This window comes from Procambarus clarkii, chromosome 13, assembly GCF_040958095.1.
Source record: "Procambarus clarkii isolate CNS0578487 chromosome 13, FALCON_Pclarkii_2.0, whole genome shotgun sequence".
Taxonomy (NCBI): Eukaryota; Metazoa; Arthropoda; class Malacostraca; order Decapoda; family Cambaridae; genus Procambarus; species Procambarus clarkii.
Window position 1 is genome coordinate 4356047 of NC_091162.1, and position 67490 is coordinate 4423536.

General features: G+C 41.4%; 1 protein-coding gene across 1 annotated transcript; it reads left to right on the forward strand.

Annotated features, from left to right (window-relative positions):
- Positions 1–33765: 33765 nt before the first annotated feature.
- LOC138364534 (zinc finger protein 493-like) lies at positions 33766–59466 on the forward strand. The gene is made up of 2 exons (XM_069324189.1): positions 33766–34505; positions 59394–59466. Exons 1-2 carry the CDS (start codon positions 33766–33768, stop codon positions 59464–59466), a joined length of 813 nt encoding a protein of 270 aa, XP_069180290.1.
- Positions 59467–67490: the final 8024 nt, after the last annotated feature.

Consider the following 67490-nt stretch of genomic DNA (forward strand, 5'->3'; position numbering starts at 1 on the left):
AGATATTGTTCTAATAGAAGCTTTGTGTTCGGTAATTAGAGGACGTAAATGATTTTGGGTAGTAGAACCCCAAGCACAAATACCATAGTTGAGATAAGGATAGATGAGAGAGTAATAGTGTCACCAGGGCAGGGCGAGGTACATATAATCTGATCTTAGAAAGAATGCCAACAGTTTTCGAAACTTGTTTTGCTATATTTAGAATGTTTTCCTGGAAATTCAGCTTGTTGTCGATGAGGACACCAAGGAATTTACCATCAACTTTACTACTGATTTGTATAGTGTTTATTCTTAGATTAATTTCGTTTGAGAATTTATTATCAAACAAAATCTAGAAAGTTTTGTCAATGTTAAACAAGGGAGGCTGAGTGTTGTCTGAAAGCAGAATTTGTTATTATTCTGATAGCAGATTTTTGCTGGGTGGTGATGGACTTGAATTGGTTTGCAGTGGATGAACCCCATGCACAGATACCATAATTAAGATAGGGATAGATTAGTGCATAATATAGAGAGATGAGAGCAGAGTTAGGTACATAATATCTGATTTTGGAGAGTATACCAACTGTTTTAGAGACTTTCTTAGTTATGTGTTGTATGTGGGTACTGAAGTTGAGTCTCTTGTCTAGGAATAGGCCGAGAAACTTATTATCTTATCGAGAAGTTTATTATCGAGAAACTTTTAGTTTAAAGAAAGTTTTAGTCTAAGTGTTCTTCCCCCCCCACCCCCCCCACACCTTGCCCGAAACGCTATGCGTGTTAGTGGCTTTAGGTATTGTATGTACTAACTCTATAAATCCAACATTATGTTTCTAAATCATCTATGTATGTACTTTTCCTGAATAAAAATTTGAATTTGAATAACGCTAATTTGAAGCTCTACTATTTTTGTACAAGTTACCCCCGTCCGCCCGCAATTGATTCATTTTCCTACATTTAGCTACAGAAAAACCGGGGCAGCAGAGGCCTGTCACCTGCTCTCCGCCTGTGCACCGAACGACTGTCACACAAAACTATACATTTATTTGGAAAAAATTATTGAAATATAAATAAAATTCTATTGTTATTATGTAGTTTATATAAAAGCGTATATGTAGAATTAAAAGCATTTAAATATTTTATCAAATATTACATAATTAGTTTTAGTTTAAAATTAAATAGTAAAATAATTTATATATATATATTCAGCAGAGTCGATGGCGTTATAAAGGTACAGAGGTACATAATATATGTTAATTTACAATCTTGTAAATTTTTTAAATACGAAACACTCGTATGACATTCACAATATATACAATATTCTTCTGGCTAACACCTATGTACACTTCGGTGCTGATCAAGCAGATAGGGCGGTGGTGCAGGTATTCTGATACCTGGTTGATGGGGTTCTGGGAGTTCTTCTACTCCCCAAGCCCGGTCCGAGGCCAGGCTTGACTTGTGAGAGTTTGGTCTCATAAGTCCCTATAAGTCAACCAATCCTTGTAAAAATTTATTGTATGTATGTACCTTACCTAAATAAAATTGTATTGTATTGTATTGGTCCACTAGGCTGCTGCTTGGAGCGGCCTGCAGGCCCACATACCCACCACAGCCCGGTTGGTCCGGCACTCCTTGGAGGAATAAATCTAGTTTCCTCTTGAAGATGTCCACGGTTGTTCCGGCAATATTTCTTATGCTTGCTGGGAGGGTGTTGAACAACCGCGGACCTCAGATGTTTATACAGTGTTCTCTGATTGTGCCTATGACACCTCTGCTCTTCATTGGTTCTATGCTGTATTTTCTTCCATATCGTTCACTCCAGTACGTTGTTATTTTACTGTGTAGATATGGTACTTGGCCCTCCAGTATCTTCCAGGTTTATATTATTTGATATCTCTCTCGTCTTCTTTCTAGTGAGTACATTTGGAGGGCTTTGAGACGATCCCAATAATTTAGGTGCTTAATCGCGTCTATGCGTGCCGTATATGTTCTCTCTTTTCCCTCTATTTCAGCAATCTCTCCTGCTCTGAAGGGGGAAGTGAGTACTTAGCAGTACTCCTGCACCACCCACTGCTGAGTGCTCGCTGGCTTCTCACTCTAAGCTGTATTTCAGCCCTAAAACTACCCCAAGATGATATAGAACATCACCTACAGGCAGCTAAGTACATGAAGTCCAAGCATGTCATAACACATCGAAAGTAACCAACCAATCAACTCATTCAATCTCAAACAAAAATTCAAAACAATCCTCTCCGGCTGTGAGTACAGTGCCTGCTGCCCGCCTCTGCGCTGCCTGACGCAAGTCTCAGCCACAACATATACCCCAGTCCATTCTCAACCAATCATGTCTCCCAAAAACAAGACTGCGCAGGGAAATAAGAGTAACAAAGCCCCTAACATGGCATCCATCCCAAACAACACTGACAGCCATCGTGTTTCGCCCTCTGGAAGCTCTGGGGTCCGCGGCGGCAGTGCTGTTCTCCCCCCTCTACTCCACCACCGAGCCAGGGAGCTGTGTCCTCTCCTAATTCCACGCTTACATCCCACTTCACGAAATTCAAGCGTGCATCTGGTCCCCTCACTGTATTTCCCTAACTGGGCTGAGAATCAGTGGTTCAAAAAGTTGTGCCTTGTCCTTGAGGCTCAAATTACGATCATCCAGAGCCTTCAAACTGGGAATCAAGCGAACCGCGAACCTTCATCAACAACAACAAGAAATAACCCTTCTCCGCGAGGATATTAGAAACTATAAGGCTACCCAAGATCAACTCCAGCATGACTTGAATGATCTCCGTGAGGAAAACATGCGTCTGAAAACTGATGAAGCCATAAAAAAAAACAAGAGGAAGCTCTCAACAAAATGACTGTATGTATCAGTGCATTATCCGCCCAACATTCAATCTCCCAGGATGAACAAGATCAGCAAAAGCTGCTCAACTCTGTTGTTGTGTCGTCCCACGATATTCCTGTGGAACGTGAAGGTGAAAAGTATATTGATATAGTTCATGCTCTCATAAAAGACGAATTGCGTTACAGTCTAAATAAAATAGACATTATTGCTGCCTACAGAGTAGGCAAAAGGAATCCATCAGGACAAAACCAGAGAAAAATTCGCCTCAAGCTAGCTACCCAGTCCATAATATCTAATCTTGTCCGGACAGCTGTATCCCAACGAAAAGGAATTTTCATCAACGAGTGCTTGACTAGAAAAAGACAGCAACTCCTCCACCGCCTGCGTCAAATCCGTAATGAAACACCCAGATGCGATTCATCAGTGCTTCGTTAGAGATGGCATGATAAAAGTGAGAAAGACTTCTGCAGGTAAAATGTTTACAATTGTTGAGGATAACCTCAACACTTTCCTCTCCCAATGTGGTTTGTCTCACCATATTATCCCTCTCAATGAGTCAAGATAATTAACCCCCGTCACCTAGTGAGGGCTTCGTAACCAAAGTCTCTTTGTTACACTTTTTTACATTAAATTTTAATTTAATTTATATGTCATTTATTGGACCTAATTACTTGACTGCATTAATATTTTTTTTAGTTCTTATTAATAAGAGTATCATAACTAAACTATTTATAGTTAATTATCATTAAGATTAAATTTCCCTATGTTTATTATTCAACTTTTTTCTTTGCTTTCATTTTTACCTAGGTTACCTAGCCTCGCCTACTCCCTTACTCCATTGTACCCCCTTGAGGTTACCTTACCTTGAGGTGCTTCCGGGGCTTAGCGTCCCCGCGGCCCAGTCGTCGACCAGGCAGGCCTCTTAGTTGCCGGACTGATCAACCAAGCTGTTGAACGCGGCTGCTCGCAGCCTGACGTATAAGTCACAGCCTGGTTGATCAGGTATCCTTTGGAGGTGCTTATCCAGTTCTCTCTTGAACACTGTGAGGGAATTGCCAGTTATGCCCCTTATGTGTAGCGGAAGCGTGTTGAACAGTCTCGGGCCTCTGATGTTGATAGAGTTCTCTTTCAGAGTACCTGTTGCACCTCTGCTCTTCAACGGGGGTATTCTGCACATCCTGCCATGCCTTCTGGTCTCATGTGATGTTATTTCTGTGTGCAGATTTGGGACCAGCCCCTGGCTCTGCCTGTGTCTCAAAATGCAAATTATTACTTTCAGTGTACCTGAGAGTACTTGTAAGCAATCTACCTCATTTTTTTGTTTATTTCGTGTTTGTCTTGTATATGTTTATATTTTCCCCCCTTTTATATCAATTTTTTTTTATTTTGTTATTGCCTTTTTTGCCTACAACCAGCCTTCTTATGCAAACAAGTATAGACCCAGAACTAAACCTCTTATCCACTATCTATGACAATCATCACTTTAATGATCAAAGTTGCAGATGTTTTACAGCACATGAGGTAAACAATGTATTAACACATAATCACAATATCTATGTAATTAACTTGAATGTAAGATCTCTAAGCAAACACTTTGATGATGTTAGTGCCCTGATTGAAACTGTTGACAACAAATTCTCTTTTATTATACTTACTGAAACGTGGTTAAAAGAGGATACTACTCAACTCTTTAACGTGCCAAACTACTCAGCAACTCATAACTGTCGACCAATTCAGAGAGGTGGTGTTACTTCTCTTTACTACCATAAAGAACTGACATGCTTAAAAGTAATCAGAACTAGAGATTACTGTGGGGAGTATATCTTTGCCAGTTTCAGAGCCAAGGGTGCTGAATCTGTCCTAACTGTGAGAGCAGTCTATAGAATTCCTAACACTGATGTGCCCGAATTAATTCTAACTTTAGAAATCCAACACTAGACAACAGACTGAACAAAAACCATCTAATTATCGCAGGGGACTTTAATATTGACCTCTGCGAGCCTGAAAACCCTCCTGCTGCTAGTTTCCTCAATGTATGAATTCCTGCTTCCTTATACCCTTAATCACTAGACCAACTACAATCACTGATAGTACTGCCTCTGCTCCTGACCACATCTGGACTAACATAACCTCTCCACTTACTTCAGGGATAATCATTGATAGGACCACAGACCATTACCCCTCATTTCTCCTAACCAACATTAATAAACCACCTCTAGGTACAAGGAAGATAAGCTTTAGGGTGCACAATGAAACTTCTATAAGCAACTTTATTGCTGCTGCTGCTAATATCAACTGGGAGGCTGAATTAGGTGACATAGTGAACATCAACCTAGCAGTGTTCATTTCATCCATTTCTTAATTTCATCCATATCATCAATTTCATCATTTATTAATTTCATCCATTTCAGTGTTCATTTCATCCATTTCAATTAATTAATTATCCATTTCTTCAGAAAACTCTGAACCTTTATAACTCCCACTGTCCAATGCTAACAAAACAAATTACAAATGAAAGGTTAAACACTCCATGGCTTACAAAGGGTATACTTAAATCTATTATTAAAAAGCATGACCTTGAAAAGAAGTATAGGTTAGGAGTCGTCTCCAAAGAATTTTCAAAGATTTACTCATCCATGCTGTCTAAAATAATTAGAAGAGCCAAAATATAATACGACGTAAATAAATTTACCCAAATTAAGGGGCAACATTAAGAAAACATGGAGCACTATCTTCCAAATATTAGGTTCAAAAAAGATTTTGAATAAAAAACCAATTCTCCTATCCAATGACGATGGTGTGCTTTCGGCCTCAGACACTGCTGTCGAATTCAATAGGTTCTTTTTATCCATTGTTACATCCCTTGCTCATGATATTCCATCCTCACTCACTAATATTAAAGACTACCTCACAGGTAACTATCCAGAGTCTCTGTACCTAGCTCCCGCTACTTCCTCTGATGTTAATGGGGTAATCCTTTCCTTTAAAACTAAGTCAAGTGCCCTTGATGAGATACCATCTCTAATTTACAAAAAAGCCTCGAGATTTCTAGCTCCTGCCAATGCATTGCTCTTCAACAAATTACTTGAACTCCAAACCTTTTCGGATATCCAAAAAAAAAAGCGAGAGTAACCCCAGTCCACAAATGTGGTGATCTCACTGATGTCAACAATTACAGACCTATCTCTATTCTGCCAAACTTGTCAAAAATATTTGAAAAGCTAATCTACGGGCAGCTTTATTCATATCTAGCCAAACTCAATATATTTAGCTCTTGCCAATATGGTTTCAGACCCAATAAAAGCACTAACGATGCACTTATTAGTATGATTAACTTGATACATACAGCTCTTGATAAAAATGAGTTCCCTGTTGGGTTATTTGTGGACCTACGTCAGGCTTTTGACACTGTCAACCACCCAAACCTTCTTCCTAAATTACATCACTATGGAATCAGAGGTCACTTCCTGCAATACCTTCAGTCTTACCTTACTGAAAGGCTCCAGTATGTTTCTGTGAATAATTCCATTTCTCCTACACTACCCATAAACATTGGAGTTCCACAGGGCAGCATACTTGGCCCTCTCCTCTTTCTCATCTACATTAATGACCTTCTAAATGCCTCTTAACACTTCAAACCAATCTTATTTGCTGATGACACAACTTTCATTGTCTCCAGTCCTGACTCACTTGCTCTAAATGTCACTGTGAATACTGAACTATATAAAGTCCATCTTTGGCTAACTGCTAACAAACTCGCCCTTATCTCCCTAAACATGCTAAACATAATCTCACTCCACAAATTCTCTTGTGTCAACTACATTTACAAAACCCTATTCTTAAATGCAAATCCTGCTCTGAAACTCTCCCTGGACAGATGTAATAGGACCCATTATCACCACACCAGAAATAAATATTTCTTTGATATCCCCAGAGTCAAACTTAATCTGTGTAAACACTCTATGCAAACAAAGGGACCCAGTCTATGGAACTCACTCCCTATTGAATTGAAAAGCTGTCCAACTTTTGCGTCATTCAAAAACATTACTAAAAAAAAAACTAATTTCATCTTCATAGTTTTTACCTTTTGCTTTAAAATTGCACTTTATCTATTGCTACCCAATCTCCCAATCTTTATGTACCCAATCTGAACATCTTTATCATTGTGATCATTGCTGTCTTCTTATATGTTTTATTTTATTTTATTTTATTTTATTTATATATATACAAGAAGGTACATTGGGTTTGTGAGAATACATTGGATAGTACAGTAATTACATTCTTGTAAAGCCACTAGTACGCGCAGCGTTTCGGGCAGGTCCTTAATCTAGCAGATAATTTTAAGTAGGTAAGTTCAATCAGAATTGATAAATGAAAGATACATTACAAGAGAAGAATGAGATGAGAGAGATAAGTAAGTATATTAAAGCACATTGTTATATTAAAGCTCTGATTGATTACATTGACAGCTTGATTAGTAATTTAAACAAGATTAATAGACACCATACATACAGCTCGTAGACACGGAGGGTACTTGCAGTAGGGCGGGCTGTATGTTTAACAGACAGACACCCGCACACACACTGGCGCTGGCGATGAGTAAGGTGGTGACGTCACGTAGTAGTGAGGGCGGCGGACGCCTCGAGGTACTGAGGTACTGAGGTACTGGGGTACACGCTCGTGGCGGCTGGCGGCGGCTGTGGTACCATGCAGGTACACTTGTGGTAAAGTCACACACACAAGTTACTTAGGCAGTGGCACTGCCTTAGTTCACTCTAAGTCACTCACAACGATCTTTGTCACCAGGGATTACCTGATACCAGTCTGTTTCGCTCTGGAGATTTGTCACTTTAGGCTTCTGAATAATATATTCACACTCGTGATTCTGGGCGAGTGTATCCTATAATCTTCAGACGCTGAGTTAACTTGACAGTGAGGAATGGACGGTTGTTCAGTCTATTGGCCGATAGACAGAACAGGACACGTCCTCTAGGTTTGGTATCCCTCACGTGAATGGTTTTTGAAGGGGTGCCGGGCATCTCGTGGCACATAACACAAAAAGAGTTACAATTTGACCAATAACATTGCAGCAATTGGGCGGGAACCAATCATATTAGCTCGTTCGATGAGCAGTAGGAGAGGTGACGTCATGAGCACGTCACGAACACATCATAGCTGCTATTGTCCATCGCGCCGGTTGACCCCAGAGGTCAGACGCTGCTAGCGTCTCCCCTCTGTCCCACGCTCCACCACCGATGTACTCCCTGACCCTTTGGTGGCAAGTATGCTCAACTCCCTGTATCTACTTCCTGCCTAGACATACGGCGGCCTCCGTATTATAAAAGTGTTCCTGGTTAAGTGAGCATTCTGGAGATACCCAACATGCCAGGTCACTATCCAGGGTTAGTGACAACTATCCAGGGTTAGTGACAGAAATAGGACCTTGTGCACAAGGTCGGTGCACTGTGCACAGCAATGAGCCATTCCAGTCAGCTGTGGGAGAATCTTGAGAGACACTCTCTCACAGTGCTTTAACATACTTACTAATCTCTCTCATCTCATTTTTTTTGCAATGTATTTGTTATCATTTTATTAATTTTGATAGAATTTACCTACTTAAAATTATCTGTTAGATTAAGGACCTGCCCGAAACGCTGCGCGTACTAGTGGCTTTACAAGAGTGTAAATACTGTATTATGCTATGTATTCTCACAAACCCAATGTACCTTCTTATATATAAATAAATAAATAAAATAAATAAATAATGGTCTGCTTTCAGCCTCTGACACTGCTCTTGAGTTCAATAGGTTCTTCTCTTCCATTGGGTCATCCCTTGCAAATGATATTCCATCGTCCAGTACTAATATTCAGGACTATCTTTCAGGAAACTATCCACAGTCTCTGTACCTAATGCCTACTCATTCCACTGATGTTACTGACATAATCCTTTCCCTTAAAACCAAGTCTAGTGCCCTTGAGGAGATACCAACTCTTATTTACAAAAAAAGCCTCCAGATCTTTAGCTCCTGCCATTGCATTGCTCTTCAACAAGTCAATTGAACTCCAAACCTTTCCAGATATTCTAAAAAAAAGCGAGAGTAACCCCTGTCCACAAATGTGGTGATCCCACTGATGTTAACAACTTCAGACCTATATCAATTCTGCCAAACTTATAAAAAATATTTGAAAAACTAATCTATTTGCAGCTTTACTCTTATCTAGCCAAACTCAATATACTTAGCACTTGTCAATATGGCTTCAAACCCGCAAAAAAGCACTAACGATGCACTTATTAGTATGATTAACATGATACATACAGCTCTTGATATAAATGAGTTCCCTCTTGGGTTATTTGTAGACCTGCGTAAGGCTTTTGATACTGTTAACCACCAAAACCTTCTTCTTAAATTACAACATTATGGAGTCAGAGGTCACTCCCTGCAGTACATTAAGTCTTATCTTACTGACTGGCTCCAGTATCTTTCTGTGAATAATTCAATTTCTCCCACCCTACCCATCAACATTGGTGTTCCCCAGGGCAGCATACTTGGCCCTCTCCTCTTTCTCATCTACATTAATGACCTTCCAAATGCCTCCCAACATCTCAAACCAATTCTATTTGCTGACGATACGACCTTCATTTACTTCAGTCCTGACCCCTCTGCTCTAAATGTCACAGTGAATACTGAGCTAAATAAAGTTCATCCTTGGCTAACTGCCAACAAACTCACCCTCAATATTGACAAAACTTTCTATATTTTGTTTGGCAATAAATCTTCAAATCAAATAAGTCTCAGGATAAATAATACAGAAATTTGTAACAAAATAGTTGGCAAATTCCTTGGCGTTCTCATTGACCACAAACTGAATTTCCACAGACACATTCTAAATATATATAAAAAGTTTCAAAAACTATTGGCATTCTTTCTAAAATCAGATATTATGTACCTCGCCTTGCCCTGGTGATGCTCTGTTACTCCCTTATCTATCCTTATCTCAATTATGGTATTTGTGCTTGGGGTTCTACTATCCAAAAGCATTTACGTCCTCTAAATACTCAACACAAAACTGCTATTAAGACAATATCTATCTCTGGCCCCAGACAGCACACGGTACCCCTACTCAAATTTATTTATTTATTTATTTATTTATTTATTTATTTATTTATTTATTTATTTATTTATTTATTTATGCATATACAAGAATGTACATAAGGAATGTGAGGATACAATTATGGTAATTACAGTCTTGTAAAGCCACTAGCACGCGCAGCGTTTCGGGCAGGTCCTTAATCTAAGAAAATTTTAAGGAGGTAAATACTTGCAAAATTTATAGACAAAAAATGATAACAGATTACATGGAATGAAAAAAAAAAAAGATGAGAGAAAATTATAGGTACAGTATATTAAAGCACATAGGTAGCTATGATTGATTGCAATGACAGCTTAAAATGGTAGTTGACAACAAATTGGTAGGCACAATACAGCAGAAACAATATAAGATTGATTGCAATGACAGCTTGAATGGTAGTTGACAAAAATTGGTAGTCACAATACAGCATATGGCTAGCACATAAAAGAAGACAGCAATGAACACAATGATAAGGTTGTTTGATATTACATACAAATTAGGAGATTGGGTACCACTAGGTACAGAGCAAATTTAAAGCTCAGTGTAGGAAACTAAATAGATGAAGTTAGGTACTTTTTGGTTTTGCTTTTAAATAAGGCAAAAGTTTTACAGTTTTTCAATTCACTAGGGAGTGAGTTCCATAGACTAGGTCCCTTAATTTGCATAGAGTGTTTACACAGATTAAGTTTGACCCTGGGGATATCAAAGAGATATTTATTTCTGGTGTGGTGATAATGGGTCCTATTACATCTGTCCAGGGAGAGTTTCAGAGCATGGTTTGCATTTAAGAACAGGGTTTTGTAAATGTAGTTGACACAAGAGAATGTGTGGAGGGAGTTAATATTTAGCAAGTTTAGAGATTTAAACAAGGGAGCTGAGTGTTGTCTGAAAGCAGAGTTAGTTATTATTCTGATAGCAGATTTTTGCTGTGTGATGAAATCTCTGAATATGTTAGATATTAAGGCACTGCACATCCTCACATCCTTAAAAGCTTCATTGAAAGTTGTAACAGAACCCATGAGCACCACACCAGAAACAAATACCTTTTTGATATTCCAAGAGTACGACTTAATTAAACTAGAAATGCTCTTCAAATCAAGGGACCTAGAATGTGGAATGACCTTACCAATCATGTTGAAGACTGTGCCTCTCTCAACCAGTTTAAGATAAAAACTAAACACTACCTAATGTAGTGTCGATGTCTGTCGATGTTATAAATTTGCTTACTGTTATGGGGGGTATAGAGTATTAAAGAGAAGGGCCAAAAGCTAGAATCAGGGTGTATCAAAATTAGTGGAGATCAGATAGGCCCGGCCTCCAATAAGAACATAATACAATATTAATTTAGTGGCTTAAGGTCAATGTGTCAGCCTAGAGGTTTGATTACTGATCCCTTACACAGGAAGAATGGATACTCCTTTAAAACTAACTTATTTATTAACCCCTCTTAACAGTCCCCTATATACATTAACAATAATAACAATAACTACTCTACCACACTATCTTACGTTAAAAGCCTTGGTCCACATAAGCAGGATACAAGGTTTTACAATTAGGACAAGCTAGGGTAAAGTCTACTTGTAAAGAACTCTAAAGCTTGCAGCAGCTTGGGGTAGTGAGCCCCACGTAGTACTCTATCACAACACAAACACTTAGGGATGCCCAAAACACTGGCTTATACTACACAAATCTCACAAGCCTAGCTAGTAGCACGGTAACACAGGTTTTGTACTTATCTTAGTATTGTATAGACGCTTAAGGTAAGGGAAGGGAGAAAGAGGAGGAGAATCGAGGCAGAGGCCCACTGAAAGATGTTGTCACCACACAGCGAGAACAGAGAAGGACGAGGGAGCCTCCAGTCTGAGCTCTCTCCAGTTGTTGTTGCCGGGAAAACAATCACTGATCGTGCAGCTTATAAACATTACATATCTTTACTGACGTACAATACTGTTTACTTTACTAGTTCTAAGTTTAGTTAATAATTAGTTCACTTATAATTAATCAACAACATGCTCAAGAGTGAATGCTCTGTGAGAAACAAGATTCGTCTTACGTTTGGCAAGGGTGACGGGAATAAGGCATACGGTTTTAAAGAGCCCTGATATAAATATTATTTTAATTAAATGTCCTTCTCACATGATCCAATTTTATGAATTAATGTATATTAATTATTTAGAGCTCAAATTGACCTGGTTTCCATCTAAGGAACCCAGGGTGGTAACACTCCTCCCCCCTTCAAAGAGAAAAAAAAATGTGGCTACTAGAATAGTAGTCATATTTTTTGTAAGAGCGTACAGAGAATAGAAAGGAAACTCTATGCCATAAAAGGAAATCAATCAAAAACAAAAATTTCTCTGCAAGAAAAAGTACAAGGATATTCTCTGAAAGGAAAAGCACACAAAAATAAATTTTCTGAAAGAAAAAGCACATCCAAACAAAAAAAAAAACGGGGAAGTAAATAAAATTGACACGGAATATTAAATGTCACAGGAGAACCTAAAAAAAAAAATAACTAAATCATGACAGTTAGTATATGGCTTCCTGTGGCTCAGATAAATCTTACTCAGGTAACCGGGACAGAGCGTCGGCTATCACGTTGAGCCGGCCCGGTAGGTGGGTAATGAAAAGATTGAAGTCCTGTAGGTACAATGCCTACCTGAGGATGCGTTTATTTTTCGCCTTCATCTGGTTTAAGAACACTAGTGGGTTATGGTCCTTGTACACTTCCACTATATTACCTGTGAGGTATACTTCAAACTTTTTACATGTTAACACAAGCGCCAACGCCTCTTTTTCTACCACTGAATAATTGCATTGCGCCTTGTCAAATTTCACAGAGTAATAGTATACTGGGTGGTCCACTTGATCATCCCCAGTTTGCACCAGCACCCGAGTCAGACGCGTCAACATGAATTTTGAGCAGTCGGTCGAACATTGGACTTGCAAGCACTGGGGCGGAAGCTAAGATCGATTTCAAATTTTTAAACGCCTCTGCACAGTCTGTTGACCACTTAAATTTAACGGCCTTCTGTAACAAGTTTGTGAGAGCACTGGAAAAGTTCTGACAAAAGCGTTGGTAGTATGCATACATACCGATAAACCAGGGGTCATTTGCAGGGGTCCACGATCTTTATGACCAAAGACTAACTCAAAAGGAGAACAACCCAGTGAACTCTGTAACCCCTTTTGGGCAGCAAACAAAACATAAGGCAAGTTCTCATCCCAGAAGTTGTGGGAACTCTCACACGATGTCTTCAACATCTGCTTCAGAGTTAGATGGAACCGCTCAATTACCCCCCTGACTCTGTGGATGGTATTGTCTGGAAACCTTATGAGCTATTCCATGGTCCTTACAGAATTGTTCAAAAATATCAGATTAAAATTAGTACCATTGTCAGTTTGCACAACCCGAGGCAATCCAAAAGTAGAAAAAACTGCAACATACGAGCAACAACAGTCTTTGCTCGGATGTTCCTTACAGCAAAAGCCTCAGGGTAACGGGTCGTGATACACATAATCGTAATTAGGTAAATATTACCAGACTTAGTTCTAGGTAATGGACCAGCACAGTCCATTACCACATGAGAAAATGGTTCCTTCGGCACGACAATAGGTGCAGAGGAGCTTAAGGTGGTGTCTGGTTAGGTTTCCCAACAAGCTGACAAGGAATACATGAGTTACAAAATTTTGCCACATCGCTTTTCAGCTTGGGCCAAAGAAGTATTAAAGATTTTATGATAAGTAATATTAATACCTTGATGTCCCCCCATAGGATCATCATGAGCAGCTGCCAAAACTTTCTCCCTATAGCATGTAGACAACATAACCTGGTGGACTACCTCCCATCCATTTGACAAGGGAGAACTCTGTGGCCTCCATTTTCTCATCAAAATCTGATCATTGTAATAGTACCCAGTTGCTGCATCTACAATCTCCTCCTTAGAGTGAGCTACCTCGTGACATTCTGCAAGACTGAGGTCAGCTTTCTGTAAATCACTCAAGGAGGCGTCCATGCCTCGATCAGATGCCATTGGCTGAGGCTCAACAGTGTTTTCCTCCTCTTCCTCACTGCTCTCGGTAGGAGGCGATGGTAGGCTCTCCACAATGCCCTCCGCCTTGTCATCGAGTCGGGCCATGAACCTGTCCGCAAGGTCCACTTGGCTTACACCACTCGGAAAGTTCCTCGTGTCCTCGGGATTTACCACCTTGGCAACCACAGGGCTGTCCTTACATTTAAGTCCCATAGACCTGGTCACCGCGCACACAGGGTACACAACATTATCCTCTGCGTCGGGTAGATCCAGGGAAACCTTAAGGGTAGGCAACATAATAGGCAGTCTGGAGTCCCCTACCTTATCCCCTGGTAAACCATTACCCAATATTACATCAACGTTAGGGAAAGATAGGTACGAAGTGACTCCGACTGTACAAACACCCTTGTGGAAATCAGATTCCAGAGTAACCCTACGGAGGGGTACTGCTCGAGTATCACTAGTGACACCCTCGACCAGTATTACCTCTCCAGTGTCGAGAGTGTTGGCACGTTGCAAAGCACTCTCCAAGATTAAGGTCTGGATTGCACCGGTGTCTCGGAAGATCACCACGTCCTTCCAGGAAGAACCCTCAGACAACAACAGTCTCCCTTGCGATAAGAATGGGGTAAACAGGTCTAACCACTGTGGGTTGGAGATCTTACTCCCTAACCCTTCAGAAGGCCCCAAGCCCTGTGTCACAACAAGAGCATTGGGTCTTTTTTCCGGGTGCAGTTGCCAACAACAGCTAGTTGTGTGGTTTGCACGTTTACAGTGTAAACCACACAAATCACAGACTCGTCGGGGAGAATAGACATTACTAACAGGATTGCCCTTTGGTTCACCCTTAGGTGCCGTGGGGCTAGACAATTTAACAGGGTTAGTTATGTCTGAAACAGAAGGTGCATTAGTTATAGTGTTAGAATGGGCTGGTCGACTGGACTGGCTGTGGGTATAAGTTTTGTTACTTTGTGGGCTATAATTATTTTTATTCAGGCTTTTGCCCACCAACTGGTAGTTTTCTGCCATCTTGGGCAAATCCATAATATTTATTATTTATTTATTTATTTATTTATTTATTTATTTATACAAAATGAAGGTACATTGGGTTTGTGAGAATACATAGCATAGTATATACAATCTTGTAAAGCCACTAGTATGCGCAGCGTTTCGGGCAGATCCTTAATCTAACAGATAATATTTTTAGTAGGTAAATTCTAGCAGAATTAATAAAATGATAACAAATACATTGCAAGAAAAAAATGAGATGAGAGAGATTAGTAAGTATATTAAAGCACATTGGTATAATAAAGGTCTGATTGATTACATTGACAGCTTGATTGGTAATTTAAACAAGATTAATAGATACCATACAGCAGATTGATAGCACATATAAGAAGACAGCAATAATCACAATGGTAAAGATGTTCTGATTGGGTACATAAAGATTGGGAGATTGGGTAGCAATAGATACAGTGCAATTTTAAAGCAAAAGGTAAAAAACTATGAAGATGAAATTAGGTACTTTTTAGTATTGTTTTTGAATGACGCTAAAGTTGGACAGCTTTTCAATTCAATAGGGAGTGAGTTCCATAGACTGGGTCCCTTTATTTGCATAGAGTGTTTACACAGATTAAGTTTGACTCTGGGGATATCAAAGAGATATTTATTTCTGGTGTGGTGATAATGGGTCCTATTACATCTGTCCAGGGAGAGTTTCAGAGCAGCATTTGCATTTAAGAACAGGGTTTTGTAAATGTAGTTGACACAAGAGAATTTGTGGAGTGAGATTATGTTTAGCATGTTTAGGGAGTTAAACAAGGGGGCTGAGTGTTGTCTGAAAGCAGAATTTGTTATTATTCTGATAGCAGATTTTTACTGGGTGGTGATGAACTTGAGGTGGTTTGCAGTGGTTGAACCCCATGCACAGATACCATAATGAAGATAGGGATTGATTAGTGCAATCTCCTTAATCTCCAATCTCCTTAGCCAATCACAGGCGAGCTTGTATGCCCTGTAGGAAGGCTTCCAAGATGGCCGCCTGCGCTGCTATGGTAACAGAGTGGGCAATGGTTGGCGGGTTACCTCCTCACGGCGCAACTCATTATCGCACTTTCGTATAGTCAATATTGACTTATTAAATACGTGCATGTGTGACATACTAATTTATTGTGAATATTTTAGTTTACCTTGAAAAGCTTCATAGAAAACACCGACCCTACCTAACCTTCTTAGTATGTTAAGATAAGCATCTTATTGCTTCGTAATTATAATTATTACTTAACCTATTATAGATATATCTACTTAACCTATATCTATTATAGATATAGGTTAAGTAATAATTGTAATTACGAAGCAATCAGATGCTTATCTTAACATACTAAAAAGGTTAGGTAGGGTCAGTGTTTTCTATGAAGCTTTTCAAGGTAAACTAAAATATTCACAATAAATTAGTATGTCACATATGCACTTATTTAATAAGTCAATATTGACTGTAAGAAAGTGCGAGAGCGGGTTGCAGTACTACCTAATAAATTCAATACAATCTACCTTTGCTATCAGAATAATAACTAACTCTGCTTTCAGAAAACACTCAGCTCCCTTGTTTAAATCCCTAAACTTGCTAAATATTAACTCCCTCCACACATTCTCTTGTGTCAACTATATTTACAAAACCCTGTTCTTCAATGCAAACCATTCTCTGAAACTCTCCCTGGACAGATGTAATAGGGCCCATTATCACCACACCAGAAATAAATATCTCTTTGATATCCCCAGGGTCAAACTTAATCTGTGTAAACACTCTATGCAAATTAAGTAACCTAGTCTATGGAACTCACTCCCTAGTGAATTGTAAAACTGTAAAACTTTTGCCTTATTTAAAAGCAAAACAAAAAAGTACCTAATTTCATCTGCTTAGTTTCCTACACTGAGCTTTAAATTTGCTCTGTACCTAGTGTTACGCAATCTCCTAATTTTTATGTATTTAACCCAAACAACCTTATCATTGTATTCATTGCTGTCTTCTTTTATGTGCTAGCCATATGCTGTATTGTGCCTACCAATTTTTGTCAACTACCATTCAAGCTGTCATTGCAATCAATCTTAGCTACCTATGTGCATTATTATACTGTACCTACAATTTTCTCTCATCTTTTTTATTTTCTTGCTATGTAACTGTTATCATTTTTTTTTATAAATTTTGCAAATATTTACCTACTTAAAATTTTCTTAGATTATAAGGACCTGCCCGAAACGCTGCGCTTACTAATGGCTTTACAAGATTGTAATTACCATATTATGTATCCATATTATATTTTATATATCATATCCATGTATATTTTCCCAATGTGCCTTCTTGTATATGCATAAATAAATAAATAAATAAATAAATAAATAAATAAATAAATAAATAAATAAATAAATAAATAAATAAATAAATAACCTTACCCCGTAAATGCCAACCCATGTCTTGCTATTTTCAAACAATACTGTTTATTGATCAACTTGTATTACTGCTGCTTTCCGCTATGTCCCTCGCCGGCCTTTTTTTCCTGTTTCAACTCAATTTACTTTAATCTCAATTAATATTAAGTTTTAGTCCGAGTGGAGTTTTTTTCCAACACCTTGCCCGAAATGCTGTGCGTATTAGTTGCTTTAAGCATTGTATGCACTAGGTCTATCAATAAATGCAACATTATGTTTGTAACTCATCTTGTATGTATGTATGTACTTTTACCTGAATAAGCATTTGATTTGATTAGCGTTATTTTGAAGGACCACTTTTTTTGTACGAGTCTCCCCTCGCCAAAGTTCCTTTTTCTTAGATTTTGTTACAGAGAAAACGGGGCAGCAAAAGCCTTTAACCTGCTCCCCGGCCGTGCACCTAGCGACTATCACACAAAACTATACATTTAGTTTAAAAAATAATTAATATATTAACAGCTTTATACATTCATTAAAATTTTTATAAAATTACATAAGATTAATTAATTTCATTTGAAATTAATAAATTTTCTATTAAATTTTACATAACCAGTTAAAGCTAATAAAAAATAAATAAAAAAATTTATATATATATATTCTGCATTGTATAGTATTCATAAAGTACATACATAGTGTTGATTTACATTAATGATAATTTTTAAATACGAAACACTCGTATTATATTCCCATTGATGACAAGTATCTTATAAGAGATAGGAAAGTTATTATGTAAGAGTACATTTTTTAATTTTTTATTAACCAACTTGTGTATACTCAACAATTAAGCTCTTTTAAGAACATGGTTACTAACTTTAAACCAGCAGAAACCACTAGGAAACATGAAGAAATGTTACAAAAGTTTGAGAACCATCTCAACACCCTACAAGAGCAACGCGCTGTTGCTGTCAGATAAGAGCACCTTGGTAGCTATGAAATTGAAGATAGAGCTCGCCAATTTCGAACGCAATTAAACGTCTGAAGGAGGAAACTGCCCGTCAAAAGGAAGCTCCTCAGATACAGAAGGAACAAGCTGAACTTCAAAGTAAACTTCAGATAGAAGTTCTTCAAATAAAAGAACGTGAAGCTGCCCCACAGAAAGAACAAATGGAACTCCAATGTGAACTTGAGATGAACAAACTGCTTTACAGAAGGAACAACTTGAAATGCAGCGTGACCATGAGAAGAAACAAACCGAAAATCAACAACAAGCCGCTGAAAAGTAAGCAGCCATCGCTCTAGAACACCGCAGAAAAGAGATTGACTTGGAAACTACACACCACACTCAGCGCAAGGAAGCAGAAGCTAACCTTCCAGAACGTTCCAATCTTTCTCATGCAATTAAGTTAATGCCATCTTTTGTCGTGCAAAAGTGCAAACTGGAAATGGAAATGCAAACAGTATTAAGCACCATTAAAAATACTTAAAAATAGAAGTTCTGAAAAGATGAACCTGTAATAAAGCCAAGTACAATTACCACAATTTTAATTGAAGAGTCTAGGAGCATTACCTGAGAGAGACTCCTAGGACAAGCCCCCAATTAATGTGACGTGAAAAAGAACGGTTGTTAGTGCAGTCGCTATTAGGGCAGATGGAATGCCTGTCACATTAAACAAAAAAAGTAAAAACAAAGTAGACTGCTTGCTGACGTCTTCACAGTGAAGTAACTGCAGGATAAAACATAAAGAGGACACAAATTTAAATACTTTAAAAAAAAATGAAAAAATGAACTTAACAACAAATATAAATAGTTCCTTCTAAACTTGGCAATATTACAATGTGCAAAATGAACAAGACAATCAAACAAGCAAGTTAACGTTACGTTAAAGTACAAACAATAAAATGGTGCAGGAATACTGTATGCTAGGCTGCGTAAATCTACTACCACACAGAGTCGTATGTTAGCCTCAGTCTCCGTGGTGTAGTGGTAAGACACTCGCCTGGCGTTCCGCGAGCGCTATGTCATGGGTTCGTATCCTGGCCGGGGAGGATTTACTGGGCACAATTCTTTAACTGTAGCCTCTGTTTAACGCAACAGTAAAATGTGTACTTGGATGAAAAAACGATTCTTCACGGCAGGGGATCGTATTCCAGGGACGTGCCCGAAACGCTGCGCGTACTAGTGGCTGTACAAGAATGTAACAACTCTTGTATATATCTCAAAAAAAAAAAAAACAGATCCAGGCAGTTAAGCACTGAGGAGTATTCTGAATCGTGGCAGTGGCTGGCTTCTATTTATATGGGAGGTGGACAAAGGTAGGTGGCGCTGATGTCTTCGATAATTGGAGGCCAGCTTACACAAACTACCATTGCGCTTGTTTCGGCCGATAGCGTGAGCTCCCAGCCACCAGGTGCGATAGGATGATGGGCATTGGAGGGTAGGGGGGGGGGGGAGTAGACTACTGTCTAGACGTCTTTGAAGTTTTTTTTTTTATTTTTACATGCAAGCATGCAAGAGAATTATAATAAATACAATAAAATATCAGAAGACACATCACAACAAGTAAAAACATAATGCCACCGGCCAGAACTAAACAGGAAGCCCCACACGCAGAGTGTGATGGGAAACACACGGACACTACTGTACCTTAGGACATGTTGAGTTGGGCAGGCCGCCCCTTGCGAGTCGCACTGGGATGTCGACGGGCCCACGACGACAATATCAGACAGTGTGAGGTCTGGGACCGAGAGTGCTGCATGGGGTAAGGTCGATTTTAAGCAGGCTAAACCCATGGTACCATCGACTGGCCCACGTGTCATTGCGGTGCAGTGCGGTGCGTTTTGTATGTGAAGCGGCTGCGGACGAGGACGAACAGAGGATGCTGAGTTGATTGATGAAATTAAGCCACCCAAAAGGTGGCATGGGCATGAATAGCCCATAAGTGGTGGCCCTTTGGAGCCATTACCAGTATCATTAGCTGATACTGGAGATCTGTGGAGGTGAGACTGTACCCTACGGAGAGATCGTGACCTCTGGTCACCGAGTCCACGAGTGAGCCTTAAGTAACCCTCGCACGTTGCGTGGCAGCTCAGGCGGTTAGATGCCACTCTGGAACATATGTTTTCTTCTCACAGAAAACCCACCGCTTTTGGGAAAAGCAGCGGCCATTTTGGTGGTTGACAGTGTCAAAAGCTGTCATATGTATCAAATTAAACCCATAAATCAATAAATCCATCAATGTTAGAATCTCACCTTGTATGTATGTATGTACTTTACCTGAATAAACATTTTAATTTTTTTGATTTGATAAATGTCAACCCATATTTTGCTCTTGTTAAACAATGCTGTTTGTTCTCCAACTTGTACAATTGATGATTTCTGCCATGTTCCCCCCTTTTTTATTTTTATTCCTTTTTTCAACACAATTTATACCTAATCCTAATTACTATTAAGTTTTTGTCTAAGTGTTCTTTCCCCCCCCCCCCCACACCTTGCCCGAAACGCTATGTGTATTAGTGGCTTTAGGTATTGTATGTACGAACTCTATCTATAAATCCAACATTATGTTTCTAAATCATCTATGTATGTACTTTTCCTGAATAAAAATTTGAATTTGAATAACGCTATTTTGAAGTGCCACTATTTTTGTACAAGTTACCCCCATCCGCCCGCAATAGATTCATTTTCCTACATTTTGCTACAGAAAAAACGGGGCAGCACAGGCTTGTCATCTGCTCTCCGCCCGTGCACCGAACGACTGTCAAAAAACTCTATATTTATTTGGAAAAAAATATTAAAATATATATAAAATTTTATTGTCATTATACATTTTATATAAAATTGGATATTTAAAATTAAAAACATTTCAATTTTTTAAATATTTTTAAAAGTATAACATAAATACTTTAGGATTCAAAATAAATAGTTAAATGATTTATATATATATATTCAGAGGAGTATACTTCCTTATTAAGGTACATAGTATAAGTTTATTTACATTCTTGTAAATTTTTTAAATACGAAACGCTCGTATGATATTCACAATTAATACAAATATATTCTTCTGGCTAACACCTATGTACACTTCGGTGCAGAAACTGCATAGTGATCACTAAGTGATTTACCAACGAACATTCCATCCTATCTTGCACAAGGTTTCTACCCATTACATAATCAAGTCTGCCTCCCAATAAGTGAGTTTGGGTATCTGTAGTATACACGGTTAATCTGTTGTCATAAACATATTTGATAAATTTGCATCCATTATCGTTGTTAGTACTCCCAGCGTAATATGTCTAGCATTAAAATCTCCCATGTATATTGTCCCATGATTGTCTAGATCTGGGAGCAATGTTACATTGAGTTTCTGGCTTCTGGCATATACGTTGAGGAATGAAAAGTGGCCTGCTGTAGTTTGTACATGAAAGTGATGGTACTGTGTGTGTACATTGTGTGACGTGCTCACAAGAATGTGCGGTAAATCACTTCTGACGTATGTTAATAGGCCTGTGGCGTTACTGTTATTATAGGATGCATACCCTCTGATTTTTGGTGGGGTTTTGTTTATCATATTGGACGTGTAGGGCTCCTGTAAAGCAATTATATCTATGTTGTTATTGGTAACATATGCAATTAGGTCATTCAGTCTTTTGTTGATGCTACGAATGTTCCAACTGAGAAACCTAATGGTTCTTGTGTCAACAGCAGCCATCGTCTTGGTGGTGTTCCTCCCTGGGACTGGTGGTCCCATTGTTGTCCTCGTCCCACTCACACAATGTGTCAATAAGTGACTCTACGACGTAAAGAGCCACACCAACCTGGCGTTTGGTGTCGTCAGGAACATCTGGTGACATCATCAGTTTCTTGATCACTGAGCAACTCAGGATGGTCCGCGAGTGAATGTTATCTGTAAGTCGTATGGCATAATTACTGTCACTCAGAGTATTATCTTTTTCATTCTCGTACTTGGCTTGAGCGCGTTCCTTAAGGTCATGAATCATTTTAAAATATGCTGATGCAGATCGACTTCTTTTTCCAGTTAATGTTTCTGTGTCACTATCACTGCTGTCATCCCTGAGTTGACTGACGACGTCGCTGCCACCGCCGCCGCCGCTGCCGCCGTCACCACCACCACAAGGAACCTTTACCAGCGCGGGCCACGGCTGTGATACAGCAGCATTGAGGCTGCTGTATCTCTTGTGGAGGAGCCCGACGTAGCGTCTGTATAATTTCAGTCAGTTCTGCTACCTGTGCTTGCAATGTTGCCAACTGTCCATTAACTGTTGTATCAGGCTGTTGTGTGTTGTCAGGGGCGTTGCTGGTACTGTCACCACTATGGGGTGGGTCAACAGTACTAGAGCCGGTATCAGTAGACACTTGTTGTGTCTCGGGCACTTGCCTCCTTGTGCCAAGGGAGGCTGGCCGTTTGGTATAGTCTGAGTGCCAGATGGTGACTCCCTCCATACCACATCTGAAACACTTCAGCGGCGGTTTAGACGGAGCCACAGATTCAGGATGTTGCCCTGCTTCTGTTGAAGTGTTCTGTTGCTCCTGTTCCTGCTTTCTTTGGTCTCTGGTCTTCTTATACTGACAGTCCTTCAGTGGATGAGGACCGGAACAGAGAGCACACTTGGGTGTGGGGCACAAGCAGTACTTAGCTATGTGGCCACTGCCACAGCACTCGTAACACTCCACAGGGTTCGGCTCCCACACCCTGAACGTGCTGGGGTGCGCATACAACCCACCAAACCAATACTGGTCAGGTGGCGGATCAGGCTTTTTCCAGACTATGACTATTTGATCAGTAGGCTTACCATTCTTGGTCAATCTTCGTGCTCTGTGTACCTCGTCTAATTCATAGGCCCACTCTAGTGGATACTTGTGACTGTACCTGTAGACTAGGTATTCATCCATCTTCTTGTTCCGTGTTGGATTATCTAGAGGGGAGAGCTTTACATCACCTATTTTCCCTTCTAGAAGAGCCTCCACAACCTGCTGCTTCTCTCTTAAAACATACACATATGGAGAGTTGACATGTGGACGTAGCACGCCTGCAGAGCCAGGTGGATACTAGTCGCTCAGTTTCTTACTCCACACAATCCTGTCCGCCACACTCGTGCCTTTAGGGAAGGTCAGACGTGTGTACTCGCTCCTTGGTGCTATCGGACGCCTTCCACCCTGTTGTTCACCAGGCTTCTGTTTCCCTTGTTTCCTTCTCAGCCTCTTAGTTACCATCTCCACAAACCCATCATTGGGTGGTGGGGTGACAGTGTCACTGGTCACGGTAGGGGAGAGCCCTGAGGGTCCAGCAGCTACCTCCTCCATACCTGCTTCTTCAGGCGGCATTAATTGTTGCTCTAACCTCTTCCGATACCTGGTTTGCATTGATAATTATATAATGATGATTAACACGACAAATGACAGAGCAGGCAGCATGCCTTACCAGTCATCAGCGCCAACAGTCATAAACCTGCTCTGAGGGGAAGAGCACTCTCAGTGGGGTTGAGAGTGCTCAGACGACTTGGATAAACACTTGGATATTTCACTTGGTTAGTTGGGACTCGCAGAGGGTAGCCCTCAGTGACTTATTCTCCTATGTGTGGACAGAATGTCCCCTAAGACAGCCTAACCCTGCTACAAGGGTGAACAGATGCCCAAGTCAAGTGGCCCCCCAGATTTTACAGGTAACCGCATGGGCCACTGGACCGTTCCACTTGACCTGTTGAAATGGCGAAATGAGAAGAATAAGAGAAAATGGGGAAGATAAGTCTTATAACTAGGAATGTACAGGTGCTCTGTACAAAGCTGGCATCATTGAAGTGTTGACGGCTGTCAACCTCCCGCCAGGGAAGGGATAGGGGGGACCGTTGGGTCAGCGCTCTAACCGCAAGGGTCAGAGGTCCGTGGGGGTCAGATTACGATCCCACAACTCTCCTTGCTGTTTGTTGCCTGACGCTGTAGATGCCCTGTGGTTCTTGCTAGAGTCTTACAGTGAGTCCCAGGTACACTGTACAGGTGATGCTGTGTTATTAGCACCAGCAATGCTGCATCAAACACTAATGTTTGGTAGGCTTCCCCTACGGGAGCGGAGGGTGCAGGCTGGCCTGCCTCCGACCTCAGGCGCCACTCCCTAGTTCACTCTAGGGGAGCGGAGGGTGCAGGCTGGCCTGCCTCCGACCTCAGGCGCTACTCCCTAGTTCACTCTAGGGGAGCGGAGGGTGCAGGCTGGCCTGCCTCCGACCTCAGGCGCCACTCCCTAGTTCACTCTAGGGTTCCCTTGATGCTAGTGACTTATACAACAGTGTTGGAACACTCAGCAGCACAGTAGTATTGTGACGATACCGCCCCGGCGATCACAGCACAAGGTTGGGGAAGAGGGACTTGACCCAAAGAGGGAGAGGAGGCGCGCACATTCTCTCAGCTCAAGACCTGGCCAGCGAGTGGCTGGGGTAGTGACAGTGCCAACCTCCGCCCGAGCTGCCTAGTAACAGGGCTGACGCCATGATGTCAGAGTTCTCACGCCATCCAAAGGGAAGCTAACAGTGGCTTGGGCCCTTGACCCTTCATGTGCTACGCGTTGATTGGTGGAATTAAGCAAGGAGGAGACGGCGGAGCATTCACTCAAGGAAATCATTCTGAGTTGAGCTGCTGCTCCATCTGGACGTAATTTCACTGGTTCGGCCAAACTAGTCGAAATTATCGTCTGCAGCAGCATTTAAGTATCTCAACTACACTGTACCTTCAACGCGCGTCCGCCGGTAAGAACACAGAATCCGGATTTTGTGGCGTTGGTATTGTGTTTGTGGGAGAATACTTGATAACGATAGAGTAAGCGTGGGATTGCCAGAGCCGAGGCAACGGACGGTGTTTCGTGCATTCGCGTTTACTGTAATCATCGTGCATCATCTGTTCTTCTGCTTAAGTCACTTAGCAGTCGAGAAATCAAGGAGGACTCTCCAGTATTTTATAAAGTTTTCCGTCAGAAATTCATGGAAATTTCTGATCCATCCTAGAGTCATGGACTTCCACTGTGCCATGCCGCCCATTTCGTACCACACGCCTCCTCTCCCTGAGGGACGAACGCCGAAGGGGAGAGGAGCCCAATCAGAGCCCGCCGTGACGTCACCGAGTTCCCTGGGCGGCGCCAACGTCAGAGTTGAACTGACAGTGAGAGTGGAAGGACGTTCCTCAGTCAGCTCTCGGGGTTTGGAGGCTCATGGAGCCTTACTCAGTTGATTAAAGCAAGCCATTGCAGCCTACCATTGTTATTGCAGACCCTGTGCTTCCGGGAAGCAAGAAGAAACCAAGTTCGTTGAGCAGAGAAGTGCCAAACTTGAAGAATCGGTCGCCGACGACGCTGGAGGGACCCCGCCCGCCTGACGCTTGAGGGTCCGGAAGGTGTGGGGGGCAGGCCTAGCTGTGACCGGGTCACGTTCACTGAGGATTTTGTAGGGACGACACCGTTCCTAGGACAAGGAGCCACGCCTTGTGGAAGGGACCAGTGTGTGTATACAGTGCCCACTGGTGAACCAGGATTGGGATATCTGAAACTCTGGGAGTGATACGGGGACGGCGCGAAAGCTTCACGACACCTGAGACTTGTGGAACGTTCCCGGATCGTCAAGGACCGACTCAGGAAGCTTGGGAATCTCACAGCATCGAGGGACAAGCGTCATGAGCCAGGAATGTAAAGGTAGATCAATTTCCCTCCCATTACCCCTTATCTGAGTAGGCTAGATAGGCCACGATATTTACCTATGTATGTTATACAATACAATACAATACAATACAATTTTATTTAGGTAAGGTACATACATACAATAAATATTTACAAGGATTGTTTGACTTATAGGTAGAGCTAGTACATACAATACCTAAAGCCACTATTACGCAAAGCGTTTCGGGCATGATAAACTTAAATGACAAGCTTAATACTAATTGAGCATAATGAGTAGAATGAAAACAAGAAATGAAAACATAGATGAAAAAGCAGCACAAATACAATTATGTCGACAAACAGCGCTCTTTAAAGAAAAAAACATACATTGGTTGACAATAGAAGGGTAAGGTAGGTTAAAGGGAATTTATTAGGTATAGCTTCGCTTTTAACTTAAACTGGTTGAGAGAGGTACAGTCTTTAACATGGTTGGGAAGGTCATTCCACATTCTGGGCCCCTTGATTTGTAGAGCATTTCTAGTTTGATTAAGTCGTACTCTAGGAATATCAAAACTGTATTTGTTTCTGGTGTGATGCTCATGGGTTCTGATACAACCTTCTATGAAGCTTTTGAGATCAGGATTGGCATTATAGTTTAGCGTTTTATATATGTATAATACACATGAGAGAATGTGCAGTGACTTAATGTCTAACATATTCAGAGATTTAAGTAGGGGTACCGAGTGATGTCTGGGGCCAGAATTGGATATTGTCCTAATAGCAGCTTTGTGTTGAGTAATTAGAGGACGTAAGTGATTTTGTTATATAGTATAATGTTATAGTATAACATTGATGCATTAGTAGTAGGATAGGCTGCAGGGCAGCTTGTGTCCTGGACTGTTAAAGAGGACAGTGTGTTTGGACGACGGGGCAGTTGAAGAGGTGGTAGCCGACGTCAACGAAGAGGCCCCTCTGGGAGAGAGTGTGTGGCTCCTTTTTAATCTGCCCAGTTGAAGTTGTTGGAGATCGTGAAAGAAGAGTTGCTAATGATCTCCATATTGTTTATTCTTATTTTCTATTCCTGTATTAATTTTAATGGTAATCATGTAACTTATGTCAGTAAATTGACATGTTTTATCATTGTGTTTAAGTGTGCCTCCATAATAATCTCTATGAGCATACACGAAGGTTATCATAGTACCACCTATTGAACACCACGTTTTCTACAAAAGTTCGTATTGGCTGGAGAGTGGTGGGGCAGCACAGACTTATATAAAAGTGCACCCTAGGCCATCCGACCAGTATCAGAGCCGGAATGGTGGCAACATTTTGGCAACAAGCAATGTAGTGGCTGGAGAGAGGTAAAGCCACACAGATTTTTATGGAAGTGTACCTTGGGCTGACAGACCAGTGTCAACTCTGCAGGAGTAGCAACACTCAGGCAACAAGCAGTATAGAATACACCCACTGAACTGCACTGCTGGGGTGCAGAGATCTCAACCCAGCTGGTGACCTTGTTAAATGAAGATAGAGAAGGCAGGCGGGAAAGGAATTCCTGCAACTTTTTGTCTGGCAGGCAAGACTCAGGTAAAGTTATTGTTAAAAGGTAAGTATGGATCTTCTTTCGCTCCTTCACAGGTCTAGGCCGGAATTGCTAATAGCAGTTTCCCTGTGGTTGACTGAAGGGCTTCCAGGATGAATCAGTGGCACCCCCCAGTAGTGGGGGCAAAGATCTGCAGTGGTGGGTATTACTGGTCCTCTCCTGTGGGTCCAGGAGACTTCGTTGAGTTCTCAGAGTCAGAGCTGGGGCTAATTAAGTATTTATTTATTTATTTATTTATTTATTTATTTATTTATTTATTTATTTATTTATATACAAGAAGGTACATTGGGATTGTGAGGATACATAATATGGTAATTACAATTTTGTAAAGCCACTAGTACGCGCAGCGTTTCGGGCAGGTCCTTAATCTAAGAAAATGCAATGTACAAGAATGTAACAACTCTTGTATATATCTCAAAAAAAAAAAATTAAGTAGGTAAATACTTGCAAAATTTATAAAAAATGATAACAGTTACAAGGCAAGAAAAAAAAAGATGAGAGAAAATTGTAGGTATATTAAAGCACATACGTAGCTCAAATTGATTGCAATGACAGCTTGAATGGTAGTTGACAAAAATAAATAAATAAATAAATAAATAAATAAATTTTTATTCAGGTAAGGTACATACATACAAGGTAAGATACAAAAGTTGATGAATTTATAGATAGAGCAAGTACATACAATGCCTAAAGCCACTATTACGCAAAGCGTTTCGGGCAGGAAAAACACTAAGACTAAAAGTTAATACTAATTGAGATTAAAGTATAAATTGTGTTGAGAAAAAAAAAGAATGGAAAAAAAACTGCGGGGGGGAAACATGGCAGAAAAAAAAAATACAATTTGGTCAACAAAACAGCATTGTTTAAAATAGAAGACATCGGTTGACATTTTGGGGGTGAGGTAGGTTACATTGAGTTAATTAGGTAGTACTTAGTTTTTATCTTAAACTGGTTGGGAGAGGTACAGTCTTTAACATAATTGGGAAGGTCATTCCACATTCGAGGTTTCTTGATTTGTAAAGCATTTCTAGTTTGACTAAGTCGTACTCTTGGAATATCAAATAGGTATTTGTTTCTGGTGTGGTGCTCATGCGATCTGTTACAACTTTCTAGGAAGCTTTTAAGGTCAGGACTGACATTACAGTTCAGCGTTTTATATATATAAAATACACATGAGAGGATGTGCAGGGACTTAATATCTAACATATTCAGGGATTTGAGTAGGGGTACCGAGTGATATCTGGGGCCAGAGTGAGATATTGTCCTAATAGCAGCTTTGTGTTGAGTAATTAGAGGACGTAAATGATTTTGGGTAGTAGAACCCCAAGCACAAATACCATAGTTGAGATAAGGATAGACGAGAGAATAATAGAGTGTCACCAGGGCAGGGCGAGGTACATAATATCTGATCTTAGAAAGAATGCCAACAGTTTTCGAAACTTTTTTTGATATATTTAGAATGTGTCCTTGGAAATTCAGTTTGTGGTCAATGAGAACGCCAAGGAATTTGCCATCTACTTTGTTACAAACTTGGGTATTGTTAATCCTGATATTTAATTGATTTGAGGATTTATTGCCAAACAAAATATAGAAAGTTTTGTTAATATTGAGGGTGAGTTTGTTGGCAGTTAGCCAGTGATGGACTTTAGTTTTAGTTAGTTTAGTTCATTTATTATGCACCCAATACCCATCTTGTGGGCAGTAGTGGAAAGGGTTACAGAGGCACATAATGGGCTCAGGGACTGAACCCCACAATTCATTTAGCTAAGCAAGTTACAATCTTGATGAGCTAATTACAAAATTCAATATAAGTCGTCATATCAACAATGGGTTCGAGATCGACCTCAAGTACAGGTTCTAAATTAAGCAACTGACATATGTGGAGAGCTAGTGTCACAATTTATATGTTTGTCCTGCACACCGCCCCCCATCCAGTGGGCAGCGGTGGATAGGTGTGAGATTTTTCTCTACGCCTACTTCCCTTAGGAGGTGGACTACAAGTTTAAAGTCTGCTCACGGCAGTTAAGCATGAATCCAATAGAAAAAAGGAAAAGCGGGAGCAAACCGCCAGGCCTCCACCACCAAGGGTGAAAACCTGTCCACAATAGGCCGCTGGCTCCTCCTAGTTAAACAGGACGTTAAAACTAATAAAGGGTAATCGACGTGTTCTCACAATCAAATATTTATATTTGATGTGGCGCTATGAATTGGAATTCAAATTCCCAAGAACAGCCGCCTTATCAAGATGACATCAACATTTAATAATTTGCAGAAATATGGTGGAATAATATGGTTGAAGGGTTGACATCAAAGACCGTTTTCTATAACATAACAATTTATTAATAACAAGAGACTAACTACTACATTACCGAGTTTACGTTACGTTAATGTCCATCCAGTGGCACGATAACAAACAGCTAAATAGCAACCCTTGCTGTGAGGCTGCATACTGAACTAACCTGAACACAGGTGTGCCCACTGATGACGCAATATTGCAAAACAAAGAAAAATATCACAGACTAAGTTACACCACAGCGAATGGTTACGTTATTGTACATCAAGTGGCATTTGCAACACAGCTATTCAACAGCCCCTCGAGAAGTGACAGCAGGCTCCATCTTGCTGACACTTCGGGCTGACAACATGAACTAACTGAACAAATGAAGGATATCCACTGAAGACAAAGACACAAGCAGGCAATCAATAGTGTCTCGGTTTCCCTGACAGCTACTATAATCACAAACTTAGAGGATTTGTCAGAGTCTGTCAGTATTTGTGTTAACGTAATATGCTCGAGACTAATTACCTTTCTGGGGTATAGCAATTAGGGGCTCAGGTTAATTAGTGGAGTAATTAACATTAGAGAGCTCCGATGACTCGGTAAAGCGAGGTCATGGAGCTAGCATAAATCGTTATATTAATCATATCCTGTCTGAGGACAGTGGATTAGTGGCACATCTTGTTAATTAGGGTAATTAACTCCTTTCCCGTGAATTCACAGTGTTTGATGAGACCTGCTTAGGCAGTGCGGAGTGAGACGTATTTATGGATGATTAATTATCGGTCCTGGTGACAGTTAATTAATTGCTCAGAAGTAATTAGGGACTTAATTAGGGTAATTAACACTCACTAGTAATTTTTTGACACAGACTGTGGAGAAGCTACCAAGTTAGGGTAGGCTTATTTAACGTAACTTAATGGGGATGTAATTAGTGGTCCGTTTGACCTTAATTGAGAATTACTCACTGAATACTTGCAAGGAGTCAAGTGTGATGTAATATATGTTTGAGTTATTGTTAACAAGAGAGAGACAAGTGTTAAAGATTAACGTAGAGTATCATCATGTTGTTGTCTAGTGTGAGACAATTGTTTGTGATTACCGTAGTACTTTGTTGCTGACTGCTGCGATCAGTCAATTAACGTAATTAATCACTTAAGGCAATTTCTTTTGGTTGTCGTCTGGTGACGAGAGTAGAGTCATCTAGGGATCTGTGGAGCTGTGTCCCAGAATCCCGCCTTGCCTGTCTTTGTTACTGTTTACAACAGGGCAACTTCTTGTTGGGAGTTGCAAAGAGTGTTCACACTGGGATGTGATAGGGGGGGGGGGTCACTGTTGGACTACCCTCCTAGTTACGTGGGTCTCTCCTGGGGGGGCGGGAGGACCCCTAAGTTTGTGATTATAGTTGCTGTCAGGGAAACCGAGACACTATTGATTGCCTGCTTGTGTCTTTGTCTTCAGTGGATATCCTTCATTTGTTCAGTTAATTCATGTTGTCAGCCCGAAGTGTCAGCAAGATGGAGCCTGCTGTCACTTCTCGAGGGGCTGTTGAATAGCTGTGTTGCAAATGCCACTTGATGTACAATAACGTAACCATTCGCTGTGGTGTAACTTAGTCTGTGATATTTTTCTTTGTTTTGCAATATTGCGTCATCAGTGGGCACACCTGTGTTCAGGTTAGTTCAGTATGCAGCCTCACAGCAAGGGTTGCTATTTAGCTGTTTGTTATCGTGCCACTGGATGGACATTAACGTAACGTAAACTCGGTAAAGTAGTAGTTAGTCTCTTGTTATTAATAAATTGTTATGTTATAGAAAACGGTCTTTGATGTCAACCCTTCAACCATATTATTCCACCATATTTCTGCATATTATTAAATGTTGATGTCATCTTGATAAGGCGGCTGTTCTTGGGAATTCGAATTCCAATTCATAGCGCCACATCAAATATAAATATTTGATTGTGAGAACCCGTCGATTACCCTTTATTAGTTTTAACGTCCTGTTTAACTAGGAGGAGCCAGCGGCCTATTGTAGACAGGTTTTCACCCTTGGTGGTGGAGGCCTGGCGGTTTGCTCCCGCTTTTCCTTTTTTCTATTGGACTCATGCTTAACTGCCGTGAGCAGACTTTAAACTTGTAGTCCACCTCCTAAGGGAGGTAGGCGTAGAGAAAAATCTCACAGCTGGCGCCCAACGTAGGGCTATGCAACTTGGGTTCGAGCCCATGAAGTGCAGTCTTATTGATTTTTAAAGTAACATAAGATATCATTGCAGAATATTGTGGAACAGTATTGTTGGAGGTATGTTTTGTGCACGGTTGTCACACTTAGGTACACACACCACACACACTGTATGAAAGAGGTATTTCATTAATTTCATTAAGAGGTACATTAATGACCTTCCAAATGGCTCGCAACTCCTCAAACCAATTCTATTTGCTGACGACACAACCTTCATTTACTCCAGTCCTGACCCCCTTGCTCTAAATGCCACAGAAAATACTGAGCTAAATAAAGTCCATCTTTGGCTAACTGCCAACAAACTCACCCTTAACATTGACAAAACTTTCTATATTCTGTTTGGCAATAAATCTTCTAATCAAATAAATCTCAAAATAAACAATACCCAAATTTGTAACAAATTAGATGGCAAATTCCTTGGCAATCTCATTGACCACAAGCTGAATTTCCAGGGACACATTCTAAATATATCAAAAAGATTTTCAAAAACTGTTGGCATTCTTTCTAATATCAGATATTATGTACCCCGCCCTGCCCTGCAGTGACTCTCTATTACTCCCTCATCTATCCATATCTCAACTATGGTATTTGTGCTTGGGGTTCTACTACCCAAAATCATTTACGTCCTCTAATTACTCAACACAAAGCTGCTATTAGGACAATATCCAATTCTGGCCCAGACATCACTCGGTACCCCTACTCAAATCTCTGAATATGTTAGATATTAAGTCACTGCACATTCTCTCACGTGTATTATACATATATAAAACGCTGAACTGTAATGCCAATCTTGACCTCAAAAGCTTCATAGAAGGTTGTAACAGAACCCATGAGCACCACACCAGAAATAAATAGTTTTGATATTCCTAGAGTATACGACTTAATCAAACTAGAAATGCTCTTCAAATCAAGGGACCCAGAATGTGGAATGACCTTCCCAACCATGTTAAAGACTGTACCTCTCTCAACCAGTTTAAGATAAAAACGAAGCTATACCTAATAAATTCCCTGTAACCTACCTTACCCCTCTATTGTCAACCCAATGTCTTTGTACTAGCCCTATCTATAAATCCATCACTCTTTGTAAAATCTCTTGTATGTATGTACCTTACCTAAATAAACATTTGATTTGATTTGATTTGATTTGATATATGATCAAGTGCCATGTATTTATTCAGACAAGAACAGCAGCGAACACAAACCAGCGCATGTACGAACGAAAGGGTATGAATGTATAAAATTCTCAGTGAACGAAGTTGTTATCCGAAACTGCAGTCGACGACTTGACCAGTCCCCCTGGCAACACGGGTCCAACGCCATTTTGGCAACAACAACTGTCAGTGTGTCCAGACATGATCATAAAACCTTCACAAGCTGCAGCTATCATTAAGAAGAAGCACCACTATTGACCACCAAGTGCTCACATCAAGTCTAACTCAGGACTAAGACACAACACTCAGGACTTGCGTAACCGTCAACATTGATGCTCCACCGTGACTCTTCTCCCAATATCACAACTCGTGCAGTCATCTGGTGGAGAAAACCTTCACACAAACTGCACCTTTAATGAACAAGATGAAAACTCACCAGTGTCCAGAGTGTGGGAAGAGATTCAGTCAGCTTGGAAGTGTGAAGACTCACATGTTAGTGCATTCAGGAGATAAACCTCATGAGTGTCCAGAGTGTGGAAAGAGATTCAGTCGTCTTGGAATTATGAAATCTCACTTGTTAGTGCATGTGGATGAAAGACCTTTTGAATGTACTGAGTGTGGCAACAAATTTAAAGACCGTAGAACTTTAACACAGCACATGTTAGTGCATTCAGATGATAAACCTCATAAGTGTTCAGAGTGTGGGAAGAGATTCGGTCATCTTCGAAGTGTGAAGGCTCACATGTTAGTGCATGTGGATGAAAGACCTTATGAATGTGCTGAGTGTGGCAAACAATTTAAAGATCGTAGAACTTTAACACAGCACATAATAGTGCATTCAAATGAAAAACCTCATAAGTGTTCAACGTGTAGGAAGAGATTCAGTCGACTTGGAAGTATGAAGACACACTTGTTAGTGCATACAAGTGTTAAACCTCATAAGTGTCCAGAGTGTGGGAAGAGATTCAAACGACTTGGATGTATGAAATCTCACATGTTAGTGCATGTGGATGAAAAACCTTTTGAATGTGCTGAGTGTGGGAACAAATTTAAAGACCATAAAACTTTAACACAGCACATAATAGTGCATTCAAATGATAAACTTCATAAGTGTCCAGAGTGTGGGAAGAGATTCAAACGACTTGGAAATATGAAGACTCACATGTTAGTGCATTCAGGTGATAAACCTCATAAGTGTCCAGAGTGTGGGAAGAGATTCAAACGACTTGGAAATATGAAGACTCACATGTTAGTACATTCAGGTGACACGACCCGTAAGCGGTCCATAGAATTACCCAAATCTACCCAAAAGTACACTAAAGTACACAAATCCTCCTAGCATTACGTAAGTAATGAAGAAATATGGTATATTTACTTACTATAATGTTGGTGCTACACGTAGAACATGATCAAACCTATTTTTACTCTGAAATAATCTAATTTCATAACGAAATTAGACGTAAATATGTGAGAGGTGACGCCATAGGAAGTCCACGGTCCAAGCGACAATTTTGTGGAGCGACTTATCCAATATATATGGTCGCCGGGAGAGTGTTTGCTGCCATATCAGCCTCCTGTACACAGTGATCCAGTCGTCGCATTTCATGGCTCAAATTGTCGCAAATTTAATTGGTGATATTAAGAAGTAGAATGTGTTTTTATAATAATATTTTTCATACACAGCCACTAAATCTTTAATATTTATTAAACAAAACGTGTCTGGAAGTTAAATCAACTCCACAGGACAATAAATTTGTCCTATAAATTATATAAACGCTAGTATCTATAAATTTATAGATACTAGCGTTATTCGTTGGTATGCGTTCGCTATTTAAACTGCTCATGTTCTTTTCGTTCATAGAACACCGAACCCTACACGCTCTTTGATATATTGCTTAATTAACAAATATTCACAAATAAAGATTATATTTGTATATGTTATCAGAAAGGCAGATGTAAAATAGTTTTTGTGAATCCATCAGAGATTATACCTTATTAGAGACGAAAAATATTCATACTTTAAACAAGGCTTCTTGGCTGAGGCTCTCCTTATCGATATGGGAACTACGACCTTTCGAAGATCAATATTAATTTAATCTAGATATTGTAATAAACGAAGTTTTCTATGTCATCATAAAGATAGAAATATAAGCTGCATGTTAATACTTTGACATAAATATAACTGAAGTGAAAGTGAAGATATATGCCTTTTTATAGTTACTTGATGGCTCGCTCAGGGAGTGTGAAGGCCTCTCACAAGCCAATCAATTTTGTAATTAATATACATATATGCAAAGTAACGTCAAAGGTCTTTATTTCAGAATAAAGACAGATGTAGACGATAATGTAAATACATTTCAAGGAAAACATATCTTAAATAAAAGCAAAGATATGGTCAAATAAATAGCCAATACCACACCATCGCCAGTGTCCGGACACATGAACAATCACATTAGGTGAAAGGAAATGTACCCAACCATTTACATTTACGCAACCAGTTTCTGTTCTTATGTTCTTACTTGCATTTATTGAAATTTATCATCATCATCATTTACAGAAAGAAATTAACATAAAAATGTAGTAATTTTAATACACAAAACAGAAGTAGATATGTATGTAAATTATGACGCAGGATAGGATCACTATTGCAGAACTATTCGCATACTTTGCGTCATTATATACAGTACTGGAATGTTAAAAAAATCGCGGAATTCAGAGATAACGCCATCATTGGTGTCCAAGAAAAGTTTAAGTACTTCATTTATAATGATGTGCTGCCCGAAATCTTAGCTAAGTATCTAAAATTTGCTTACTGTAAGTAATTAATAATAATAATAATAATAATAATAATAATAATTCATGCAAATGCTTGTAAAGCTGCCGCCCAGTTGGGTGGGTGTGGAGGACATAACTGTTAAGTTGCCGCCCAGTTGTGTGGGTGGGTGTAGAGCAAAACTAGTAACTGGACGACTCACCATAGATGTAAAGTGCCTAGTATAGTGACTTGTGAGCTTTTTGTTGAATCACTTATGATACAAAGATTATTGATGTGTGTATTTGTGTGGGTGATTGAATATGTATGTGAATGTATATGTATAAATGCAATTGACGATCACGAAACAATGATCATGCGTAATGTATGCGGAAAATTCCATATTTCATTTCTCTGGATTTTCCGCATATGTATATATTTGTACATGTATGTATGATTATGTGTTTTCTGAGGTTGGAAGAAAACGTGCTCAGATTGGGGACTTGTTTATTTTATAATGGTAAATAATAAATTAATATATAATAAATTAATATATAATAAATTAATATATAATAAATTAATATATAATAAATTAATATATAATAAATTAATATATAATAAATTAATTTATTATATAAATTAATAAATAATAAATTAATAAATAATAAAATTATTATTATATAATAAATAATAATAATAACAAATAGTATAATGATAAGCAATTATTTTTAATGAATCAAATAGCTAATTAGGATGAATGATAAATAATTATTGACTAGTGCATAACAATAAAGTATTAAGGAATAATTATAATGAATAATCCTTAATGATAAAGTAGAGATCAATTACAATTAATAACTACATCCATAGGTAGTAAATGAAAGTTGCATTAATTAGACTAATTACAATTCATGGGAATATTTCTTAGCTATCTGCAGGCTTATCACTTTGGGGGTTCCGGCGGAGCACCCCCAGAGATACAGCAAATGCTTAGCATGCTAGAGCAAGTGCCCCTTGAGCACATCTGTGGGCCGTCCCTTTCAAAATTAAAACAGGGGATGCAGAGGATCCCGGGAGGAGGGTGGGCGTTATGTAAGAGCAGCTGCTGGCTTGGGAAGGGGGCCCACGCCGTCTCCGTCCCGGTTTATATAACCTCGGGTCAATGCGCGCGCAGCTTGGGGCGGTTAAAGTCAGCTTCCAGACATACGTTCTCTTCCACTCAGAAAACCCACCGTTTTTGGGAAACAGTGTTCTTATATGTATATATAACATTAATAATTGTGAAGATTGTTATTTGTCTAAAGATTGTCAAAAGATTGTTATTTGCTTAGCTAAACGAACTAGAGAGTTCAGTTCCTGAACCCATTATGTGCCTCTCTAACCCATTACACCACCGCCCACGGGATGGGTATGGGGTGCATAATAAAGAACAAAAATGAAAAATATTAAAAACTTAATTATAAACCACAATATGTTCTATGTCATCAGAAATTCTGAAACATACAGTATATTTTCAAATATTTGCAATTAAAGTTTTTATTTAGGAAATAAGTATTTTAGTTACCCTAGTTAGCTCTGAGAATACACATTCTTGCAGCAAGAATTTCTTCCCACTAATCGGAGAGATGCTAATGAGACCAGTCGCGACCCATTGGACAGGTCATGAACAACAATCAACTACAGCACCATCTGTGTCAGAAGATATTTAAAATGTTCTTGATATCATTGAAATTGTCAATACGAGAGCAGAATACATAAGTTGAGTGATGTCAAAGGAATCATAGTGACTGACCGAGCCCCACTGTAAATATGAAGGCCTTGGCATGCTGTGGAAAGGGAGTGGGAGTCCCTGTGCTACGAATGATATACTTAAGTACTGTAAGATCTCTCACTGATTATGCTGCACCTGTCATTTCTTGTTTTGGTAAAGGTAGGATGGGCAAGTTGGAGAAGGTACAAAATGAAGCCATGAGAATTATCTTAGGATGCCCAAGAAATGCTATGATTGAGATAATGAGGATGGAGTTGAATCTGCAGAGTATTGGGGATAGAATTGCAGATAAATGTAGCCTTTGCCATTAGATTAATGAGAGGTGTGGGAGCTAATGAATTAATCCTCTCGGTTCAAAAGGTGGGAAGTAGTGAACAGTGTATGATGAAGAAAAGAGTATATATGAATACCTTATGTTCTAATGTTATTAATTATGATGTTATTACAGAGTGTATTGTTGTGCCCAAGAGAAAATTCACACCACCATGGGAGGATTGTAATGTAGATGTAGTAATTACTCCCTTGCAAAAGAAAAAAAGTATGTATGAAATAGGAGAGCTGAGGGCAACATATGATTGTATAATTAGGAAATTGCCTACAGAAAACACTCTACGTGTATATTGTGATGGATCAGTAGCTAGGGATGGGAAGGCAGGATGTGGAGTCTTGATCAGGGAGTACACTGACATCGGCACTGTAGATACTGTTATTGGACGCCGCTTAACTGACAATGTCTCTTCAACGCAGGCTGAACTCCAAGGTGTATTAGCAGGATTACAGGAAGTAGTCAAATGTGGTAAAAATGCTTGCTTCTTTATTGACAGCAGAGGAGCGTTAGAGTCTTTAAATAGTAGACGCCCAGTATACCAGAATATTGTGATAGAGTGTAGAGAGAATGTTAAGAAATTAGAAAAAACTGGGTATAAAGAAAAATTAATGTGGATCCCTTCACATGTGGGAATACTGTTGAATGAGGTAGTTGATGACATAGCGAAGAGAGCCACTGAAAAAACTCTTGTTGATGTTGTATGTCAGTTAACCTTGAAACAAATAAAAACAAGAATCAAGATGATCCAAGAGGGTGAAGAAATGATAAAAAGAATGGCAATAGTGGACAGTAGTAAGACACTTAAGAATTATTCAGTAATAAATACAAACTCGTCCTTCACCTATGGCAAAGGAAAGTCTACTTGGAAGGATTCGATTTACATGAGATTAAGATTAGGATACAAATATATCTGGCAATACGGTGTTGATGTCAGTGAAAAAGATAAAGAGTGTAAATTATGTAGTATGCCGCACGCCCACACCTTAGAACATTATGTATTAGAGTGTCAACTTATTGATAACTATAGAAATAAGGAAATAAGTAATGTACCATATCAAATTGTTTATATGTGTAATAATGGTATGATAGACAGTATACTTAGGAGCTACAAGAATTTTGCCCCAAGAGTGTAACAATTAGATGCTGTGCTTACTATATTAACCTGCAATGTTAAATGGGATTCTTGTAATGTTATTTGTCTATTTGTACTTACTGAATTTGTGCGCCCCTTGAGGGACTTGAAGTAGAGGGGGTAGAAATAGCCTAAGGTACTCTATCCCTTTGAGATGTATTTCTGTCTTGTCTCAATAAATATGCTTGAACTTGAACTGTAAATATTTGTGGCTTCCTGACCATAAATTTACCGCCGCAGTCGAGGGTAAGAGACCGGATGTACCCATATACAAGCCGCACTAGCTATTAGTTCATATAAGCTGACAACTTACCCAGATAAACATTACTTCCTAATTATATATATATGCAAATAATACAACTGAAATGTTTAAAACGTGATTATATATATGTATCATGTGGACAGTTTTTAATGTAATTTTTTCTCCTGATATTCGGGTTCTTTATTATGCTTCATCTTGAGGCAAAGCCCAACACCTTACGCCATATTGATGCTCTGTCCACAGATCATTCTCTCTCTCTCAAATCATATACATTTATGGTTTCCTACACCGCCCCACGGGTGCAGCTGCAAGTGCAGTTGCCTCTACCCATCAGACAGAACTATTTGCCTTGCTTGTTACACTAAAATGTGTACAAGTGTGTGTGTCTATGTATGTATTAACACGATGAGAACGGGGTGAGAATAGCTTGAGCTACCTCATCCCTTTGTGTGTATTTTACCTCAATAAACTTATTTCAATTTCAATTCAAGTCTCCAAACTTGATGCATTAATTGTAAGTGATTTTCTACCATCCTGCATTAATTGTAAGTGATTTCTATCATCCTTAATTGCGTGCAACTCTCTAAGACACAATTGTAACATGACCGTGTCTGAAGCTAGACAGAGAAAACACAACATTATTAGTGATGGTAACATAATCCATTTCATGTGAATTCCATCTTCGTTGACCTCCGAAACTTGAGGAATGGTCCAGAAAATAGCTACTAAAGTTTAAGTCAAGTGTGAAGATACTTTAGTTGATACTTAGATACTTCCAATAAGTGTAAACATAAGTGCTGACGATGCTACCTTCATCTATTCAGACCCCAACCCAAACGCACTATATAATAATGAAAATAACAGATTTAAAAAGTCTACTCATGGATGTAAACTAACAAACTCACATTAAACATAAAAAAGACCAACTACTATTTTTGTTCGGAAGTAAATCCTGAAACCAAATTCAAATTCAGATAGACAATGTTAACATTAGCAATAATGATTATGGAAAGTTCCTTGACCTATACATAGACAAGAGACTGAACTTCAGCATCCACATACAACACATATGTGGGTGGTGTGAGAGAGAGAGAGTGAGAGAGTATTCACTTAGTTGTGCAGGCGCGGGTTGAACTCTGCACATTCGGCCCGTCTCTCAACTGTCAATCAACTATTACTAACTACTGACTAACTAATTTTTTTCTCTCTCGCGCACACACACACACACACACACACACACACACACACACACACACACACACACACACACACACACACACACACACACACACACACACACACACACAGACTCACACACACCTGGTTGAGCTAGGAATTATCACCCCCAAAAAAGAACTGGGAAACAAAGGGCTGGCGTACCGAAAGGGAGACTATGAGGAGATGAATAAATTCCTATGGGATATACATTGGGACACAGAACTCGGAACCAAGTCCGTACAAGACATGATGGACTATGTCACCCAAAAATGTCAGGAGGCTGTAAGCAGGTTTGTCCCAGCCCGACAGGAAAAACAGAGAAGCAAAGGAAGAATCCATGGTTTAATAGGGAATGTATGAAAGCAAAGGAACTGAACAAAAAGGCATGGAGGATGTATACCATGCAAGGTGATGGAGAAGATTGTGAGAAAAAACCTAGTAACACATCTGGAGAGAAGAAACTTCGTGACAGCCCATCAACATAGGTTCAGGGAAGGTAAATCTTGCCTTACAGGCTTGATAGAATTCTACGATCAGGTGACAAAGATTAAGCAAGAAAGAGAAGGATGGGCGGACTGCATTTTTTTGGACTGTCGGAAAGCCTTTGACACAGTACCCCATAAAAGGTTGATGCATAAGCTGGAGAAACAGGCAGGAGTAACTGGTAGGGTGCTCCAGTGGACAAGGGAGTACCTAAGCAATAGGAAGCAGAGAGTTATAGTGAGGGGTGAGACCTCAGAATGGCGTGAAGTCACCAGTGGAGTCCCACAGGGCTCTGTGCTTGGACCTATCCTGTTTCTGATATACGTAAATGATCTCCCAGAGGGTATAGACTCATTCCTCTCAATGTTTGCTGACGACGCCAAAATTATGAGAAGGATTAAGACAGAGGAGGACAGCTTGAGGCTTCAAGAAGACCTGGACAAGCTGCAGGAATGGTCGAACAAATGGCTGTTAGAGTTAAACCCAAGCAAATGTAATGTAATGAAGATAAGGGTAGGAAGCAGGAGACCAGATACAAGGTATCACTTGGGAGATGAAATACTTCAAGAGTCAGAGAGAAAGACCTGGGGGTTGATATCACGCCAGACCTGTTCCCTGAAGCTTATATCAAGAGGATAACATCAGCAGCATATGCCAGGTTGGCTAACATAAGAACGGCCTTTAGAAACTTGTGTAAGGAATCTTTCAGAACATTATATACCACATATGTCAGACCAATCCTAAAGTATGCGGCTCCAGCATGGAGTCCATATCTACTCAAGCATAAGACTAAACTGGAAAAGGTTCAAAGGTTTGCCACCAGACTAGTACCCGAGCTGAGAGGTATGAGCTACGAGGAGAGACTACGGGAATTGAACCTCACTTCGTTGGAAGACAGAAGAGTTAGGGGGGACATGATCACCACATTCAAGATTCTCAAGGGAATCGACAGGGTTGATAAAGACAGGCTATTTAACACAAGGGGCACACGCACTAAGGGACACAGGTGGAAACTGAGTGCCCAAATGAGCCACAGAGATATTAGAAAGAACTTTTTTAGTGTCAGAGTAGTTGACAAATGGAATGCATTAGGAAGTAATGTGGTGGAGGCTGACTCCATACACAGTTTCAAGTGTAGATATGATAGAGCCCAATAGGCTCAGGAACCTGTACACCTGTTGATTGACGGTTGAGAGGCGGGACCAAAGAGCCAGAGCTCAACCCCCGCAAGCACAATTAGGTGAGTACAACTAGGTGAGTACACACACACCAGGAAGCAACCCGTAGCAACTGTCTAATTTCCAGGTACCTATTTACTGCTCGGTGACATCACATTAACATTTACAGAGAGTAGGGAATTAATTAGGTATCTGGGAGCTAGTTAACTGTTGTGGGATGTATATCTTGAGGTACTGTATGCAGTTTTCACAACAGAACAATGTATAATCATTTCATTGTATACAACACATTGAGAAAGAATAAAGGTTAGATCCGAAAATTATTGTGTGGCTCTCTCATGACTTGTTTCCGGCGCGAAGAGTTGTGAATTTACATGAAAATGTACCAACAAAATCTTGTTACATAGCAGTAGGAGTAACATTTACTCCCTAGGTCCACGAGTCTAGAACGCTGTCCACTCGGCCACCACCTCCCTTATGAGAGGGAGAGAGTGAGTGTGTGTGTGTCTGTTTGTACTCACTTAATTGTGCTTGCGGGTGTTGAGCTCTGGCTCTTTGGTCCCGCCTCTCAACTGTCAATCAACTGATGTACAGATTCCTGAGCCTACTGGGCCCTATCATATCTACATTTGAAACTGTGTATGGAGTCAGCCTCCACCACATTACTGCCTAATGCATTACATCTGTTAACTACTTTGATACTGAAAAAGTTCTTTCTAACGTCCCTCTGGCTCATTTGGGTACTCAGTTTCCATCTGTGTCCCCTTGTTTGCGTACCACCCGTGTTAAACAGTTTATCTTTATCTACCTTGTTAATTCCTCTGAGAATTTTGTAGGTAGTGATCATGTCTCCCCTTACTCTTCTGCCTTCTAGTGTCGTGAGGTGCTTTTCTCGCAGCCTTTCTTCGTAGTTCATGCCTCTTAGTTCTGGGACTAGCCTAGTGCCATATTTCTGAACTTTTTCAAGCTTCGCCTTGTGCTTGACAAGGTACGGACTCCATGCTAGGGCCGCATACTCCAGGATTGGTCTTACATATTTGGTATAGACGGTTCTGAATGATTCCTTACACAGGTTCCTGAAGGCTGTTCTGATGTTAGCCAGTCTCGCATAATCACACACTCACGTACGTGTGTGTGTGTGTGTGTGTGTGTGTGTGTGTGTGTGTGTGTGTGTGTGTGTGTGTGTGTGTGTGTGTGTGTGTGTGTGTGTGTGTGTGTGTGTGTGTGTGTGTGTGTGTGTGTGTGTGTGTGTGTGTGTGTATGCGTGTGTAAAATATACACTGAGGACAGGCAGCTTGTGCATGTCTATTCGTTAGGTGTATATCGAGGTCCACCTCCAAGGTCGAACTACTGACCTCCACATTCACCCTGGGCACAAGTAGTCTCGAACCACTAACCCTAGGAGCAGGAGACAGTTGTTCTATTAACTACTTTACCTACAGCATAAAGAAGAATTCCAGAAACAAGAAATAGCAGTTGTTAACTGCTTCTGAATCCTTCCTCGAATGTAGATGTTGCAAGGTTCTTTGAGTATGCAAGTTAACAATAAAGAACTAGATACAAATTAAACGTGTTATAAAATATGTGTATGTGACATATATTCATATAAGCACAGACGTTGCGGTATTCAGAGTAAGGACAGTTTTCCCTCAGACCCATGCTCACAGTTCCTAGAAACCAAGACAATTTAGTAATCATGCGCAACTGCGGCAACTCTTACCGAGTCCATTTTGAACAAAACATTTACAAATTTATTGAACGTTTGATAAAGAATTGTCTCTGAATTTACGTATCTTTTCGAATAATTTTTAATAGTGCGAATAATTTTGTTGACAGTTTACATTTGGTCAGGTCTACATCAGCAGATAATGAAAATTCAACTGAGATACTTATAGCCGAGTCTAAGCCGAGAAGTAGTAACATCTAGGAGTCTGCTGATTTTGTTGGATGATCTATAGATGGTGTAGTAATTTAGCTCAACCCAACACTTAAACAACGAAATGAAAATATTGTTGACAACCAAGTTGACATTCCCTCACAGCTTAATATACATGCATCCCATATTTTACGCTACCGAGTACATACAAGCAAAATATATATACAGGCATTAAGTGTGCAAGTTAGCTGGTAAAATACACTTCTTGATGAGTATGGAGTATAAATGAACTCATTGTGTACCCTATATTCACAGGATGAGTATAGGGTACACAATAAACTACCACTCACATCATGGGTATGGGTTCCACAAGAAACTATCGGAGAGCAGAGTATGGAAAGCAAAGTAAACAAAGATTCACACGATGAGAAAGGGTTGCACAATGTCCTTGGTCTCTTGGTCGTGGAATTGCCATAGGTCCTCCATGCAACGTTATATGGAGGACCTATGGCAATTCCACGACCAAGAGACGGCTTCCTGAACCTTGCAGGAATCAACCTTACTGAGGACCAAGTCACTCTCCTAAATCTGGGTGAGATGGCCCGGAAAGTGGAGGTGGAGATTCTGTTGGACGACATATTCGACCTCGAGACACAAAAGAAGGTCACCACCAATATATATATGAATTCATATATATATGAATTCTCATATATATATATATATATATTAGTATATTTTGGTAGCAGTCTTTCCTGTAGACATATATTATTAAATATGACCAAAAAAGAAAGATTAATAATTCTAACACGAATTTTCTCAATCTTTCGGACATTTCTTTTCACTGTTGGTGGTAATTCAAAAATCAATTCTCCAAAATTCATTTTTATTTCTAGTCTGACGCGACACTTGAGCGCGTTTCGTAAAACTTATTACATTTTCAAAGACTTTAGTTTAAACATACACAACTGAATAGAACTTACACATCTCCGATTTGTTTATATCTACATTTGAGTGAGGTGAATGGGGTGAGGTGGTATTTAATAAGGTATTAATTTCATCAACACACACACCATTTGGTCACCACTTGGTCCGGGAGACATCTCCCGTCACGCAGGGTGCAGTTGCGCCTCCACAGATCTCCAGTATCATCTTTTGATACTGGTAATGGCTCGAAAGGGCCACCACTTACGGGCTATTCATGCCCGTGCCACCTCTTGGGTGGCTTAATCTTCATCAATCAATCAATCATCAACACAAGACAGAACACGAAACAATGGGTATTGAATAGAAGTGATTGTAGAAAGCCTATTGGTCCATATTTCTTGATGCTTCTATATTGGAGCGGAGTCTTGAGGTGGGTAGAATATAGTTGTGCATTAATTGGCTGTTGATTGCTGGTGTTGACTTCTTGATGTGTAGTGCCTCGCAAACGTCAAGCCGCCTGCTATCGCTGTATCTATCGATGATTTCTGTGTTGTTTACTAGGATTTCTCTGGCGATGGTTTGGTTGTGGGAAGAAATTATATGTTCCTTAATGGAGCCCTGTTGCTTATGCATCGTTAAACGCCTAGGAAGAGATGTTGTTGTCTTGCCTATATACTGGGTTTTTTGGAGCTTACAGTCCCCAAGAGGGCATTTGAAGGCATAGACGACGTTGGTCTCTTTTAAAGCGTTCTGTTTTGTGTCTGGAGAGTTTCTCATGAGTAGGGTGGCCGTTTTTCTGGTTTTATAGTAAATCGTCAGTTGTATCCTCTGATTTTTGTCTGTAGGGATAACGTTTCTATTAACAATATCTTTCAGGACCCTTTCCTCCGTTTTATGAGCTGTGGAAAAGAAGTTCCTGTAAAATAGTCTAATAGGGAGTATAGGTGTTGTGTTGGTTGTCTCTTCAGAGGTTGCATGGCGTTTCACTTTCCTTCTTATGATGTCTTCGACGAAACCATTGGAGAAGCCGTTGTTGACTAGGACCTGCCTTACCCTACAGAGTTCTTCGTCGACTTGCTTCCATTCTGAGCTGTGGCTGAGAGCACGGTCGACATATGCGTTAACAACACTCCTCTTGTACCTATCTGGGCAGTCGCTGTTGGCATTTAGGCACATTCCTATGTTCGTTTCCTTAGTGTAGACTGCAGTGTGGAAACCTCCGCTCTTTTCCATGACTGTTACATCTAGAAAGGGCAGCTTCCCATCCTTTTCCATCTCGTAAGTGAAACGCAGCACGGAACTCCGCTCAAATGCCTCCTTCAGCTCCTGCAGATGTCTGACATCAGGTACCTGTGTAAAAATGTCGTCAACATACCTGCAGTATATGGCCGGTTTCAAGTTCATGTCGACTAAGACTTTTTGCTCGATGGTACCCATGTAGAAGTTTGCAAACAGGACACCTAGGGGAGAACCCATGGCGACCCCATCTACTTGCTTATACATGTGCCCATCCGGGCTCAAGAAGGGTGCCTCTTTAGTACAAGCTTGGAGTAGTTTCCTTAGGATATTTTCTGGTATGTCAAGAGGAGTACAGGCTGGATCACGATACACTCTGTCGGCTATCATCCCGATTGTCTCGTCCACTGGTACATTGGTGAATATCACCAATGTACCAGTGGACGAATATCACCAATGTACATATTGGTGAATATCACCAATATGTACTCGTCCTCGGGTACATTGTACCCGAGGTATGATTGTACATGAGGAAGTATTGTACATGAGGAAGTATTGTACACGGGAAGGATTGTACCCGAGAAAGGATTGTACACGAGGAAGGATTGTACACGGGGAAGGATTGTAGCCGAGGAAGGATTGTACCCGAGGAAAGATTGTTCACGAGGAAGGATTGTACACGAGGAAGGATTGTACCCGAGGAAGGATTGTACCCTAGGAAGGATTGTACACGAGGAAGGATTGCACACGAGGAAGGATTGTACACGAGGAAGGATTGTACCCGAGGAAGGATTGTACACGAGGAAGGATTGTACACGAGGAAGGATTGTACCCGAGGAAGGATTGAACATGAGGAAGGATTGTACATGGGGAAGGATTGTAGCCGAGGAAGGATTGTATCCGAGGAAGGATTCTACACGAGGAAGGATAGTACCCGAGGAAGGATTGTACACGGGGAAGGATTGTTCCCGATGAAGGATTGTTTACGAGGAAGGATTGTACCCGAGGAAGGATTGTACACGAGGAAGGATTGTACATAAGGAAGGATTGTACCCGAGGAAGGATTGTACGCAAGAAAGGATTGTACCCGAGGAAGGATCCTACACGAGGAAGGATAGTACCCGAGGAAGGATTGTATTCGAGGAAGGGGAATGATTGTACACGAGGAAGGATTGTACACGACGAAAGATTGTACCCGAGGAAGGATTGTACCCGAGGAAGGATTGTACCCGAGGAAGGATTGTACCCGAGGAAGGATTGTACCATCCCTCCTAAGGCTTTGATTATCATATTAGGTAACTCAAAATCGTATTTTCTTAAATACATAGAACCAGTTTTATATCATAATCTGTGCATAGGTGAACGTGCAGGAAGATAACTTAGGATAGGTTAGGATAGGTTACTTTATGTTAGGCTTGGTTAGGTTTGATTACGTTACGTTTGGTTAGCTTAGATTGGGTTAGGTAAGGTTAGGTTAGGTGGCTGAGCGGACAGAACAATGGACGCGTGAACCTGTGGGCCCGGGTTCGATCCCGGGTGCCGGCGAGAAACAATGGGAAGAGTTTCTTTCACACTGATGCGTCTGTTACCTAGCAGTAAATAGGTACCTGGGAGTTAGTGAGCTGTCACGGGCTGCTTCCTAGGGGTGGAGGTCTGGTCGAGGACCGGGCCGTTGGGACAATAATGCCCCGAAATCATCTCAAGATAACCTCAAGATAGGTTGGGTTGGGTTAGTTTAGATTAGATTACGTTTGGTGAGATTAGGTTAGGTTAGGTTTCGTTAAGATAGGTTATGTTTGGATAAGTTAGGTTAGGTTTGAATATGTTAAGGTTAGCTTAGGTTTTGATAGGTTTGGCTAAGTTAGGTTAGGTTAGGTTTCGTTAAGATAGGTTAGGTTAAGTTGGATTAGGCTCTGTTAGGTTAGGTTAAGTAGGGTTCGGTTGGGTTAGGTTAGGTTAAGATAAATAGGTTAGGTTGGGTTAGGATAGGTTAAGTTAGGTTAGATAACGTTAATTTAGGATAGGCTATCTTAGGTTAAGATAGGTTAGGTTTGGGTTAGGTTAGGTTTGGTTAGGTTCAGCTAGGCTAGGTTAAGTTAGGCTAGGTTAGGTTAGGGTTAAGTTAGGTTTAGTTAGGCTAGTTTTGGTTAGGCTAGTTTTGGTTAGGTTAGGTTAAGTTAGGCTAGGCTAAGTTAGGTTAGGTTAACTTAGGCTTGGTTAGGTTAGGTTTAGTTAGGCTAGGTTAGGTTAGTTTAGGTTTAGTTAGGCTAGGTTAAGTTAGAATAGGTTGTGGGGTTTTGGTTCTATTGGACATTATTAGCATTTTCATCATGAGGGCGAAACTGTCAGAAAGGTGGGATTCGAGCACCGGAAATGAACAAAACACTGTACGAAAAGTTGGAATGTAATCAGTGGGACGTCATGCATAAAGTGCTTTCGTTAATAAACAGTGAAGCGACTGACTTATTAATGAGCATTTGGCCAATATTTCTGTGATTGGATGCAAGATATTATTCAACTGTTATTAGCATAACAGCTGCTCTTCCAGTTTATGAATGGAAATTACAACGTTCATGACTCAAAACTGATGAAACTGACGTAGAGGAGAATGAGTGTGTGAGAGTGGAGTCCAGACACTTGCGGCTAGCCTCATTAAACTTAACAGCCTCATTAATTAACCTTTGTAGGATTAATGATGATCTTATTGGAAGTGTGATAGGCGAGTCGTAGTGGTCACAGTGACCCCATGAAGGAAGACACAGCTCCAATGCTTTTCCTTCAATAAATTTGTGGATGTGAAATGTTTAGTGCCGAATTCTTAGACTTTAGCTCTAATTTCAATAATTGTGAATTAAGGTATTGATTTTCAAAACATGTCCAGATGACAGATTTGGTGTCCAGATGACAGATTTGGTGTCCAGATGACAGATTTGGTGTCCAGATGACAGATTTGGTGTCCAGATGACAGATTTGATGTCCAGATGACAGATTTGGTGTCCAGATGACAGATTTGGTGTCCAGATGACAGATTTGGTGTCCAGATGACAGATTTGGTGTCCAGATGACAGATTTGGTGTCCAGATGACAGATTTGGTGTCCAGATGACAGATTTGGTGTCCAGATGACAGATTTGGTGTCCAGATGACAGATTTGATGCTCTGATAAGGGATTTGATGTCCAGGTGAGGGACTTGATGTTCAAATGACGGATTTGATATTCAGATTACAGATTTGCATACGGGATGTAACCTTTTATTTATAACTAGCAGTACCCGGCCACGCGTTGCTGTGGCTCATCAGCGCAAGTGCGTTGCTGAGCCACAGCAACCTTCCCTGTCCCCCAGTCCTCCCCACCATACCTCGCCCCCCCCCCTCACCCGTCGCCTTGGCCTCCTCACCATTCCCCACTCCACCATCCCGTCTTCCTTCCCCACCATGCCCAACTCCGCTGTCTCTTTGTCCTCCCCCCCATTTTCCATTCCCCCCATCCCCTCGTTCCCACCTCCCAAACTCCCCCGTCCTATCGTCCTTTCCAACCATTACCCCCTCCCTTGTCCCTTCGTCCTCCCCACCATCTCTCACTTCCGTCCCCTCGTCATCCCCACCATTCCCCACTCCCTCGGCCGATGCCTTCCCAAATGATCTTATGTTCCCATCAGAAAATTGGGAACATCAAGTGATCTGATGTTCTCATCACTGAAATATTAGAAAAACAGTTAAAAAATTAAATGAAAATATGAAAAAATAAAAAAAATAAACTATACTCGCGAAATGAACGGTATGGTAAACAACACAGATCAATTCCAACGCAATTCACACAAAATAATGAAATCAAAATGAAAATAAATCAAAATCTATGAAAATTCAGTTTATCAATGCAATCAGAAACATTGAATTTGAATTGTAACATATTTAGTATAGCATGTGAGTGTTGCTCTTACATGCAACAGATGGCGTTGTTTTTCAAGAAAATCATAGTTTTACCTGTCACAGGTGTGTGGCATATGTACTTATACTTACGAAATGAATGGTTTGGTAAACAACACAGCTCAATTCCAACACAATGTCACACAAAATAATTCAATAAAAAATAAAAAAAACATTCTATGAAAATAAAATTTATCAATCCAATCGGAAACATTTAAATGGAATTCGTGACATATTTAGTATAGCGTGCATGATGCTATTATGTGCAACAGATGGCGCTGTTTCTCAAAAACGCCGGTTTTTACCTGTCAGAGGGGTGCGATCTTTATAGCAGGTATTTAAAAAGACGCGCCTATTTGAATGCAACGTTATGTCAAAATTTCAAAGCAATCTGTGAAGAACTTTCGGAGATTACAGCGTGTGTTGCTCTTACGTCCAACACATGGCGCTGTTTTTCCAAATAAGCATGTTTTTTCCTGTCACAGATGAGGCATGTATATAGTAGACTTATAAAAACACGCGCCTATTCAAATGCAACGTTGTGTCAAAATTTCAGAGCAATCGGTAAGAGGTTTCGAAGATTTCCCTCACATGAAGAACACAGTTTTTCAGAAAAAACAGGCTTTTTTTTTTACCGTCACAGACGTGACATCTATATAGTATATATATAAAAACCTGTTCGGATGCGAATGGAACGTCGTGTGAAAATATCAAAGCATTCGGTGAAGAACTTTCGGAGATTAGCGGTTATGCACAAACGAACATTTTCATTTTTATTTATGAAGATGAGTGAAGTACATAACGATTCAAAAAGTCATCAGGGTGGAATAAAACAACAAGATAACAGAAAAATTTGGGAGACCTCAGCAGGATATATTTAATTATGAAGGAATTAATGTCACAAAGAGATGGCTCTTTGACAAGAATTTTGAAACCTATTGACACATCAGTTACATAGGCCGTGTGTTGTTCTTAATGGCATTGTTCCAAAGGCCATGAGTCTATTAATATAGAATACTAAGGATGTCCAAATATACAGCTTTATGGTTTGACTAGTTTCAACTAATGTACAGGTTCCTGAGCCTACTGGATTCTATCATATCTACACGTGAAGCTGTGTATGGAGTCAGCCTCCATCACATCACTTCCTAATGCATTCCATTTGTCCACTACTCTGACATTGAAAAAATTCTTTCTAACATCTCTATGGCTCATTTGGGCACTCAATTTCCACCTGAGTTCCCTAGTGCGTGTGCCCCTTGTGTTAAATAGTCTGTCTTTATCTACCCTATCAATTCCTCTGAGAATCTTGTTTGTGGTGATCATGTCCCCTATAACTCTTCTGTCTCCCAGTGACGTGAGATTTAATTCTGGTAGTCTCTCCTCGTAGCTCATACCCCTCAGTTCTAGTACTAGTCTGGTGGCAATCCTTTGAACCTTTTCCAGTTTAGTCTTATTCTTGACTAGATATGGACTCCATGCCAGAGCCGCATACTCCAGGATTGAGCTGACATATGTGGTATATAATGTTCTGAAAGATTCCTTACACAAGTTTCTAAAGGCCGTTCTTATGTTAGCTAACCTGGCATATGCCGCTGATGTTATTCTCTTGATATGAGCTTCAGGGGACAGGACCGGCGTGATATCAACCCCCAGATCTTTCTCTCTCTCTGTCTCTTGAAGTATTTCATCTCCCAAATGATACTTTGTATCTGGTCTCCTGCTCCCTACACCTATCTTCATTACATTATATTAGCTTGGATTAAACTCTAACAACCATTTGTTCGACCATTCCTTCAGCTTGTCCAGGTCTTCTTGAAGCCTCAAGCTGTCCTCCTCTGTCTTAATCTTTCTCATAATTTTGGCGTCGTCAGCAAACATTGAGAGGAATGAGTCTATACCTTCTGGGAGATCGTTTACATATAATAGAAACAGGATAGGTCCGAGTACATAGCCCTGTGGGACTCCACTGGTGACCTCACACCAATCTGAGGTCTCACCCCTCACTGCAACTCTCTGCTTCCTATTGCTTAGGTACTCCCTTATCCACTGGAGCGCCCTACCAGTTACTCCTGCCTGTTTCTCCAGCTTATGCATCAGCCTTTTATGGGGTACTGTGTCAAAGGCTTTCCGACAGTCCAAAAAATGCAGTCCGCCCATCCTTCTCTTTCGTGCTTATTCCTTGTCAACTGATCGTAGAATTCTATTAAGCCTGTAAGGCAAGATTTACCCTCCCTGAACCCATGTTGATGGGTTGTCACGAAGTCTCTTCTCTCCAGATGTGTTACTAGGTTCTTTCTCAAGATCTTCTCCATCACCTTGCATGGTATACAAGTTAAGAACACTGGTCTGTAGTTCAGTGCCTCTTGTCTGTCACCCTTTTTGTATATTGCGACTACATTAGCCGTCTTCCATATTTCTGGTAGGTCTCCCGTTTCCAGTGACCTATACACTATGGAGAGTCGCAAACAAAATGTTCCTACTCACTCTTTCAATATCTATGGTGAGAATCCGTCCGGCCCAACAGATTTTCTCACGTCCAGCTCCAACAGGTGCCTCATGACCTCACCTCTTGTAATTTCGAACCTTTCCAAGGTCACCTGATTTGCTGCCACCTCTCCTAACATCGTGACCTCTCCTTGTTCTATTGTAAAGACCTCCTGCAACCTCTTGTTGAGTTCTTCACAAACCTCTTTGTCACTCTCTGTGTACCTGTCCTCTCCCGTTCTAAGTTTCATCACCTGTTCCTTCACTGTTGTTTTCCTCCTGATGTGACTGTGTAGTAGCTTTGGTTCGGTCTTGGCTTTATTTGCTATACCTATTTATACCTTTTCTCAGCTTCTCTTCTCACACTGACATACTCGTTCCTGGTTCTCTGGTATATCTCTCTACTTTCTGGTGTTCTGTTATATTGGAAGTTCCTCCATGCCCTTTTGTTCAGCTCCTTTGCTTTCATACATTCCCTATTAAACCAAGGATTCTTCCTTTGCTTCTCTGTTTTTTCCTGTCGGGCTGGGACAAACCTGCTTACAGCCTCCTGACATTTTTGAGTGACATAGTCCATTATGTATTGTACGAAATTAGTTCAGAGTTCTGTGGCCCATGGTATATCCCTTAGGAAATTATTCATCTCCTCATTGTTTCCCTTTCGGTACACCATCCCTTTGTTTCCCAGTTCTTTTTTTGGGGGAGATAATTCCTAGCTCAACCAGGTGCTCAAAGCTCAATACACTATGATCACTCATTCCCAAGGGGGCTTTCAACTTAACTTCCCTCATATCCGACTCATTAAGGGTAAATTTCAGATCAAGCATGGCTGGTTCATCCTCTCCTCTCATTCTTGTTGGTCCCTTGACATGTTGACTTAGAAAGTTTCTTGTTGCCACGTCCAGCAGCTTAGCTCTCCGTGTGTCTGGGCCTCCATGTGAGTCTCTGTTCTCCCACTCTATCTTCCCGTGGTTGAAGTCTCCCATGATTAGTAGTCTGGATCCGTTCCTACTAGCCACAGAAGCTGCTCTCTATTATATTAATGGTGGCCATGTTGTATCTATCATATTCCTGTCTGGGTCTTCTGTCATTTGGTGGCGGGTTAGATATGACTACTACTATAATTTTCTGTCCTCCAGTTGCTATGGTGCCTGATATGTAGTCACTGAATTCTTCACAGCCCTGATTAACCATCTCTTCAAAACTCCAACCTTTTCTTATCAGCAAAGCAACACCACCTCCTCCTCCTCTCCCTTCTCTCTCCTTCCTCACTACATAGTAGTCCTGTGGAAACACTGCATTTGTTATGGTTTTCGTTAGCTTTGTTTCTGTGAGTGCTATTATGTCTGAGTTTTCTTCTAGTTCCCATTCTCCAAGTTCACTTGTTTTATTTGTAATTCCATCTATGTTAGTGTACATTGCCTTGAAGCTCACTTTCTTCTGATCATTTTCTTGTTCCCTTCTTAGTGAGCGTTTTGCTGGTGGAAGAAGCTGTTCTCTGGGTGTGAAGATCTGTGAGGTGGTTTGCAGGGTCTTAGAGGATTTTGGGGTGGGGATGGGGGTTCAAGGGAAGGGGGGACAGATAGGGTATGGGGTAAGGTGATTGGGGGGACATGAAGGATATGGGGTGAGGGGGGAGGAGTGATAAGGAGGGTATGGGATGAAGGGGGAGGGGGGACAGGGGGGAAAGGCTGAAGGGGGGACATGGTGGGAATGGGGGAGGGGAGACAGGGTTGGAATGGGGTGGGGGAGAGGGAGGGTTGGGTGAGCATTTGAGAGGGGGGCAGGTAGGGTGAGAGGAAGGGAGGGTTTCTATGCAGAGGAGAGTGGTGGTGTTGCCCTCCCCTCTGGTGTTGCTGGGATGCTGGTTGTGGGTTCCCCTCTTGTCTCTGGGACTGTTGTGTTGGGGAGTGGGATTTCCTGGTTTACACTTCTCTCCCTGCGCTTCCTCCTTGCCTCTGCTGCCCTGTCCCTCTCTAGGAATAATTTTTTGTATTCCTCCACATACTGCAGATGACTCTTCCTTTCTCAAATATCCTCCTTCATGGACTTGTTTGCAAACACCCCCTTTACCAGTTGGTTTCTGTCCTTGTTGTACCAGCCCAACCTGAAAACCTTCTCATTGTTTTGTTCAGCCCCTTCCATCTGTAACCCCTTCAGTATCCCATGTACTGCCTCTCTGTCCTTGCTATTCCATTCCTGCCTATTGGATCCTTCCTGTTCTTTGTTGCCTACAACTACCGCTGATCTTTTTCCTTCCAGCAGCTGACTGGTGCACCTTGCTGCTTCCTGTGAGGTAGTTGCTTGCATGGCCACCTCCCTCACTGTGTCCATTGCTTCTGAGCTCTTTCTCAGTATTTTCGCAAATGTTTCAGGTACAGAGGCATTTCCTTCCAATGCAACATATCCACCTTCCTTTTGGATGATAATCTGATGCGCAGCCTCTTTATTTTTCTCTGTGAGGGATTTGATCTCCTCCCTTGTTGATGTCAGCTCGCTTTGCAGTTTGTTAATTGTAATCCTCATTTCATGCATCTCCCACCCGAATTCTTCCAAAACTTGGGCTAACATTTGGTCGTTTGGTCGCTTTGACTATTCCCTGTGTCCCATTTGCGTTTTCCTGCCATCTTGTCCCTTTCCCCTGATATGTTTTGATAGAGTTAGGCAAGGGTGGGGGGGGGGGGCAGAGAGAGAGAGAGAGAGAGAGAGAGAGTGTGTGTGTGTGTGTGTGTGGGTGTGAGTGTAATTACCTAAGTGTAGTTACAGGATGAGAGCTATGCTCATGGTGTTCCGTCTTCCCAGCACTCTTTGTAATATAATGCTTTGAAACTACTGACGGTCTTGGCCTCCACCACCTTCTCACCTAACTTGTTCCAACCGTCTACCACTCTGTTTGCGAAAGTGAATTTTGTTATATTTCTTCGGCATCTGTGTTTAGCTAGTTTAAATCTATGATCTCTTGTTCTTAAAGTTCTAGGTCTCAGGAAATCTTCCCTATCGATTTTATCAATTCCTGTTACTATTTTGTATGTAGTGATCATATCACCTCTTTTTCTTCTGTCTTCTAGTTTTGGCATATTTAATGCCTCTAACCTCTCCTCGTAGCTCTTGCCCTTCAGTTCTGGGAGCCACTTAGTAGCATGTCTTTGCACCTTTTCCAGTTTGTTGATGTGCTTCTTAAGATATGGGCACCACACAACCGCTTCATATTCTAGCTTTGGCCTAACAAAAGTCGTGAACAATTTCTTTAGTATATCGCCATCCATTTATTTAAAACCAATTCTGAAGTTAGAAAGCGTGGCATAGTGTATTGGTGAGGTGTGTGTGTGTGCTTGTGTGTGTGTGTGTGTGTGTACTCACCTAGTTGTACTCACCTAGTTGTGCTTGCGGGGGTTGAGCTCTGGCTCTTTGGTCCCGCCTCTCACCCGTCAATCAACAGGTGTACAGGTTCCTGAGCCTATTGGGCTCTATCATATCTACACTTGAAACTGTGTATGGAGTCAGCCTCCACCACATTACTTCCCAATGCATTCCATTTGTCAACCACTCTGACACTAAATAAGTTCTTTCTAATATCTCTGTGGCTCACTTGGGCACTCAGTTTCCACCTGTGTCTCCTTGTGCGTGTGCCCCTTGTGTTAAATAGACTGTCTTTATCAACCCTGTCGATTCCCTTGAGAATCTTGAATGTGGTGATCATGTCCCCCTCCTAACTCTTCTGTCTTCAACAAAGTGAGGTTTAATTCCCGTAGTCTCTCCTCGTAGCTCATACCTCTCAGCTCGGGTACTAGTCTGGTGGCAAACCTTTGAACCTTTTCCAGTTTAGTCTTATGCTTGACTAGATATGGACTCCATGCTGGAGCCGCATACTCCAGGATTGGTCTGACATATGTGGTATATAATGTTCTGAAAGATTCCTTACACAAGTTTCGAAAGGCCGTTCTTATGTTAGCCAACCTGGCATATGCTGCTGATGTTATCCTCTTGATATGAGCTTCAGGGGACAGGTCTGGCGTGATATCAACCCCCAGGTCTTTCTCTCTCTCTGTCTCTTTAAGTACCTCATCTCCCAAATGATACCTTGTATCTGGTCTCCTGCTTCCTACCCCTATCTTCATTACATTACATTTGCTTGGGTTAAATTCTAACAGCCATTTGTTCGACCATTCCTGCAGCTTGTCCAGGTCTTCTTGAAGCCTCAAGCTGTTCTCCTCTGTCTTAATCCTTCTCATAATTTTGGCGTACACACACACAATAATATTTGTGTGTGTGTGTGTGTGTGTGTACTCACCTATTTGTACTCACCTATTTGTGCTTGCGGGGGTGAGCTCTGGCTCTTTGGTCCCGCCTCTCAACTGTCAATCAACTGGTGTACAGATCCCTGAGCCTACTGGGCTCTATCATATCTACATTTAAAACTGTGTATGGAGTCTGCCTCCACCACATCACTGCCTAATGCATTCCATCCGTTAACTACTCTGAGACTGAAAAAGTTCCTTCTAACGTCTCTGTGGCTCATGTGGGTACTCATTTTCCACCTGTGTCCCCTTGTTCGCATCCCACCAGTGTTGAATAGTTTATCCTTGTTTACCCGGTCGATTCCTCTGAGGATTTTGTAGGTTGTGATCATGTCTCCCCTTACTCTTCTGTCTTCCAGTGTCGTAAGATGCATTTCCCGCAGCCTTTCCTCGTAACTCATGCCTCTTAGTTCTGGGACTAGTCTAGTGGCATACCTTTGGACTTTTTCCAGCTTCGTCTTGTGCTTGACAAGGTACGGGCTCCATGCTGGGGCCGCATACTCCAGGATGTGTGTGTGTGTGTGTGTGTGTGTGTGTGTGTGTGTGTGTGTGTGTGTGTGTGTGTACTCACCTAGTTGTACTCACCTAGTTGTGTTTGCGGGGGTTGAGCTCTGGCTCTTTGGTCCCGCCTCTCAACCGTCAATCAACAGGTGTTGATTGTGTGTGTGTGTGTGTGTGTGTGTGTGTGTGTGTGTGTGTGTGTGTGTGTGTGTGTGTGTGTGTGTGTGTGTGTGTGTGTGTGTGTGTGTGTGTGTGTGAAAATCACGAAAATTAACACGTGATGAAAAATAAGACAGTGTCAGACCACGGAGGAAGAATTGAAACAGGAATTTCCTTAAGTACTTTCGTATAATAATACATCTTCAGAAGGAATGATTTACAAGTCAAGCATTGGACATATATATATATAGGCAGGAGTGAGAGGTGAACTGAGGTGAAGTACAATGAAAAATGAATGGGAATTAGGTGGATATAAATATGAGCCGCATAAGAACTGCAGAAGACCTATTGGCCCATACGAGGCAGCTCCCATTTATACCCACTAATGGTTTATGGGCGCATAAATTAAGAGCTGCATCAATAGGCCCATACATGGATAATAATAGCATAAGATAGTAAATATTTACACTGAATTAGTGAGACAAATGTGTATCAATGATCCTATTCAAATCACCTTTTAATTGATCTATCAAAAATGGATCTAAGTTATATAAACCACTGCTAATGTTCAAATTACATTCTTTTGTAATCTGTATTAAAGCAAATTCAATTATGTTCCAATTGAAAGGGGTTTTACAATTTGTTATTGAAGAAGCCATCTCCCAATCAATTTGGTGATAATTTTCTGACAAATGAACAAACAAAGCATTAGATAATTGGCCATGTCTTACAGAGTATTTATGTTGCTAAATTCTACATTTCAAATCTTTAGATGTTTGCCCAACATAGAACCTATTACAGTCTTTACAAGATATTTTATAAATGACACAATTATCACTACGAAGGCTGTTTCTAACTAATAGTTTTCCAAAAGTATTTTTGTGTTTACCTAAAAGTATATTTTCAAAAGTATATATATATATATATATATATATATATATATATATATATATATATATATATATATATATATATATATATATATATATATATATATATATATGTTGTACCTAGTAGCCAGAACGTCGTACTCGGCCTACTATGCAAGGACCGAATTGCCTAATATGCCAAGTTTTCCTAAAGTTATATATTTTTCAATATTTTTTTCTTATTAAATGATAAAGCTATCCATTTCATTATGTATGAGTTCATTTATTTTATATTTGAGTTAAAAATAATGTAGATATATGACCGAACCTAACCAACCCTACCTAACCTATCCTAACCTATCTTAACATAACCTAAACTAACACGATTAAGTCAATAATTTATGTTCTTAATATAATATAATAATAATAATTCAAATAAGCTAATTGGAAACAATTTATTGAAAAAAAAAAGAAAATCTCTCGGCCTATTAGGAAATCGGGCCTTGCATAGTAGGCCGACAAGCGTGTTCTGGCTACTAGGTACGACATATATATATATATATATATATATATATATATATATATATATATATATAAATGGCTAATATATAGATTACGGCTTCTATCCCTCTAACAAATATTCTTGCATCAGGGTTGAGCTGAAAGAGGAGTTCTCCAAAAGTCATGTTCGTTCTCATGGTGAAGAAAAAAGTGAATTACTATAAAAAGTATTACACTTATCATACAATTGCAAAACGTTTCGAACCTACATGGTTCATTCTCAAGTGATATGAAATCACTTTTCTTATCACTTGAGAATGAGTCTCAGGAGACAGTCTCCCCACACAGTGTTGAGACTCACTAGACAGTCTCCCTACACAGTGTTGAGACTCACCAGACAGTCTTCCCACACAGTGTGTTGAGAGCCTCAGGAGACTCACCTCTCCCAGAGATCCTTGACCACCTTCACCAGGAGCCACACAAGGCTCAGCACGAGGATGCTGCCGAAGGACACGATGCTGAAGTCCCTCACATCCTTGGTCATGGGCCGAGTGTTTCCTCGTGGGTCGGCCCCTGGGGGCGGTGTGGCGGGCGTGGGCGGCTCCGCGTGGGTCAGAGGGTGGGCGTGGCTCGCAGGAAAGACATTGGTCGTAGGGTGGGCGTGGGTCCTATGGTGGCCGTGGGTCGGAGGTTGATCGTGGGTAAGAGGGTGGGCGTGGGCCTGATGATGGGCGGGGGACGGAGGGTGGGCGTGTTTCAGAGGGTAGGTGTGGTTCCGATGATGGGCGGGGTACGGAGGGTGGGCGTGAGACGGAGGGTGGGCGTGGGTCGGATGGTGAGCGTGGGTTTGATGTTTATCGTGGGTCAGAGGGTGGGCGTGGGACGAATGATGGTCGTGGGACGGATTGTGGGTGCGGGTCGGAGGGTGGGCGTGGGTGGGAGGGTGGGCGTGGGTGGGAGGGTGGGCGTGGGACGGAGGGTTGGTGCGGGTCGGAGGGTGGGCCTGGGTTTGAGGTTTATCGTGGGTCGGAGGGTGGGCGTGGGACGAATGATGGGCGTGGGACGGAGGGTGGGTGTGGGACGAATGATGGGCGTGGGACGGAGGGTGGGTGTGGGACGAATGATGGGCGTGGGACGGAGGGTGGGTGCGGGTCGGAGGGTGGGTGCGGGTCGGAGGGTGGGCGTGGGTCAGAGGGTGGACGTGGGTGGGAGGGTGGGCGTGGGACGGAGGGTGGGCGTGGGCCAAGGGTGAGACACTCCAGTTATCCACCCGCTCATCCTGTAAATATAATCACAGTTAATAAACAAGAGAATAAGGAATACAAAGACAAAATACAGCTGCATATTTGACACACAGGGGTACTTGAGTACCAGTTTTCACTCAACAAACACACAGGGGTACTTGAGTACCAGTTTTCACTCAACAAACACACAGGAGTACTAGAGTACCAGTTTTCACTCAACAAACACACAGGGGGTACTTGAGTACCAGTTTTCACTCAACAAACACACAGGAGTACTAGAGTACCAGTTTTCACTCAACAAACACACAGGGGGTACTTGAGTACCAGTTTTCACTCAACAAACACACAGGGGGTACTTGAGTACCAGTACTCACTGAACGAACACACAGGGGTACTTGAGTACCAGTACTCACTCAACAAACACAAAAGGGCACTAGAGTACCAGTACTCACTCAACAAACACAAAAGGGCACTAGAGTACCAGTACTCAACAAACACAGAAGGGCACTAGAGTACCAGTACTCAACAAACACAGAAGGGCACTAGAGTACCAGTACTCACTCAACAAACACAAAGGGGTACTTGAGTGCCAGTACATACACTAAAATCACGTAAGGGTACTAGAGCACCAGTACTCACTGTTATGATCTCAAGCTGCAGGAGAGACGAGTTTACCCCCCTGAGAGTTATTCTGCCAGGCCTGACCTAACTAAGAGGTCAAAGAGATATATAAACCTGGAAATGTATATAGTGAACACTCGATTGAATTTGAATAGTAGTTTAAAAGTATGGGCAGTAAATAAGAATCTAAATAAATGACTTGACATGGGATGTGGAGAATTTGCTGGAGGTGTGAGACTCGCTTCAGAGGAGCTTGAGCTTACTTGAGCTGATGAAATCGTGAGGGTTCATCCTCAGCAGGAGCTAAAGTGCTCCCTTTAGCTCCTGCTGAGGATGAACCCCTGATTGTTATACCTTCAAGAAGAAGGAAGTGGACAGACGTCTCGCTTGTGGAATAAATTTGGGGACATATCAGCTCAAGTTGTGGACTGCAGAAAGAGTGTGGAGTAGTTTAAAGCAGTTCTGTGGGCAGCCGAAGGCGCTCTGAGTACCGACTGCCCAGTCAGTGAGCGCCGCCAGCGGACCAAATTCTATGGTAAACTCATTCTATCCAGTTGACAGTGATTGTCTGTTGTTGGTCGTGTGCCCAGCTACCGTAGCGAATGTTTATTGATATGTTAGGCATATTTTGTTAAAGCAGAAAGCCTAGATAAGAGAATAAAAGCAAGATAGCCAGCTGAGGAACGAGCTGCGTGTCCTTCCTCGCCGACCTCCTGAGGGCAACTGACAGGGCCTGCCGCCGGCTGCCTCAAGAGGGAGGAGCACGGCCCAGCGGAGGATGGACCAGCCCAAACGTAGGGGAGTCCCCTCACAGCATGTGGGAGCAGAGAGATGTCGGATGAAAACATTTACTGTGCAGTTTATTTTTGTTATTTGTTTATAGGGAAACATTTTTATTGGTGTGTCAATGCGTTGCAGGTTTGTCTGTGGGAAGGAGTTGCTGAAAGAACTTTGAACCAGTAGAGGGAGTTAGTGGATGAAACTTCAATCCTGTTGGAGGAGCAGTGTACTCTGTCAGGAGAGGTGACAAGTCGCCAATATATGTCATTCTTAAAAAAGACGAATATCTGGCGAAAATGAACCTCATTCTCTCTGACCAAACTAAATTCCCAAGGGTAACGAAGGACACTACAGCCGAATTCAAAGCAAAGGTCAACAAATTGATCGAAACTGTCAACGCCAAGAAATCCGGACTCTACCTGCCAAAGATTATTGGGGAATATTAAACCTGGATACGCGTATGGAAATGTCAAGACACATAAGCCTGGAAACCCACTTCGGCCAATCATCAGCCAGATACCCACACCCACGTACAGATTGGCGAAGCGACTCAACGGCTTGCTGACTCCTTATGTCCCTTGTGCCTTCAGCCTGAAGTCTCCAAAGGAATCTGTTGACTTACTGCGAGGAACACGGGCCACAGGGATAAGAGCCTCGTTGGACGTAGAATCACTGTTTACCAACGTACCTGTGGATGAAACAATCGGGATGATAGCGGACAGTGTGTATCATGATCCGGCCCGTACTCCTCTTGACATACCAGAAAACTTTCTAAGGAAACTACTCCAAGCTTGTACTAAAGAGGCACCCTTCTTGAGCCCGGATGGGCACATGTATAAGCAAGTAGATGGGGTCGCCATGGGTTCTCCCCTAGGTGTCCTGTTTGTGAACTTATACATGGGTACCATCGAGCAAAAGGTATTAGTCGACATGAACTTGAAACCGGCCATATACTGCAGGTATGTTGATGACATTTTTACACAGGTACCTGATGTCAGACATCTGCAGGAGCTGAAGGAGGCATATGAGCAGAATTCTGTGTTGCGTTTCACTTATGAGATGGAGAAGGATGGGAAGCTGCCCTTTCTAGATGTAACAGTCATGGAAAGGAGCGGAGGTTTCCACACTGCAGTCTACACTAAGGAAACAAACATGGGAATGTACCTAAATGCTAACAGTGACCGCCCAGACAGGTACAAGAGGAGTGTTGTTAACGCTTATGTCGACCGTGCTCTCAGCCACAGCTCAGGATGGAAGCAAGTCGATGAAGAACTCTGTAGGATAAGGCAGGTCCTAGTCAACAACGGCTTCTCCAATGGTTTCGTTAAAGACATCATTAGAAGGAAGGTGAAATGCCATGCAACCTCTGAAGAGACAACTAACACAACACCTATACCCCCTATTAGACTATTTTACAGGAACTTCTTTTCCACAGCTCATAAAACAGAGGAAAGGACCTGAAATATATTGTTAATAGAAACGTTATCCCCACAGACAAAAATCAGAAGATACAACTGACGATTTACTATAAAAATAAAAAAACGGCCAGCCTACTCATGAGAAACTATCCAAACACAAAGCAGAACGCTTTAAAAGAGACCAACGTCGTCTAGGCCTACAAATGCCCACTTGGGGACTGTAAGCCTCAAAGAACTCAGAATATAGGCAAGACAACAACATCTCTTTCCAGGCGATTAACGATGCATAAGCAACAGGGCTCCATTAAGGAACATATAATCTCTTCCCACAACCAGACCATCACCAGAGAAATCTTAGCAAACAACACAGAAATCATCGATAGATACAGCGATAGCAGGCGGCTTGACATCTGCGAGGCACAACACATCAAGAAGTCAACACCAGCAATCAACAGCCAATTAATGCACAACTATATTCTACCCACTTCAAAACTCCGCTCCAATATAGAAGCATCAAGATATATGAGCCAATAGGCCCTCTGCAGTTATTTCCATTCTTACCTTCAATACCCATTGTTTCGTGTTCTATCTTGTGTTGAAAGTTTTGTTCACCTCATCCAAAACTGTTGTAATATATCACCTCACCAAAAATGCGGGTATTAAATAAAAAATGAAAGCTGTTTAAATCATTGCATAGTAAGAACTCTGTTTAGTGTTTGCAGGTTATAGTTGTGTGTGTGTAAACTAAAAGTTTTTGAAAATGTAATAAATTATTACGAATCACGTACAAGTGTTGCATCAGACTAGAAATAAAAATGAATTTTGGAGAATTGATTTTTCAATTACCATCAACAGTGAAAAGAAACATTAGAAATATCGAGAAAATTCGTGTTTTATATATATATATATATATATATATATATATATATATATATATATATATATATATATATATAAAATATATATTTATATATATTTATATTTATATATATATTTATATTTATATATATTTATATATATATATATATATATATATATATATATATATATATATAAATATATATATATATATATATATATATATATATATATATATATATATATATAAATATATATAAATATATATATATATAAATATATATATATATATATATATATATAAATATATATTTATATTTATATATATTTATATATATATATATATATATATATAAATATATATATATATATATATATATATATATATATATATATATATATAAATATATATAAATATATATATATATATAAATATATATATATATATATATATATATATATATATATATATATATATATATATATATATATATATATATATATATATATATATATATATATATATATAGAGCTACCCTCTCCCGGCGGCTGACCCGACGACCATCGTCCACCCCACGCCCACCGCCACCCCACGCAACCCTACGCCCACCGCCACCCCACGCCCACAGTCACCCCACCCAACCCTACGCCCACCGCCACCCCACGCCCACCGTCACCCCACCCAACCCTACGCCCACCGCCACCCCACGCCCACCGTCAGCCCACGCCCACCGTCATCCCACGCCCCCACACGTCACACGCCCTACGGCTCCCTCACCAGGAAAGGGTGGAAGGACACATGTGGTGGGGTCAAGAGACTGGGTCACCAGTGTGCCAATAAGTGCTTGAAAAAGATAAGTTGAGTCCAGTCCTGTGGTGACTGGACCATTGTGAGTATCGTGTTGAGAGCACCACACCCAGTGAGCCAGGACACATTCACCAGTGGTTTAGTGACTAAAGGAAATTATCCAAGTGTTACGTGCCACATCAACCCTCCCCTCACCCCCTGAGTGTAGTACCTCCCCCCACCCCCTGAGTGTAGTACCTCCCCCCACCCCCTGAGTGTAGTACCTCCCCCCACCCCCTGAGTGTAGTACCTCCCCCCACCCCCTGAGTGTAGTACCTCCCCCCACCCCCTGAGTGTAGTGCCCCCCCCCCACCCCCTGAGTGTAGTGTCTCCCCCCACCCCCTGAGTGTAGTACCTCCCCCCACCCCCTGAGTGTAGTACCTCCCCCCACCCCCTGAGTGTAGTACCTCCCCCCACCCCCTGAGTGTAGTGCCTCCCCCCACCCCCTGAGTGTAGTGCCTCCCCCCACCCCCTGAGTGTAGTGCCTCCCCCACCCCCTGAGTGTAGTGCCTCCCCCCACCCCCTGAGTGTAGTTCCTCCCCCCACCCCCTGAGTGTAGTGCCTCCCCCCACCCCCTGAGTGTAGTTCCTCCCCCCACCCCCTGAGTGTAGTGCCTCCCCCCACCCCCTGAGTGTAGTGCCTCCCCCCACCCCCTGAGTGTAGTTCCTCCCCCCACCCCCTGAGTGTAGTGCCTCCCCCCACCCCCTGAGTGTAGTTCCTCCCCCCACCCCCTGAGTGTAGTGCCTCCCCCCACCCCCTGAGTGTAGTTCCTCCCCCCACCCCCTGAGTGTAGTGCCTCCCCCCACCCCCTGAGTGTAGTGCCTCCCCCCACCCCCTGAGTGTAGTGCCTCCCCCCCAGTGAGTGTAGTGTCTCCCGCTCGCCCGCTCCACTTGTGTAGTGTCTCCCTCCCCCCTCCGTGAGGTGCAGTGTCTTCCGCTCCCCCGCCCCCACCTCCCACGATCAGGTGGTCGCGCCTTCCCCTCCCCGGCCCCCCTCCCAGACCGGGCCAGCGCAGCCTCCCAACCCCCACCCACCACCTCCACGAGCCCACCCACCCCAGACATCTGCCCAGACATGACGCATAGTATAGGGGACAACCTCGTCCCCCCCAGCCAGGAGGGAGAGACAAATACTCCAGTGCAAGGTGACATTCACTTTACCTAAGGGGATGGCAGAAGAAGCCGCTACCAGCCAGCTCACCCCTCCCGAAGCCAATCAAAGGAGAGGCACATGCAGTGGTTGTGGGAGCAACGTCAGCATCAACTCTGTCTCCAGAGTCATACGCCAGCATGGTGACTGTCCTGGGTCAGGGAGGCCTCCCGCGGGAGGAGGCAGCACTCAGGAGCCTGTTGCACCAGTACAAATCGCAACAGATTACATTGCAACAGACGACCTGCTAGAGGCAATTAAAGCAACGTCAACCAGGACACTCACCAGCATCCCAAAGGCCTCTCGCCCTTTTGCTGCAGGGAAATACATGGACCTCATCGCAAAAGTCAACAGAGGGTCAAATAACCTTGATGCACCTGATACCATCAAAGCCTGGCACAATCTGTTACTTTTTGGCAATGCATGCTTAGGTGTACCAGACAGAGGAGGCAAGACACTGGCCTCATCCGTCAATAAAGCAATTAGGGATTTTCCTAGGGCTGACAACCTAGTCCGCCTCCCCAAACACACCAAACACCGCCGAGGCAGACCAAGTACGACAATCAGCGACAACAGAAAATTAGGTACCCAAGTCAGCAAGAAAATTGAAGAGGGCAATACAGTCGGGGCACTCAGGTTGATCACAAGTGAGGACAAAATTTTGCCCAGGGATGAAACCACAGCCCAAGCACTGAGAGAAAAACACCCCCTCAGGGCCGTAGGTGGACCTCTCCCACAGGTCAGGCTCGCCCCTAACCAGGAACCTCTCGTCCTCCGGGAGTCAGAGGTTTATAAAGCTATCGTTTCATTTCCCCCGGGCTCCTCAGGAGGCTACACAGGGGTAAGACCTCAACATGTGAAGGAAATGGTGAACCCTGTTCTTGGCCCAGCTGCAGAAGCGCTCCTGACAGAAATCACATCGTTTGTCAACAACTGCCTCGCCGGGTTAATCCCTGATGAAATCAAACCATTCTTCTTTGGTGCTTCCCTATGTGCCCTTAAAAAGAAGGGGGGAGGGATCAGACCCATTGCCGTTGGTAATACCCTTCGCCGCCTAGTTGCAAGGGCTGCTGTCAGAAGTATCCGAACGGAAGCAGCCACCATGCTGCAACCCAACCAGCTGGGGTTTGGAGTCCCCCAAGGCTGTGAAGCAGCGGCTCATGCTGCACGAGCCTACATTAGCTCTCTTACTGAAGACCAGGCAGTAGTAAAATTAGATTTTAAAAACGCTTTCAACTCGGTCAAAAGGGAAGCAATCCTCACTGTAGTCCAGGAACATTGCCCAAGCATTCTCCCGTTTGTGTCAGCAGGCTACAGCAAAGACTCAACC

Excerpts from the sequence above, each read along its gene's own strand:
- LOC138364534 (XM_069324189.1), top strand. The coding sequence starts at position 33,766 with ATGAAAACTCACCAGTGTCCAGAGTGTGGGAAGAGATTCAGTCAGCTT. Across the intron at positions 34,506-59,393 it reads GGAAATATGAAGACTCACAT|GGTTGAGCTGAAAGAGGAGT; the intron begins GTTAGTGCATTC and ends TTCTTGCATCAG.